This window comes from Oncorhynchus mykiss, chromosome 25 (genome assembly GCF_057628025.1).
Source record: "Oncorhynchus mykiss isolate SJ-2025 chromosome 25, ASM5762802v1, whole genome shotgun sequence".
Classification (NCBI taxonomy): domain Eukaryota; kingdom Metazoa; phylum Chordata; class Actinopteri; order Salmoniformes; family Salmonidae; genus Oncorhynchus; species Oncorhynchus mykiss.
In genome coordinates, this window is record NC_143046.1 from 19,934 (window position 1) to 92,022 (window position 72,089).

General features: G+C 44.6%; 1 protein-coding gene across 2 annotated transcripts; it reads left to right on the plus strand.

The window, feature by feature from the left end:
• Window positions 1-16,703: 16,703 nt before the first annotated feature.
• LOC110504452 (dolichyl-diphosphooligosaccharide--protein glycosyltransferase subunit MAGT1) lies at window positions 16,704-45,007 on the plus strand. 2 transcript variants are annotated; one of them, XM_090220774.1, is made up of 11 exons: window positions 16,704-16,882; window positions 17,479-17,648; window positions 18,568-18,685; window positions 21,749-21,889; window positions 23,699-23,839; window positions 23,931-24,020; window positions 33,127-33,190; window positions 33,293-33,367; window positions 37,215-37,263; window positions 44,578-44,668; window positions 44,809-45,007. In XM_090220774.1, exons 1-10 carry the CDS (start codon window positions 16,793-16,795, stop codon window positions 44,639-44,641), a joined length of 1,002 nt encoding a protein of 333 aa, XP_090076900.1. In that variant the 5' UTR covers window positions 16,704-16,792; the 3' UTR covers window positions 44,642-44,668; window positions 44,809-45,007. The 2 variants fall into 2 exon arrangements, with proteins under 2 accessions (XP_090076900.1, XP_036825903.1); XM_036970008.2 differs by lacking the exon at window positions 37,215-37,263.
• The last annotated feature ends 27,082 nt before the right edge of the window (window positions 45,008-72,089 follow it).

Sequence of the window (72,089 nt, forward strand, 5' to 3'; positions counted from 1 at the left end):
CCTGGACCCACAGAACCTTACATTCGGGTATTTCCAACCCCAAACCCCCTACCAGAGCAGACCGCTCCCAACGCTAACACACAAGTCAATGGTGACGCAAAGGTCAAACACACACTTTTTACAGGAGGATCTATCATACTTCTACAAATCACAGGAACTCCTCGTATGGCTCCTCTTGACACCTAGGACTTCTAGTCTTACTTAAAATTCACCTGGTACCTCTCGGACACCCACAACCCAAACAGCACCCCAAAAGCAAAGTGTCTACTTCTCCTATACAATTCCCCATAGGAATCAACGACGGAGGCCTTCCCAAAATAAAACCTCTCTCACACGGACAAAACACCAAAATATTCAACACTGGACCCCCCCCCCCCCCCCCCCCCCCAGGTGAGTATACCCCCAAAAGAACAGGTTACACCAACTCTGGAGGACACACATCACTGGAAACAGCATAAAAAGCCTTTTTGATCCATATATCCCATACTCCAAGTGGACTTGAACACAGCTAAACGGCCAAAACTACCGCATTTCCAGGAACCCAAGTGGACAAGAACGCGATCAAAGCTATACCTCTCTTATAAGCGCCAACTAAAAATATATACACAGCACCATTCTCGACCCGAGGAAAAAGGAACACCCCCCTAGTAACCCTACCTGCAACTATCCCTCAATAAAGAAACAAAGTTCAAGCCCTCCAACACCACAAAAAGACCAAAAAACCACGGCTACTACTTCTCCCTACACATCGCACCTTACTACATGTAGCCGGTGCTATACTACACCGCTGTAACTCTGCGTTGTGTGTGGTTGATAGAGACCATAAACGTGGACTTTGGAGATCAGGTAGTTTTAATCAACCAGAACTGACTCTCTGCATCTTGCATCTGCATCCAAAAGGAAATAAAACATTTGTAGAGCACATCTGTTCTGAAAATCGTCGCCTCTTTCTCTCTCAGTGCATCAAAATGATTTTTGGAATACAAAAATTAATACACTCTCTCCTTATTATACATAACATATTTTACATTGATAAAACCACATACCTGCATCCAAAAGGAAATAAAACATTTGTAGAGCACATCTGTTCTGAGAATCGTCGCCTCTTTCTACAACAGATGCACAATAGGAGGGACTGGGATCATTCGAGGAGCTAGCCATCGTTCACACATACAATAGCCTGCTAATACCTTAGCTAGCTATTAACCACATGTTGAATTCAGAATGTTGATATCATCCTAAAAAGTACAATTACAAGTGCATCTTAACAATACCATCCACTTATGAATAACCTCTAAATATACATCATTATTCATGAACAAAACATTGTGTGTATGACTTTGTACTTAAAAGAATCAAACTTTTCTGAAGACAGAAAAAGCGTGTCTACCTCTCTCAGTGCATCAAAATGATTTGAGCACGAGCACGCCGGGCAAAACGTAAGTACACGCTCCCCTTCTCCCAGGATGCAGGCATGCATAACAAATCAACACAACATATTGATATATGAACCTGGTGAAATTCACATAGTACTTTAACAACTGTTACATTCACCCCTCCTGAATTTCACCAACCTTGTAAAACAACAAAATAACCTACCAAGCTCAAGGCTTAATTCTGAATTCAGCTCAAAGCTACCCATAGGGTTCAGGGCAAGTGAAAGTTGGTCAGGCCTTCAACTGCCCCTAGATGCATAGTGCCTCTTACACTATATCTACATTCTTAGCCTTAAAAAAAAATCCTGTACTAAATCATCTCTGTAGTATGTTAAACTTACACCTTCTGGTGGGTTGACTCTATTAGTCTCTTTACTGGTTTAACTACCCTCCCCGCCCTTGTGCGACCTGCCACTGGGCTAGGGGCCATAGTAACTAACGGTGGCTCTGGCCTTAGATCATTGATCAGAGGTGAGTTTGAAGGAATCAGCTCCAGAATCTCAGAGGTGCTTCCCCGGTCATTTTCCTCAAGAAAACAAGGTTCTTCTGGCTCTGACTTTCCATCCGATGTCCAGAGTTCGGAGTAATCGCTTGAATCCTCCGCCAGCCAGGATGCACTTTCCTCCCCAGAGTCCTCCATGTCTTCCCTGTCCAGTCCATCTCCGGAGTGGGTGGCCTCTCCTGCATCTACATTGATTGAAGGCCCTGCAGCATCACTGTCATTGAAGTGTACTGAATCATCAATTTCAAATGGCAGGAAATTCACCTGCAGCAGTAGATTCCTGTGAACCACTTTCTCTCTGCCATAACGATCTTGGATTATGTACGTGTGAGTTTGTGGATTGACTGAAGTCACTGTGAAAATCTCGGGGTTCCACTTGTCAGCCAACTTGCGGCGGCCCCTTTCACCCTTGTTTGCGATGAGGACACGATCCCCCATGGACAAACCGATGCCTTTAACCCGCTTGTCATACTCCCGACCTTGTCGTCTCTGTTGCTTGTCAGTGTGCCTTTGGGCAACACTCATAGCTTCCTTCAGCCCAGTGATCAGAGTCTCGACATACTTGTTGCAATCCACAACACTGGAGTCATCCAAAACATTGCGGAACATAACATCCACTAGTAGCCGAGGGACTCTACCAAACATGAGAAAGAATGGAGCATAGCCCGTAGTCTCGTGAACAGTGGCATTGTAGGCAAATGTTAATGACTGGATTTGTTCAGGCCAATGTTCTTTGGTTTTCAAGGGCAGACTCCTGAGCATGCTACCTAAAGTCCTGTTGAAGCGTTCAGTTTCTCCATTCCCCATTGGGTGATATGCTGTGGTTCTTGACTTTTGGACACCGGAGAGCTTAAGCAGTTCTGCTATTAGCTCACTCTCAAAATTTGCGCCACAGAAGACATGATCCCACAGTTTACGAGCTACTTGCTTGGCTGTCTGGTTTCTGCATGACCATGCATGGGCAAGTTTAGTGAAGTGGTCAGTCACCACCAGAACATCAACTGAGTTCTTCTTACTGTCTTCCGCTGTCCAAAAATCCAAACACACCAACTCCATGGGAGAGCAAGTTTTGATGCTCTCTAACGGGGCTCTAGCCGCTGGCTCTGGTGTCTTTGCTAGAACGCATCTCTGGCAGCAGCGCACATACTCCTTGATGTCTCTCTCCATTGCCGGCCAGAAAAATCTCTGTCTGGCCAGAGCTAGAGTTCTAGCTTGGCCTTGATGTCCTGCAAGGTCGTGAATGCCAGTCATCGCTTTGCGTCTCAACACCTCTGGCAAGACATACTGGAACCTTCTCCGGTTTGTGTGACTCCCCTTAATGACACGATACAGAACTCCCTCTCTTAGGATCAAGCGATCCCACTGTTTCATCAGCAACAACACTTTAGAAGAAACACTGTATCGATCTCGTCTGGTGGGACGTTTCTTATTGAAGACGAAAGGGATGACTTTGGAAGTCACAGAGTCTTGCAGCTGGAGATCTCGAAGTTCCTCGTGCGAGAGTTCAGGCAAAGTGTCAATACCAGGAGAAAGCAGCCGTTGGGTGTTGGAACCAAGCTGGATTGCTTGCATCTCCATTGAACATTCCCAGTCAATATGGAGCTGACATATGGCCTTCACTTCAGCAGTGGTCAAAGAGGTTATCTCCTGGGGATAAGAAGCCCAACGGAAGGCATGTTGGACATCATCATTCAGTGTCCCAACAGCCTCAGACAGAAGTGCTAGGTAGGACTCCCTCATCAGTCTCTGCGCGACAGTCACTGCAAAGGGATCGCGGCTCAGTGCATCTGCTACTGTATTCTTGCTGCCTGGGATACGCTTCAAATCAAAGTTGTACGGTGCCAGCTTGGCAACCCATCTTTGCTCGCAAGCGTCCAGCTTGGGTTTTGTCATGATGTACGTTAACGGGTTACTATCTGTCCAGACAGTGAACTCGTGCCCCTTAAGCCAGTGACTGAATTTCTCACACACACTCCATTTCAGTGCTAGAAATTCAAGTCTGTGTGCCGGGTACCTTCTCTGCGACTTACTCAGTGTCTTGCTCGCAAATGCTATGGGCCTTGCCTTATCTTCACCTTCAGGTACTTGGCAAAGCACAGCCCCAAGACCATCCAAGGAAGCGTCAGTGAAGAGAATGAACGGCCTCTCGAAATCAGGGTGAGCTAGCATGACACAATTCAAAAGAGCATCCTTCAGCTTCTGGAATGCAACGACACACTCCTCAGTCCAATCCGATAGCGTCAGCTTCCGGAAAATCCCACTGTTGCCCTTCTTCCCATCTCTTCCTCTTCTCTTTTGACCCCCAGTGAGTGCAAACAAAGGTCTGGCTATAGCAGAACAGTCAGGAATGAAGTGCTGGTAATATAATACCATACCCAAGAAGGATTTCAGCCTCCGAGCAGAGGGAGTGCATCCATCTGCCTCCATCAGCTGAGCTTGGCTCATCTTGGCAATGGCCTCCACCTTCTCAGGATCCACTGACACACCGTCCTCTTTAATGATATGTCCGAGGAATTTCACTGTTCTTCGTAGAAAGTGGCATTTTTTGGGTGCTAGCTTGAGATTGTTGGCTCTTAGACGGCTAAACACAACTTCAAGTCGCTGTAGAGCCTGTTCCTCGGTGGGTGCAAAGACCAACAAGTCATCTAAGTAACAAAGGAGATTTGAGAAGTTTAGGTCCCCAAATATACTCAGCATCATTCTCATGAAAGAGGCCGGGCTGTTACACAGACCTTGTGGCATGCGATTGTACTCATAAAGTCCCATCGGTGTGGTAAAGGCTGTGTACTTCTTGTCCTCTTCGTGAACTGGAATGTTATAAAATCCTGAGGTCAAGTCCATGGTGCTGAAAAATGCACTGCCACCAAGGGCTGCGAGGCAATCTGCTTGATGAGGAAGGGGATGAGCGTCCTTCACCGTTCGTGCATTCATCCACCTGAAGTCAGTGCATAACCTCAGACTCCCGTCTTTCTTCCATACCATGACTAAAGGGGAGGCATACTCACTAACTGACTTGCGTATAAGACCTACTTCTTCCATATCTGTCAATACCTTCCTCAGCTTCAGGTAATGAGCAGGCGGAACTCTTCTGTATGGTAGCCGGAAGGGTCTGTCATCAACCAGGTGGATACGGTGAAGATAACCCCTGGCTTCTCCGCAGTCCAGATTATGTCTTGAGAAGATGTCTTCATATTTTGTGATGGTATTCACAAGCTTTTCCTTCCACTGGTCAGCTAATCATTTCAGCATTTAGAAAAAACAAAAGCTTAAAGGACCTCCTCACCAAAGCAAAATTCAATAGTAAGCCACCACAAGACCTCAAACCTCATCATTTCCATTTTCGACAGATAAAGTTCATTACAAATAAACACAGCCACACATCAGCACCAGTACAAGAATCCTATTCATTGAACACACATAACACCATTTATATCATTACATGTACACTTTGCAATAAACAATACATTGGAGAAACCAAACACACCATAGAAACCAGACTCAAACAACACCTGTATAACATTAAAAGGGCACACCTACAAACGGAACTCATAACTCACTTCCAGGAGCACCCCATCACTCACCTTACCATATCAGGGTTACAGTCACATATAGGCTGGACCTGTGGGCAGCGAAGGAGGGTAGAACGGGAGTGGATCCAGCACCTACAGACAATAACGCCAAATGGCCTGAACGAGAGGTTTTAGAAAATGGGTTTTAACAGACAGGAAAATGGATGGAGAAGAAAATGTTTTTATTCATATTTTATTTTTACTCTCTATATATTTATGTTTTTTTTGGTTTTAGTTTGGCACTTCCTCTTTTAGGTTTTTCCTTTCCTTTAACAAAACAATAAAACCATTTAAATGCACAATATGGCGTTTATGTTCATATTTAACAACACTATGGTTGAATGAATCTCTCACCACATTGACTTCTGCACTGCCACCCAGAAAAAGAGGCAACTTGGAGCCTACCACAGTTTAATTTATGATCCTAGGAGGACATCTACGGGCCTTTTTAAGTACTACACCTATTATATTAGATCATCAGAAATGGGAGGGATAAACAGGAGATAGGCCTGTGCACCGTAAAACTAACTAGTTGAAACGAAACACCCGGGATCATCTCAAATCAGGCCTTTTCTAGGGGTGTTGATTTTACGCCCAGTATACTCCATTGGGAAATGGTTTGATGGTGAACAGGTTAAAAATAATCATTAGATTTAATACAACCTAAAATAACTCTACCAAATCTCTGAAGGACATCACTCATGAAACCTCCACCAACACACTTTTTCTCCTGAGATACAACTAGAACGATGAAGAACTCCAGAACCACCTACCCCAAGCCTTCTCTACCCTCAAAACCAAGATTTTTTCATCAAAAGACCAAGAACTCCACAACCAGCACCTCACCTTCAGATATACATCACCTCCTCTATTTTTTTTCAACTAAGAGGCAACCCCCACCCTTCTTTTTCACCAAAGAACAAGACATCACCACCCTGACACAGTGGAAACAGACTCCTACCCTCCCACAGAAACGCTGACGACCGTATGTCCAACTTAGGAGCAAAAATAAACAAAACGTTTTTTCGGATCCGTACATCCCATAATCCAAGTGGACTTGAACACAGCAAATCGGCCAAATCTACCGCATATCCGGGAACCAAAGTGTACAGGAACGCGATCAAAGCTAAAACTCCGCTAATAAGCGCCAACTAGAAAAGATAAAGACAGCAGCATTCTCGATCCGGGTAAAAGGAACACCCCCTTAGTAACCCTACCTGCAACCACGTATGGCTCCTCTTGACCCCTAGGACTTCTAGTCTTACTTAAAATTCACCTGGTACCTCTCGGACACCCACAACCCAAACAGCACCCCAAAAGCAAAGTGTCTACTTCTCCTATACAATTCCCCATAGGAATCAACGACGGAGGCCTTCCCAAAATAAAACCTCTCTCACACGGACAAAACACCAAAATATTCAACACTGGACCCCCCCCCCCCAGGTGAGTATACCCCCAAAAGAACAGGTTACACCAACTCCGGAGGACACACATCACTGGAAACAGCATAAAAAGCCTTTTTGATCCATATATCCCATACTCCAAGTGGACTTGAACACAGCTAAACGGCCAAAACTACCGCATTTCCAGGAACCCAAGTGGACAGGAACGCGATCAAAGCTATACCTCTCTTATAAGCGGCAACTAAAAATATATACACAGCACCATTCTCGACCCGAGGAAAAAGGAACACCCCCCTAGTAACCCTACCTGCAACTATCCCTCAATAAAGAAACAAAGTTCAAGCCCTCTAACACCACAAAAAGACCAAAGAACCACGGCTACTACTCTTCCCTGCACATCGCACCTTACTACATATGAGTAAACGTGACTCCACAAAAATCGGAGGAAAAAATAACTCAACCACATTCAAAGACCTATAACCAGACCTATGTGTCACCTATGTTGATAATGGGACATGAAGAGGGATGAGTCGGCCAAGGATCGATTCAGACAAGGTGGTAAATTGTATGACAAGTGACAGTTTAATTATGAGTAAAGATATCTGGTACAGCGTATACGGGCCCTTCTGTTAGTTCATGTGGAACCAGCAGAAAAAACAGCCCCGCTAACAGTTTGCACATAAAGTAGGTTGATTCTAGAAGATCGGGTCTTCGGGTTGGTTCAGGCTGAGGTGTAGTCTTCTTGGATTGGCCCTGTTGGGCCGTCCGTCATCCCTCTGAGTCCCGTTCTTTGTCACACAATGTTCAGCTAAGAAGGAGATTATGTGTGTGTGCTTGTCTGTTCCTGCTTCTCAAGGTTGGGAGTGTACATGCAGCTGGTGTTTGTCATGAGATACTGTTATCCTGCCTTTCCAGTGTCTGTGTGTGTGGCATTGTGCAAGTTCTCTGTACTTGCACGTATATGAGGATGTGAGTTGTGTAAGCTGCGTTGGCCTTGACTATGTGTAAAGGAGGGTGCAATGTGTTATAACAGCTCAGCTTATAGTAATAGGGCAAATAAGGTACAGTTTGGCCGTTCTATTTATCTTCTACAAATAGAACCCCAACTAAAAATTCTACAGGAACCCACAGATGTCCACTCTATCCTCTACCTTTCCTGGACCCACAGAACCTCACCTTCGGGTATTTCCAACCCCAAACCCCCTACCAGAGCAGACCGCTCCCAACGCTAACACACAAGTCAATGGTGACACAAAAGTCAAACACACACTTTTTACAGGAGAATCTATCATACTTCTACAAATCACAGGAACTCCACGTATGGCTCCCCTTGACCCCCAGGACTTCTAGTTTTACTTAAAATTCACCTGGTACCTCTCGGACACCCACAACCCAAACAACACCCCAAAAGCAAAGTGTCTACTTCTCCTACACAATTCCCCATTGGAATCAACGACGGAGGCCTTCCCATCACATAACAGACTACTAGACGCCTCTCCCCAAAAACCAAGCGATCTCATTGGACAAGCCACGGTCGTTTATCTCACATGAACACCGCATGCACACCCCATGCACCAATAGGATTCGACACCTGGCAAAACCACACCCCCCTCATTTCCTATAAAAGAGGAGCATCCCTCAGCCTCAGTACCATTCCACCTGAACACCTTTTGAAGACACTTCACCTGGAGAAGACACAAGCTGGACCTCTACAAAAGAACTGCACCCAAGATGACTACTCCGACTGAAAGACCAGACCCCAGCTCCATGCTACACCATGGATACACCTCACCTGGACCAAGCCACCAGCTGGTACTCCACACTCCCCACGAATATCCCTCTACTCCTTTTGAACAAAAGGCCCCTAAAATAGCTTCATGCTACACCCCGAATCTGGACCACTCCGAGCCGTTTTTAAATCCTTGCGATTTCTCCTCTAAAATCTAGGTACCCCTACATCACGGAACCCATCCTCCAGAGAACCAACGCCCTTTTTGGCATTTTTTCTTCAACAGACCTTCATAGACCTCCAGACCATCGAGCCTCAACTACACATATACCTACACACACACCCTATTTTCTCTGGTCCAAAATACGGCCTTTTTACCGTACTACGACCAAGTGCACCTATTTTTGCACCCTTCTTTTCTCCTCCATGCCACCTGATGAAGCCGAGTAAGGCAGAAACGCGTCGTGGCTGGGCTACCCCTAGACCCGTTGTGCAGCTGTAAGGAAGGCAGGTTCCACACGGACTTCGGGGGTACCTCCTTTTGGCTACCTATTTTCATTTGTACTTTTCTCTTACCCTTATTTTGAGTTTTACACAGGGACACACTACAATGGAAGATCTACGAGACAACAAGGACCCCGGGCACTCTGATGGCAACTCAGACCCCCTACTCCACCACAAAACGGGCCCCAAAAATTTTGACGGGGCATAGATACTCACTTAGACCCTCTACACCTTTTAAGAAGAGACGCTCAGAGGGGCCAGCCGAAAAAAGTTTAGACTGGCAACCTAGTCTCATTGTAGGAACGTCGACTTCGCCTAACATAACGTATTTTTTTCAGGCTTCAACGAATGGCACAACAGGCTCCCACCACTACAACCCCGACCACACAGGACAACCCGGCCTCACAAACCCAAGACCAACCGAAACCGGGAACAAAGAAACCCTTCTAAAAAAGCGGCCAAACCCCCACCATACCAGAGGACCCAGAGACCCGGTCATACCCTCACAAGGTTGACATAGGGAAGGGCTCCTTTTGGGCAAAACAAACCCTCCTAACCTTCCCCCACATCATACCCTGACCAGGGTGATTGAGGGAACGGAGCAGAGGCAGAGTGTTAAGGTGGCCTCTGCATTTTCATCTCCATCCCATACCCAGACCTGGGTGGTATGGAATGATAATCAGCAGGAACAGGTTAACACTCCGTTACCACCTACCTCCATACTCTCTTCCCAGTCAACACCATCATTCATGGGATTGCTGGACAGAACCACTGGATGACATCCCCAGCAGGCAACCAAACCCACAGCCAATCCTACATGAGGGGAATCCAGGACCTTCTAGACACCTAGCCCCTCGAGAAGGACACGCCTCAAACCTGCCAAACAGGTCACCCCTTCAAACAGAATACCACCACCGCTCACCACACCATAGGATGGAGAGATAGGACGTGGACACCCCAGAGGACGGTCCCCCACATAGGACCAGAGGGCACCAGTACCGGACCACCTTTACGAGCACTTAGACTCTGCAGGAAACTCAAAGAACACCATCAACTTCCTACACCCCAACAGAAGCTATCGATTTGTGGACCCTGACTCCGTGCTTTGTCCCCCTCCAGAAACTCCACGGACCGGATCAACCCACCAGCTCCATCCAGCAGCAAAACCCAGCGAAAGGCGAAGCCCTCACCGATCCAGTACCGCAGGGTTAATACCTCCACAGGTGGTACAATACCACAGCAAAATATAAGAAACCGTTTGGAACACCAGACCCTCACCACTACCACTCTGAAAAACACGGGACAACCTGGTCTCACCAACCCAAGATCCACAAGAACCAATGTTAAAGGAACTCTCCCAAGATAGAGGCCTAACCCCACCACACCCGATGGCCCACTTCCACCATACAACTCACCAAGCCACCGGATGGCGACCCACATCCAGAAGAGACTACGGTCTAAACAACTACTCCCTCTTCACAGACCGATCCTGGCCTCCCAAATGAATAAAAAACCTCAAGGATTCCTTGGTATACAGCCACCTCTAAAGACCACAACAAAGGATCCAAAGAATCTCACCGGGACCCACGGACCAAGGATGGACCTCCCAAACCCCTCGAGGACCAACACCACTTCCCACGGGAACCGATGTCAAAAGAACTCTCCCTAGAAGCGGATCAACCCCACCATACCTGATGGCCTACCCCCACCATACAACTCACCCAGCTTCCGAGTGGCTACTCGTATCCCCCCAAAAATGATGTCTCAAATCCAAAAATCTACTCTCTCTTCAAAGGGAACACACACACACAAAAAAAAAAAAAAAACTCAAGGATTCCTTGGTCAGCAGCCACCTACAAAATAAAACCACAACGTAGACATCAAAGAATCCCACCGAGACTCATGGACCAAGGACGGACCTCCCTAAAACCCCTCCAGGCCCAACACCACTACCACGGGCTGGACCACCACTGAGGCTTCCAGTACAGCTGAGGAACATCTGGACATACACTGCACCCGCACCTTACACACCCCACATCCCATATAAAAAATAGGGGGTCATTTAGACCATAAAAATAGACCTCTAATAGCACTATAGAGTTACCGTGACCACGGACTCTCAAAAAATATTTACCGTTAGTTACTTTTACTTACACATTCTTAAAAAAGAAGAAGAAAAAAAAAAAAAATATATATATATATATATATATATATATATGATTTCTTCTTTTTCCTTTTTTGTTTTGTTTCTAGAAGTAAGAGTTACCATGACCATGGACCCTTGACGGAAAGAACAATAAAATAGTACACAAATAGACCAAATTTAAACAAAAAAAAACCTTCACCAACCTACCATCCTTCTAAAATATTTTTTGGAGACACCCACCAGCACCCCCAACGGACGAGAACCTTTTTTCTCCAACTACTCTGGGGACCCCGACCTTGGCAACTCCCCCGCTGCGATTGGACCCTAAGTAAATAGGCCCTTCCATACACCAAGCAAGAAGACAGGAGGATATGGATAGACCGGACTCCTTCGGGACCTCTCGGGGTTCTGTTGGCAGACCAATCGGCTCAACCCTCCCAGCCCCATTACATACGGGAGACTCACGTACCACGCTGAACGACTATCTACCCCAGTGAAACACAGGACGGAACTCCAAGGGTGGATGCATGACATCCGTAGAGAGGGCTCGCCTCCTGTTTTTTTGTCTGCTCAAACCACTGGTAGTTTAAAGACTGACCACTTGACAGGGACACATGGCAACCGACTGAGGTCCGGACCTGCACAAGGTACGCAACTCGATGGTTTTGCCTGATCCTACTCCGAGTATACCCATAAAAGACCAGCTGGATTTGAGTAGACATGGGTTAATTTGAAATTAGGATCCTGGAAGGGAATAACTCCTAATTACACACATGATTGAAAACATCCAGGACCAAAGACTGACGAACACGGTAGTAAATACATAGACAACGTGGAGCTAAAAAAGAAGGATCCGACAGAGAGTAAACTCCTAGGTTGCACTATGCTTTCCACTTCCGTTGACATAGCGGACCTAGACATCATGACCATACCACTCGACATGGACACATGGCAACCAACCGAGGACCGGACCTGCATAAGGTACGCAACTCAAGGGTTTTGCCTGATCCTAAGTTGAGTTGACAGACCTACCTAAACCTAACCTTAACCATTCTGAAAAACTATACCTAACCCTAAACCTAACCCTAACCTTAACCACTCTAAAAAACCCTTACCTAAACCTAACCTTAACCTCTCCAAAAAAAAACTATTCCTTACCCTAACCTTAAACCTAACCTTAACCACTCTAAAAACTATACCTAAACCTAAAACCTACTGACAGACAGTCTTTTAACCCAACCAACGGGTTAATCTACAAGTGGGCAACCATGGGGCCTACTACTTTGGCCGGCCGCGCCCGGACCCCTCCGGACCGCGCGTATATGATGTGGAGTGCACACCCCTCCCTTCCCCCCCTTCGGCTTCCACGTGTCAGAGATGGAAGTGGATCAACCGACTCAAAACTAGACAACCTAACCCTAACCCTAACCCTAACCCTAAACCCTTACCTAACCCTAAACCTAACCTTAACCATTCTAAAAAACTATACCTTACCCTAAACCTAACCCTAAGCTTAACCATTCTAAAAAACTATACCTTACCCTAACCTTAACCCTAACCTTAACCACTCTAAAAACCGTACCTAACCCTAACCCTACAGACAGACAGTCTTTAAACCCAACCAACGGGTTCATCTACAAGTGGGCAACCATGGGGCCTACTACTTTGGCCGGCCGCGCCCGGACCCCTCCGGACCGCGCGTATATGATGTGGAGTGCACACCCCTCCCTTCCCCCCCTTCGGCTTCCACGTGTCAGAGATGGAAGTGGATCAACAGACTCAAAACTAGAAACTAACCCTAACCCTCTAACCCTAACCCTATCCCTAACCCCTAACCCCTAACCCCTAACCCTAACCCTAACCCTTAACCCTAACCCTAACCCTAACCCTAAGAAACAAAAACCTTGGGGATAGTTTAGTCCACTCTGCCTTCCAGACGAAAAATGCACCTAATAAATTGGATAAATATTTGGGGAGACCAAAGTATATTGTTAATGCCTTCTCGGGGTTGGGGTTCCTCGTAAGACAGAGGATCGAATTGTCCACTGTAAACTTGATCTATGGAATTAAGTGTAAACTGTGCCAAAAGATTTACATAGGAGAAACAAAGAATGCACTACAGGTCAGACTGAAACAACACCTATACCAGATAGCCAAAGGTAATAAGACTACGGTATTGTATTTGCATTTTGGTATACATGCAGTGGACGGTTTGAGTATTTTTGGTCTGGAGACAAATGGGAGTTGGTCCAGGACACAACGACAGGGGATGGAAAGAACTTGGATTGGGCGTCTCAATACGATAGACCCTAAGGGCCTGAATGAAAAATACTGATTTACCTTGGCCTACCTAACTGATGGAAGGGGTCATCTTCGGTGTAGCGACATGGGCTATTTGGTGGGGGGGAGGGAAGAGGGGAGGTGGTGGGGGCCTGTGGAGAGCCACTCATTATAAATGTTTGTTTATTGTATTATTTATTTATTTATGTTGACTTGTCCATGGTGGATTTGACATTGTCTGATAGCACTTATGATTGTTTTTTTTAAATACTTATTTCTTATTTATTTATTTATGGATCTACTCACTGACCATATATACGATGACACTTATTTTTATCATATCCTTGATCTTTTATTGTGGCGTGGCTTCATTTTATTGTTTGGATACTTTTATAGCACTTATTTTGAGTTTTCTTTGTTTGATGGCACTATGGACTTTTTATTTTTTATTCATTGGGTGGTTCATCTTGTAAACCCTAATCCCTCACCCTTATCCTAATGGGGTTGCCTGTGCCAGTGCACATCAGATTCGTCTGTCACTTAGTGAACCTAACCCTAACCTTAACCTTCAAAAGGAACCAAAAACATCCAGGATTCATTGGTCAGCAGCCACCTCTAAAATAAACCACAGTGTAAAAAACTAAAAAAATCTCACCAGGACTCACGGAACAAGGATGGACCTCCCTAACCCCTCGAGGACCAACACCACTTCCAACGGGAACCAATGTCAGAAGAACTCTCCCTAGAAGCGGATCAACCCCACCATACCCGATGGCCTACCCCCACCATACAACTCACCCAGCTTCCGAGTTACTATTTTACATATTTTAAGTAGACACTAAAATAATGTAACTTTGTTTTCAGCTTTCACATTTTTATATATATATATATATATATATATATATATATATATATTTATTTAATGTCCGGATTTCCCTGAGTTTTTGTCTTGTCTCACACCCAGATTTTTGATATTCTGTTACGGATTACACAATGTTGAGAATTTGTAAATATTTAATGAAAACAATTAGCTATATAAATGTTATGTACATAGCTGGTCAGATAAATACTGCTATATAAATGTTATGTACATAGCAGGTCAGATAAATAACGCTATATAAATGTTATGTACTCTGGCAGACCAGGGGGTTTGGTCAAGATGTTTACACAGATCAGACAAGGACAGAGTAGGAGTAGCTCAGTTTCAAGGGTGTTTATTTAAATAATAAATAAAAAAGAAAAGGATAGGTCTCCCCATGAGACCCTCTCCGGGATACCGTCTTCTGGTCTTGCTGTATGTATCCTGTCGGGTACAAAAACTGAACTCCCTCCTGTTACCTCTGCAGCCGTCCCCAACTATATGGGAGTCCTTTCTTCCCCCACTCTCCCTGTGTGCTGCCCTTCTGGCAGCTTTATGGGCCTTGCACAGCTGGTGAGCAATCAGCCCTAATTAGTTCTGACCGGTGAGCCCGTCGAGACCTGGCACGTCCAGCAGATAGAGCCATCGCCTCGATGTATACACCGTCTGTCACCAGGCCACTACGAGTCTCCCCCTGCTGGCTGACTTGCTGTACACCACAGAACATAGCGGGTCAGATTAATAACGCTATATAAACGTTATTTACATAGCGGGTCAGATTAATAACGCTATATAAATGTTATTTACATAGCGGGTCAGATTAATAAAGCTATATAAACATTATTTACATTGCGGGTCAGATAAATAAAGCTATATAAACATGATTTACATAGCGGGTCAGATTAATAAAGCTATATAAATGTACATAAGACTAAGTACTCTATGGTTGTACACAACAGCTGTCTCACAGTATCGCCTCATTAACATCACACTGAACAACATGACCAATTTTGGAGTTTTACAAAATTTTTAGACATCGAGTCACCCAAGAACTGTGAAGTCAGTGTAGAACAAGGGTGTCAAACTCATTCCTCGGAGGGCCTGGTGTCTGCAGGTTTCAAATCTTTCATTTAAGCACTAGACAACCATTTGTTAGGAGTTCCTTACTAATCAGTGACCTTATTTCATCAATCAAATACAAGGAAGGAGCGAAAATTTGACGCATGCTGTAGAACAGGAATTGACAATGTAAAAAAGGAAGTGACAGTGGAACAGAATATGACATGAAAGAGGGTTTGGTAGGTTCCAAGAGGGTTCCACCTTCAAGAAAAGTCTGTGAATGTGTCAAAATAGGAAAGTGTTTTGTATTCTGGTCATTACCGCAACGGCGATAACTAATTTAGATTGTCCACTATTTGAATAAAGATGGATTGATTTATTACACAATGACACACCAATGCCAATACCACATTCTGATGTTAATTAATTGAATATTTTCAAAGTGACACGGATGTAGAAGAACTGAACATGTGATGTTATAAAACGTGATGACCCGTGTCTTCTCCTTAAACCCTTGTTGGTTTGCTGTTCATTTAACTTGTCTCAACTCTTTGTTTTTAACGTTTCACAGTGAACTATTTGAAACGTTTAAAAACAGTACTCATTTTGAATACACCCCAAATCTTACTTCATACACCCAAGACTCATTTTCAAAGATGGTGGATAAATAAGATAGTTTACTCCGGCCATTTACCATTGAAAATAATTGTGAGCATTTATTTATGTCCTGTGAGCATGCTTTCCCTCATGAGCTCACGGTTCCTTCATTACAGCAGAGAAGAGGAAGAGAGGCCCAATTTAGCATGAAATCTAAATTTCCCCACCAAGCAAGAAGTTTTTGTTTGGAGGTCAATAAAAGTGTTTAATTTGGCCAACAAAAAATGAATGGCTTATTTCCTACGTGAGTTTTTTTTGATCGAATAGAAGTTTTGTAAGGCTTAAGTTTTTATGATTGTCCTAATATAAGTAGGACACGTGACATCCCGGCAACTTTGAGAAAAAAAACACTTTATATCGGAATTGTCTCGTGATGGCTGGTATATGAGGCTAGTAGCATAGCATCTCTCTCCATTTAATACAGGTGGTTAACGTAAACAACCCTCATCAAATACTAAAAACAAGCATTACAATAAGGAGATGCCCCACCCCAATCAGAAAAAAACGGAAGTAGGATGTCTCGCTTTCTTTACAGTCTCTGCCCCTATCACGCCATTGGCTCTTGAGGCGGAAAATCGACCAATCGGAATGTTACAGAGAATCCTTCAATCCGAGGTCAGTCGATTGACGGAAGCGCCTCTGTGAAAGATGATTAAAATGTATCTAAAAGTTTTATATTCGTTGTTGTTGATGTTGAGTTTCTATGGAATCCCTTCAACCGGACAGAAGAAAAAGGAGGTATTTTATTCTTAGCGCACGGTGTCATAATCATTACACTAGCTAGCAGGCTAACGTTAGCTCATGGGTCTAGGAGAGATAGGTTTAGCTAGCTAGCCATTAACTATTAGGGAGGAACCGGTTACCTAGCTAGTTTGCATCGTCAGTATGCTTCATATATAAGTATCTAGCTCATTGTAATAACTAACACGTCACATATTGCCGTGTCTATGTTCTACTTGGTCTAGAACTTTGACCTTTCCTGCAGCTATAATCCGCATCATTCCTAAACGTTGTTAGCACTTCCGGGTGAGGAAATGTGCCCTCTTTCGGCTCGAGCTAGGTAGATACACTAGAGACTTGTTCTCTGAGAGGGTGGGCCAGTTGATGGACTGGGCTGGTATTAAGACCCTGATCTCTAACCCCTCTTCTCTCTCCCTCCAGACCCTGCTGTTTGAGTGGGTGGGCCGGTATAACACCCTGACCTGTAACCCCTAACCTCTTTGCCCTCTTCTCTCTCCCTCCAGACCCTGCAGTCTGAGTAGGTGGGCCAACTGATGGACCAGGTCGCTATATGACTCTGACCTCTAACCCCTCTTCCCCTTTTCTCCCTCCAGACCCTGCTCTCTGAGAAGGTGGGTCAGCTTATGGACTGGACAGGGAAGAGAGCTGTGATCCGTATGAACGGGGAGAAGTTTCGTCGCTTTGTGAAGGCTCCTCCCAGGAACTACTCTGTGGTCATCATGTTCACCGCCCTGCAGCCACAGAGACAGTGTGGCGTCTGCAAGTAACTTATCTACAAATTGTTACACCAGATAATGTGATTTAATCAAAGATGTTTGGTATTCATTACTGGGAGTTACAGGGTGGGTACAGTTTGGTGTAGTGGAGGGAATTTTCTACCAACCTTGGCGATACTGTATTTGTCCACGATTCGTGCAAACATGAGTCTCATAAAATGTCTGTCTCCAGTGCAGGGGTTTCATTTGAATTGGGGTGACAGGTGGGTGTCACATGTCATAACCCTAACCCTACATGTCATGATAACCCTAACCCATAACAGAGACAATTTGTAGTCTGCCGGTCAGTAACAGAGACTGTGTAGTCTGCCCGTCAGTAACAGAGACTGTGTCTAGTCTGCCAGTCAGTAACATAGACTGTGTCTAGTCTGCCAGTCAGTAACAGAGACTGTGTGTAGTCTGCCGGTCAGTAACAGAGACAATTTGTAGTCTGCCGGTCAGTAACAGAGACAATTTGTAGTCTGCCGGTCAGTAACAGAGACAATTTGTAGTCTGCCCGTCAGTAACAGAGACTGTGTGTAGTCTGCCCGTCAGTAACAGAGACTGTGTGTAGTCTGCCCGTCAGTAACAGAGACTGTGTGTAGTCTGCCCGTCAGTAACAGAGACTGTGTGTAGTCTGCCCGTCAGTAACAGAGACTGTGTGTAGTCTGCCCGTCAGTAACAGAGACTGTGTGTAGTCTGCCCGTCAGTAACAGAGACTGTGTGTAGTCTGCCAGTAAGGGGTCACATGTTAGTTTTACACATGGATGGGACAAATGCATGTCCTAATATGCCTTTGTGGTACGCCCAGTACGCCAGACTTTTGTGACTATTCTATTAGTTCCATTGTTCTGGACACACTAAATCAATCGTATCTCAAATATTGAAAGGTATTTGACATACTGTGTGTGTCCACCCCCTCTACAGACAGGCTGACGAGGAGTACCAGATCCTAGCTAATTCCTGGCGTTACTCCAGTGCCTTCACCAACAAAGTCTTCTTCGCTACCGTCGACTTTGATGAAGGATCTGACGTCTTTCAGATGGTATAACTATTCTATCTCTTTTAGTTTATTTCACCCTTCATGTGTTATTTAGAGCCGGGCTTTAAGCTGTCCATTAGAGCCTAACGGTTGGCATCGGTAAACCAGCCTGATCTCGACAGCTCACATTCTTTAAGTGAAACTACACTTGACAGCAGCTCTGTCTGGTTACTCTACCTGACTGGATCATTACAACATGAACCTTCTGGAACACTGCTTTAACTGGTGCATATCAACTCAGTAGTAGTATAAATGTAGTATAAATGAATATAGTAGTAGTTAAATATGTAGTGTATATGAATGTAGTGGTAGTTATATATGAAGTATATATGAATATAGTAGTAGTGTGTATATATAGTGTATATGAATATAGTAGTAGTTAAATATGTAGTGTATATGAATGTAGTAGTAGTTATATATGAAGTATATATGAATATAGTAGTAGTGTGTATATATAGTGTATATGAATATAGTAGTAGTTAAATATGTATTGTATATGAATATAGTAGCAGTTAAATCTGTAGTATAAATGAATATAGTAGTAGTTAAATATGTAGTGTATATGAATGTAGTAGTAGTTATATATGTAGTATATATGAATATAGTAGTAGTGTGTGTATATATAGTGTATATGAATATAGTAGTAGTTAAATCTGTAGTGTATATGAATATAGTAGTAGTGTATATTTGTAGTATATATGAATATAGTAGTAGTGTATATTTGTAGTATATATGAATATAGTGGTAGTGTATTTGTAGTATGTATGAATATAGTAGTAGTTTTGTATGAATATAGTAGTAGTTATATAAGAATATAGTAGTCGTCTTATATGTAGTATATATGAATATAGTAGTAGTTATACAGTGGGGCAAAAAAGTATTTAGTCAGCCACCAATTGTGCAAGTTCTCCCACTTAAAAAGATGAGAGAGGCCTGTAATTTTCATCATAGGTACACTTCAACTATGACAGACAAAATGAGAAAAAAAATCCATAAAATCACATTGTAGGATTTTTAATGAATTTATTTTCAAATTATGGTGGAAAATAAGTACAGATTTAACTGCTACTATATTCATATACACTACATATATAACTACTACTATATTCATATATAATACAGATATAACTACTACTATATTCATATATAATACAGATATAACTACTACTATATTCATATATAATACAGATTTAACTACTACTACATTAATATACACTACATATATAACTCCTATTATATTCATATATACTAAAGATTGAACTACTACTATATTCATATATACTAAAGATTGAACTACTACTATATTCATATACTACTATATTCATATATACTACAGATTTAAATACTACTATATTCATATATACTACATATTTAACTACTACTATATTCACATATACTACATGAATATAATAGTAGTGTATATATGTAGTATGTATGAATATAGTAGTAGTTATATACACTGCTCAAAGGGAACACAGAAACAGACTCCATGAGGGTGGTATGAGGGCCCGACGTCCACAGGTGGGGGTTGTGCTTACAGCCCAACACCGTGCAGGACGTTTGGCATTTGCCAGAGAACACCAAGATTGGCAAATTCGCCACTGGCGCCCTGTGCTCTTCACAGATGAAAGCAGGTTCACACTGAGCACATGTGACAGTCTGGAGACGCCGTGGAGAACGTTCTGCTGCCTGCAACATCCTCCAGCATGACCGGTTTGGCGGTGGGTCAGTCATGGTGTGGGGTGGCATTTCTTTGGGGGGCCGCACAGCCCTCCATGTGCTCGCCAGAGGTAGCCTGACTGCCATTAGGTACCAAGATGAGATCCTCAGACCCCTTGTGAGACCATATGCTGGTGCGGTTGGCCCTGGGTTCCTCCTAATGCAAGACAATGCTAGACCTCATGTGGCTGGAGTGTGTCAGCAGTTCCTGCAAGAGGAAGGCATTGATGCTATGGATTGGCCCGCCCGTTCCCCAGAGCTGAATCCAATTGAGCACATCTGGGACATCATGTCTCGCTCCATCCACCAACGCCACGTTGCACCACAGACTGTCCTCATCAGGAGCATGCCCAGGCGTTGTAGGGAGGTCATACAGGCACGTGGAGGCCACACACACTACTGAGCCTCATTTTGACTTGTTTTAAGGACATTACATCAAAGTTGGATCAGCCTGTAGTGTGGTTTTCCACTTTAATTTTGAGTGTGACTCCAAATCCAGACCTACATGGGTTGATAAATTTGAATACCATTGATAATTTTTGTGATTTTGTTGTCAGCACATTCAACTATGTAAAGAAAAAAGTATTTAATAAGAATATTTCATTCATTCAGATCTAGCATGTGTTATTTTAGTGTTCCCTTTATTTTTTTGAGCAGTGTATGTCGTGTATATGAATATAGTAGTAGTCATATGCAGTGTATATGATTATAGTAGTAGTTATATATGTAGTGTATATGAATATAGTAGTAGTTATATATGTAGTGTATATGAATATAGTAGTAGTTATATATGTAGTATGTATGAATATAGTAGTAGTTATATATGTAGTATGTATGAATATAGTAGTAGTTATATATGTAGTGTATATGAATATAGTAGTAGTTATATATGTAGTATGTATGAATATAGTAGTAGTTATATATGTAGTATGTATGAATATAGTAGTAGTTATATATGTAGTATGTATGAATATAGTAGTAGTTATATATGTAGTGTATATGAATATAGTAGTAGTCATATATGCAGTGTATATGAATATAGTAGTAGTTATATATCTGTTATTTGTGTATATAGTTGTAGTTACATATCTTATTTGTGTATATAGTAGTAGTTATATGTCTGTTATTTGTGTATATAGTAGTAGTTATATATCTGTGTTATTTGTGTATATAGTAGTAGTTATATGTCTGTTATTTGTGTATATAGTAGTAGTTATATATCTGTGTTATTTGTGTATTTAGTAGTAGTTATATATCTGTGTTATTTGTGTATATAGTAGTATTTATATATCTGTGTTATTTGTGTATATAGTAATAGTTATATATCTGTGTTATTTGTCTCCCTAGTTGAATATGAACTCGGCTCCCTCCTTCATCCATTTCCCTGCTAAAGGGAAGCCTAAGAAGTCTGACTCCTATGAGCTGCAGGTCAGAGGCTTTGCTGCAGAGCAACTGGCCCGCTGGGTCGGGGACCGCACTGACGTACAGGTAGCCCCTCCTGACCTCTCACCTCTTTACCTTTCACCTCTCACGCTAGGTATTTGCGTAATGTATTAGTCTGTGTTTATCTGAGTAGATATGGGTGATCAGGTGTGTATTTTTTAAATTAGTTTTATTTCAACTTTAATTAACCAGGTTGGCCAGTTGAGAACAAGTTCTCATTTACAACTGTGATCTGGCCAAGATAAAGCAAAGCAGTGCGACAAAAACAACAACGCAGAGTTACACATTGGATAAACAAACGTACAATCAATAACACAATAGAAAATAAATCTATATACAGTGTGTGCAAATGTAGTGTCGTGTCTTTGGCCTTGCCGGATTAAGTGATATGACATGCTATTCTATAAAATAATTTATCCGTAATTAATATTACCTGATTGAGCTAATCATGTAAATGTAATTAACTAGAGAGTCTGGCACCACAAAATAATATTTATAGAGTTATCTTCTGAATAAACTCTTAAAGACCAAGTAATATTTTACATCAATAGCAGTCAGTATTAATCGTCATCTTAATTCAGTCTCATCTGAAAGTTGTAAATTCTTAGTTATCTGCATGAACCCTGGCTAACAAGTTGAATCAGCAATACAAAATTGGGTTTAATTATTTATTTACTAAATACCTAACTAATCACACAGAATTACACATACACATAATTAATCATAACTTGATTACAAATTACGTCATAAAGGAAAAAGTCCCTAGCGGGCGGAACAGATATGACAGCTTGTTACACAAAAGAAAAGGGGCTGGGTGAAAGTGAAAGAGCGGAAAGACTGAGAAACAAAGGGCGAAGTTGTGCTAACGTAAATACAGTATCTTATGCATTCTAAATTACCGCCAATTTGGAAAAGGAAAATGCAATAAATGTTTACTCTGAGCTGCGCTTCAGTAGGTTGGTGGTAGATGGAAGGCCATGTTGCCCAACCTAGTCCTTTGAAGAAGGTCTCTGATTGTCAATTGGATACGTTGTAGTAACGTCGTTGTGTGATAGACGGGATACTCTGTCTGTTCCTTCCTAACCCTCGTTTGCCGCGGCTGTTGCTAACTCAACGGCTATTAGGTATCTCTTCTGTAGTGAATAAGAGTTCAAAGTTCATACCATTCGCAACCAAAGCTCACGCTGATGTTGGCTTCGTTCTGTAGTTATTATCTGAACCATTCTGACATCGGACCATCGTCCTCACGTCCTCGGAACAGGAGGTTATATTGTCGTCAAGGGCTTATATAGGAAGGGAGAGGAGGGCGTGTTTGAAAAGTTTTATAGCCCTTGTCCCTTCCCAGGGGCGGGCCACTGATTGAGCAGAGCCCTATCTTATGAAAACCCAAATCTCACATTTTAGAAACTAAAATCACATTTCATCCCATCATGAATAATTTCATATTCAAACATTTAAATTGAACAACAATTCCATGTGAATCCGATAACTCTGATGTGTAGACTTTCCACTGTAGAGTTTGTCATCTTATCATTGATGAGAATGTCTGAGATGACAACCGAACTGACATCATATTCAATAAGTACCACCGCATATGTTCCATTGGTCGGATTACCAGAATATAGTTCATTTCCCCCCACCTTCTGATGTTCCCAGAATCTCTATGTTAACCAAGGGTTTTGCAAATGTAACATCAGTACGGTAAAGTGAGGAAAAAGGGGGAAAGGTATTTATGACTGTTCTAAACATACCCCCAGGCCAACGTCATGACAGTAGTAAGATTAGGAAAGTAAGGCAATACAATATGTATGTGTGTGTGTCAATCTGTTTGTGTGTGTGTCTCTCTCTGTGTAGATCCGTGTGATCCGTCCTCCTAACTATGCGGGGCCGTTGATGCTGGGATTCCTGCTGGCAGTCATAGGAGGACTGGCTTACCTCCGCAGAAACAACCTGGAATTCCTCTACAACAAGAACGTCTGGGCCTTCTCTGCTCTGGTAGGAACACACTGGTTCATTATGTAGCTGACTATCAAAGTTATGGATGAATAAGTGTTGAGTCATTGTCAACGGTTTGCGTTCTCTCTAGTGTTTCTGCCTGATCATGACTTCAGGTCAGATGTGGAACCACATTAGAGGACCTCCCTACGCCCACAAGAACCCCACCACTGGACAAGTGGTACGTCCCTCTCTCTCTATAGATATCTCTCAACTTCTTATAGCTGGGGGCAGTATTGAGTAGCTTGGATGAATAAGTTGCTCAAAGTAAACGGCCTGCTCCTCTGTCTCAGTTGCTAATATATGCATATTATTATTAGTATTGGATAGAAAACACTCTAATGTTTCTAAAACTGTTTAAATGATGTCTGTGAGTATAACAGAACTCATAAGGCAGGCAAAATCCTGAGGAGAAATCAAAACAGGAAGTGAGAAATCTGAGCTTGGTATGTATTCATCACAGTTCCCATTGAAATCCCCTTGGGATATTAATGATGTTGCACTTCCTAGGGCTTTCCACTAGATGTCAAACATCTATAGAAATTTGAATGAGACTTCTACTGTGTTGTGGGACTGAATGAGAGCAGAATGTATCAGGTGTCTGGCAGTCAGCCAATTTCTGATCATGCGCATTCCTCATGGTATCCACTTGCGTTCCATTGCTCACCAAGACGCAAAGGAATACTCCGGTTGGAACTTTATTGAAGCTATATGTTAAAAACATCCTAATGTACTTAGTTTGAAATGTTTCTTCGACCTGTAATATAACTTTTTGAATTTTTTGTCCGGCGTAACGCGCTAACAAAAGGAGGTATTTGGACATAAATAACGGACATTATCGAACAAAACAAACATTTATTGTGGACCTGGGATTCCTGGGAGTGCTTTCTGATGAAGATCATCAAAGGTAAGGGAATATTTATCATGTAATTTCTTGTTTATGTTGATGCCAACATGGCGGCTATTTTGACTATTTTTCTGAGCGCAGTCTCAGATTATTGCATTGTTTGCTTATTCCGTAAGGTTTTTTGAAATCAGACACAGCGGTTGCATTAAGGAGAGGTATATCTATAATTCCATGTGTATAACTTGTATTATCATCTACATTTATGATGAGTATTTCTGTTGAATGATGTGGCTATGCAAAATCACTGGATGTTTTTGGAACTAGTGAATGTAACGCTCCAATGTAAACTCATATTTTGATATAAATATGAACTTTATCAAACAAAACATACATGTATTGTTTGATAAAAAGCGCCCTGCACTTTCACTGGCTGTTGTAATATCATCCCGGTAACGGGATGTCAGCCCAAAGCATAACCCCACCGCTGGACTAGTGGTACGTCCCTCTCTCTCTCTATAGATATCTCTTAACATGGGGCGGCAGGGTAGCCTAGTGGTTAGAGCGTTGGACTAGTAACCGAAAGGTTTCATGTTCAAATCCCAGAGCTGACAAGGTACAAATCTGTCGTTCTGCCCCTGAACAGGCAGTTAACCCACTGTTTTTTGTATCCCCACTGGGATTTGAACATGAAACCTTTCGGTTACTGTTCCTAGGCCGTCGTTGAAAATAAGAATTTGTTTTTAACTGACTTGCCTAGTTAAATAAAGGTCAAATAAATAAATAAAAACACCACTGTTGGACAAGTGGTATGTCTCTCTCTCTATAGGTATCTCTTAACATAACCCCACTGCTGGACTAGTGGTACCTCCTTCTCTCTCTCTATAGATATCTCTTAACATAACTCCACTGCTGGACTAGTGGTACGTCCCTCTCTCTCTATAGATATCTCTTAACATAACCCCACTGCTGGACTAGTGGTACGTCCCTCTCTTTCTATAGATATCTCTTAACATAACCCCACTGCTGGACTAGTGGTACCTCCTTCTCTCTCTCTATAGATATCTCTTAACATAACCCCACTGCTGGACTAGTGGTACGTCCCTCTCTCTTTCTCTCTCAATTCAATTTCTATTAAATTTAAGGACTTTATTGGGAACTTTGCCAAAGCAAGTGAAATAAAAAATCGAAAATGAACAGTCTCTCTATCAAATCAAACTTTACTTTTCTACAGGTGTAGACCTTAACGGGAAATGCCCTTATTTATTAAATAGACAAAAGTAAAAATAAGAATATAAAGTAACACAATAAGAATAACAATAAGGCTATATACAGGGGTTTCCGGTACCAAGTCAGTGTGCGGGGTTAGTACATTTGATCATGTAGGTAGGGGTGAAGTGACTATGCATAGATAATAAACAGTGAGTAGCAGCAGTGAAAAACAAATATGGGGAGGGGGGGGGGGGTCAATGTAAATAGTGCTGGTAGCCATTTGATTAGTTGTTCAGCAGTCTCATGGCTTAGGGGTAGAAGCTGTTAAGGAGCCTCTTGGTCCTAGACTTGGCCCTTCGGTACTGCTTTTAAAACCTTTATTTAACTAGGCAAGTCAGTTAACTTCTTATGGCTTGGATCCCGTTAACGGGATCGATATGACAACAGCCAGTGAAAGTGGAGGGCACCAAATTCAAAACAACAGAAATCTCATAATTAAAATTCCTCAAACATAGAATTATTTTACACCATTTTAAAGATAAACTTGTTGTTAATCCCACCACAGTGTCCGATTTCAAAAAGGCGTTACAGCGAAAGCACAACATATGATTGTTCGGTCAGAGCCTAGTCACAAAAACACACACAGCCATTTTTCCAGCCAAAGAGAGGAGTCACAAAAAGCAGAAATATAGATAAAATTAATCACTAACCTTTGATGATCTTCATCAGATGACACTCATAGGACTTTTTTTGTTCGATAAAGTTCATATTTATATACAAAAATCTGAGTTTACATTGGCGCGTTATGTTTAGTAGTTCCAAAACATCCAGGGATTTTGCAGAGAGCCACATCAATTTACAGAAATATTCATAATAAACATTGATCATGCATGGAATTAGAGATACACTTTTCCTTAATGCAACCGCTGTGCCAGATTTTTTTTTTTAATTACGGAAAAAGCAAACCATGCGATAATCAGGGTACGGCGCTCAGACAACAAATCAAGCCATACAGATATCCGCCACGTTGGAGTCAACAGAAGTCAGAAATCTTCATCAGAATGCACTCCCAGGAATCCCAGTTCCACATTAAATGTTTGAATTGTTTGGTAAAGTCCATCATTTATGTCCAAATATCTCCTTTTTGTTTGCGTGTTTAGCCCATTAATCCAAATGCTCAATGCGCGATCGCTTAGTTCAGACGAAAAGTCAAAAAAGTTACAGTGCCTTGCGAAAGTATTCGGCCCCCTTGAACTTTGAATCTCCGTCCCATTCTCAGGTCTTTTGCAGACACAATCAGGTTTTCTTCCAGAATGGTCCTGTATTTGGCTCCATCCATCTTCCCATCAATTTTAACCATCTTCCCTGTCCCTGCTGAAGAAAAGCAGGCCCAAACCATGATGCTGCCACCACCATGTTTGACAGTGGAGATGGTGTGTTCAGGGTGATGAGCTGTGTTGCTTTTACGCCAAACATAACGTTTTGCATTGTTGCCAAAAAGTTCAATTTTGGTTTCATCTGACCAGAGCACCTTCTTCCACATGTTTGGTGTGTCTCCCAGGTGGCTTGTGGCAAACTTTAAACAACACTTTGTATGGATATCTTTAAGAAATGGCTTTCTTCTTGCCACTCTTCCATACAGGCCAGATTTGTGCAATATACGACTGATTGTTGTCCTATGGACAGAGTCTCCCACCTCAGCTGTAGATCTCTGCAGTTCATCCAGAGTGATCATGGGCCTCTTGGCTGCATCTCTGATCAGTCTTTTCCTTGTATGAGCTGAAAGTTTAGAGGGACGGCCAGGTCTTGGTAGATTTGCAGTGGTCTGATGCTCCTTGGGATGTTTAAAGCTTGGGAAATCTTTTTGTATCCAAATCCGGCTTTAAACTTCTTCACAACAGTATCTCGGACCTGCCTGGTGTGTTCCTTGTTCTTCATGATGCTCTCTGCGCTTTTAACGGAACTCTGAGACTATCACAGTGCAGGTGCATTTATACGGAGACTTGATTACACACAGGTGGATTGTATTTATCATCATTAGTCATTTAGGTCAACATTGGATCATTCAGAGATCCTCACTGAACTTCTGGAGAGAGTTTGCTGCACTGAAAGTAAAGGGGCTGAATAATTTTGCACGCCCAATTTTTCAGTTTTTGATTTGTTAAAAAAGTTTGAAATATCCAATAAATGTCGTTCCACTTCATGATTGTGTCCCACTTGTTGTTGATTCTTCACAAAAAAATACAGTTTTATATCTTTGTTTGAAGCCTGAAATGTGGCAAAAGGTCGCAAAGTTCAAGAGGGCCGAATACTTTCACAAGGCACTGTATATTACAGTTCTGGGAAACATGTCAAACGATGTATAGAATCAATCTTTAGGATGTTTTTATCATAACTATTCAATAATGTTCCACCCGGAGACTTTCTTTGTCTTCAGAAATGCAAAGGAACTCAAGCTAACTCTCACGTGAACGTGCGTGATCAGCTAATGCCTCTCTGCCAGACCACTGACTCACTCCCCTCCCATTCCCCCTCCTTTTACAGTAGAAGCGTCATACACGGTTCTAAAGATTGTTGACATCTAGTGGAAGCCTTAGGAAGTGCAATTTGAACCCATAGACACTGGGCACACATATTCGATAGGCAAAGAGTTGAAAAACTACAATTCTCAGATTTCCCACTTCCTGGTTGGATTTTTTCTCAGGTTTTTGCCTGGCATATGAGTTCTGTTATACTCACAGACATTATTCAAACATATTTAGAAACTTCAGAGTGTTTTCTATCCAAATTTACTAATAATATGCATATATTAGCAACTGGGCCTGAGTAGCAGGCAGTTTACTCTGGGCACCTTAGTCATCCAAGCTACTCAATACTGCCACCAGCAGAATTACAAGTTAAGAACAAATTCTTATTTTCAATGACGGTCTAGGAACAGTGGGTTAACTGTCTTGTTCAGGGGCAGAAAGACCAATTTTTACGTTGTTAGCTCGGTGATTCGATCTTGCAACCTTCCAGTTGCTAGTTCAATGCTCTAACCACTAGGCTACCTGCCACCCCGGTAGAAGAGAAAAAAGTCTATGACTTGGGTGACTGGAGTCTCCGACAATTTTATGGGCTTTCCTCTGACACTGCCTATTATATACAGTGGGGAGAACAAGTATTTGATACACTGCCGATTTTGCAGGTTTTCCTACTTACAAAGCATGTCATTTTTATCATAGGTACACTTCAACTGTGAGAGATGGAATCTATAACAAAAATCCAGAAAATCACATTGTATGATTTTTAAGTAATTAACTTGCATTTTATTGCATGACATAAGTATTTGATACATCAGAAAAGCAGAACTTAATATTCGGTACAGAAACCTTTGTTTGCAATTACAGAGATCATATGTTTCCTGTAGTTCTTGACCAGGTTTGCACACACTGCAGCAGGGATTTTGGCCCACTCCTCCATACAGACCTTCTCCAGATCCTTCATGTTTCGGGGCTGTCGCTGGGCAATACGGACTTTCAGCTCCCTCCAAAGATGTTCTATTGGGTTCAGGTCTGGAGACTGGCTAGGCCACTCCAGGACCTTGAGATGCTTCTTACGGAGCCACTCCTTAGTTGCCCTGGCTGTGTGTTTCGGGTCGTTGTCATGCTGGAAGACCCAGCCACGACCCATCTTCAATGGTCTTACTGAGGGAAGGAGGTTGTTGGCCAAGATCTTGCGATACATGGCCCCATCCATCCTTCCCTCAATACGGTGCAGTCGTCCTGTCCCCTTTGCAGAAAAGCATCCCCAAAGAATGATGTTTCTACCTCCATGCTTCACGGTTGGGATGGTGTTCTTGGGGTTGTACTCATCCTTCTTCTTCCTCCAAACACGAGTTCAGACCAAAAAGCTCTATTTTTGTCTCATCAGACCACATGACCTTCTCCCATTCCTCCTCTGGATCATCCAGATGGTCATTGGCAAACTTCAGACGGGCCTGGACATGCGCTGGCTTGAGCAGGATTTTAATCCATGCCGGCGTAATGTTTTACTAATGGTTTTCTTTGAGACTGTGGTCCCAGCTCTCTTCAGGTCATTGACCAGGTCCTGCCGTGTAGTTCTGGGCTGATCCCTCACCTTCCTCTTGATCATTGATGCCCCACGAGGTGAGATCTTGCATGGAGCCCCAGACCGAGGGTGATTGACCGTCATCTTGAACTTCTTCCATTTTCTAATAATTGCGCCAACAGTTGTTGCCTTATCACCAAGCTGCTTGCCTATTGTCCTGTAGGCCATCCCAGCCTTGTGCAGGTCTACAATTGTATCCCTTATGTCCTTACACAGCTCTCTGGTCTTGGCCATTGTGGAGAGGTTGATTGAGTGTGTGGACAGGTGTCTTTTATACAGGTAACGAGTTCAAACAGTTGCAGTTAATACAGGTAATGAGTGAAGAACAGGTGGGCCTCTTAAAGAAAAACTAACAGGTCTGTGAGAGCCAGAATTCTTACTGGTTGGTAGATGATCAAATACATATGTGATGCAATAAAATGCAAATTAATTACTTACAAATCATACAATGTGATTGTCTGGATTTTTGATTTTTTAGATTCCGTCTCTCACAGATGAAGTGTACCTATGATAAAAATTACAGACGTCTACATGCTTTGTAAGTAGGAAAACCTGCAAAATCGGCAGTGTATCAAATACTTGTTCTCCCCACTGTAAGTCCTGGATGGCAGGAAGCTTGGCCCAAGTGATGTACTGGGCCGTACGCAGTACCCTCTGCAGCGTCTTACGGTCAGATGCCGAGCAGTTGCCATACCAGGCAGGGATGCATCCGGTCAGGATGCTCTTGATAGTGCAGCTGTAGAACTTTTTGAGGATCTGGGGACGCATGCCAAATCTTTTCAGTCTCCTGAGAGGGGAAAAGGCGTTGTCTTGCCTTCTTCACGACTGTCTTAGTGTGTTTGGACTAGAGGTCGACCGAATAGGATTTTTCAACGCCGATACCGATTATTGGAGGACCAAAAAAGCTGATACTGATTAATCGGCCGATTTTTATTTATTTATTTGTAATAATGACAATTAGCTGACGTGAGTAAGACATTTAAACGTGTTAACACTCGCAAGGCTGATGGCCCAGACGGCATCCCTAGCCGCGTCCTCAGAGCATGTGCAGACCAGCTGGCTGGAGTGTTTACCGACATATTCAGTCTCTCCTTATCCCAGTCTGCTGTCCCCACATGCTTCAAGATGGTCACCATTGTTCCTGTACCCAAGAAGGCAAAGATAACTGAACTAAATGACTATTGCCCCGTAGCACTCACTTCTGTCATCATGAAGTTCTTTGAGAGACTAGTCAAGGATCATATCACCTGCACCTTACCCAACACCCTAGACCCAATTCAATTTGCATATCTCCCCAATAGGTCAACAGACGATGCAATCGCCATCACACTGCACACTGCCCTATCCCATCTGGACAAGAAGAATACCTATGTCAGAATTCTATTCATTGACTACAGCTCAGCATTCAACATCATAGTACCCTCCAAGCTCATCATTAAGCTGGAGGCCCTGGGTCTCAACCCCACCCTGTGCAGTTTAGGGACAAATAGCATTCTAGTTTGCATAGTTTTTTTGTTAATTCTTTCCAATGTGTCAAGTAATTATCTTTTGGTTTTGGTTGTGTCTAATTGTGTTGCTGTCCTGGGGCTTTGTGGGGTGTGTTTGTGAACAGAGCCCCAGGACCAGCTTGCTTAGGGGACTCTTCTCCAGGTTCATCTCTCTGTAGGTGATGGCTTTGTTATGGAAGGTTTGGGAATCGCTTCCTTTTTGGTGGTTATATTATTTTTTTCTGGATTTTGATAATTAGTGGGTATCTCTCTCGCTTTGTCTCTCTCTCCATCTCTGTTTTTCGGTCTCTCTCTCTCCCTCGGTCTGTCTCTCCCTCGGTCTCTCTCTCTGTCTCCTAATTTACACCTTCCGTCAGCTCCTACTAAATGATTTGATGTGGACATCCGGTGGACATCCGGTGCGGACGTCCGCTCCTATCCGCACCAACTCTGAAATCACTGCGTCCCTTTGTGTGTGTGTGTGTGTGTGCGTGTGTGTGTGAGAACTTCTTACGGGCCAACATCCGGTGACATTGCAGAGTGGGAAATTCAAATGACAGAAATATAATATTTACCATTCATAAAAATTCAAGTATTATACTTCAAAATAAAGCTGAACTACTTGTTAATCCAGCCGCTGTGTCAGATTATAAAAAGGCTTTACGGCGAAAGCACACCATGCGATTATCTGATGACAGCGCCCCGCTTACAAAAGCATGAAAAACATTTTTCAACCAGGCAGGTGTGACACGAAAGTCAGAAATAGAGATATAATAAATGCCTTACCTTTGAAGATCTTCTTCTGTTGGCACTCCAAAAGGTCCTAGATACATCGTGAATGGTCCTTTTGTTCGATAAAGTCCTTCTTTATATCCATAAAAACTCATTTTAGCTGGCACACTTCATTCAATAATCCACCGGTTTCCCTCCTTCAAAATGCATACAAAATTAATCCCAAACGTTACTAATACACTTATCCAAACAAGTCAAACAACGTTTATAATCAAACCTCAGGTACCATAATATGTAAATAAACAATAACATTTAAGACAGAGAATAGTAAGTTCATTACCGGAGATAAATAACAAAGAACGCGCTTTCATCCACACGCATGGAAACACTACAGCCAAAATGCGAGCCACTTAGAAAAACTAAAACTTCTAGCTCATTTTTCCAAAAACCAGCCTGAAACTCTTTCTAAAGACTGTTGACATCTAGTGGAAGCCCTAGGAACTGCAATCTGAGAGGACTTCGCCTCATAATAAACATGAAAGCCATTGGAAACAGTGGTAGGCTGAAATTATTATTTTTTGGATGGTTTGTCCTCGGGATTTGGCCTGCCATATCAGTTCTGTTATATTCACAGACATTATTTTAACAGTTTTAGAAACTAGACTGTTTAGAGTGTTTTCTATCCAAATCTGCAAATTATATGCATATCCTAGCTTCTGGGCCTGAGTAACAGGCAGTTTACTTTTGGCACGCTTTTCATCTGGATGTGAAAATACTGCCCCCTACCCAAGACAGGTTAATAGCTGTGTGTGTTAATAACTGTGTGTGTTAACTGTGTGTGTGTGTTTTAACTCTGTCTTAACAGTGTGTGTTTGTTCATCACTGTGCGTGTGTTGTTTCAGAGTTACATCCACGGCAGCAGTCAGGCCCAGTTTGTAGCAGAAACTCACATCGTGCTGCTCTTCAGTATCCTTTACACACCTCAGTCTGACCCCTGACCTCTAACCCTGTATGAGAGCCTCTCATTGGCTACAGCTTCTCTCTGTGACCCTTAACCTCCTGTCCCAGACTCTGCTGTTACCATGGGGATGGTGCTGTTGCACGAGGCTGCCACGTCAGATATGGACATTGGCAAGAGGAAAAGTATGTATCTAGATATCTCTCTCTCTCCTCTCTGCCTGTCTCTCTCCTCTCTCTCGATCTCTGTCTATATTTCTCTCTCTCTCTGTCTATATCCATCTTTCTGTCTCTCTCTTTCAATTGAATTCAAAGTGCTTAATTGGCATGGGAAACACACTACATCACCAAAAGTATGTGGACACCTTTTCAAATGAGTGGATTCGACTATTTCAGCCACACCCGTTGCTGACAGGTGTATAAAATCGAGCACACATTCATGCAATCTCCACAGATAAACATTGGCAGTAGAATGGCCTTACTGAAGAGCTCAGTGACTTTCAAGGTGGCACCGTCATAGGATGCCACCTTTCCAACAAGTCAGTTGGTCAAACTTCTGCCCTACTAGAGCTGCAATGGTCAACTGTAAGTGCTGTTATTGTGAAGTGGAAATGTCTAGACCAGTGGTTCCCAAACGTTTTATAGTCCCGTACCCCCTCTAGCACCAGGGTCAGCGCACTCTTAAATGTTGTTTTTTGACATCATTGTAAACCTGCCACACACACACTATACGATACATTTATTAAACATAAGAATGAGTGTGAGTTTGTCACAACCCGGCTCGTGGGAAGTGACAAAGAGCTCTTATAGACCAGGGCACAAATAATAATATCATAATAATCAACAATTTTGCTCTTTATTTAACCATCTTACATATAAAACCTTATTTGTTTATCAACAATTGTGAATAACTCACCACAGGTTAATGAGAAAGGTGTGCTTGAAAGGATGCACATAACTTGTATTGGAGAGAGTCTCAGTCTTAAATCACTTTCCACACACAGTCTGTGCCTGTATTTATTTGCCATGCTAGTGAGGGCCGAGAATCCACTCTCACATAGGTACGTGGTTGCAAAGGGCATCAGTGTCTTAACAGTGTGATTGGCCAAGGCAAGAAACTCTGAGCGTAGCTCTATCCAGAAACCTGGCTGTGGCTTCTGATTAAATTCAGTTTTCACAGAACCGCTTGTTTCAATTTTGTTGAGTCTCTCTTGTTCCCATATTGGTAAGTGGACTGGAGGCAGGGCATGAAAGGGATAACGAATCCAGTTGTTTCTGTCATCTGTTTCGGGAAAGTACATGCGCAACTAACTCACTCAGGTGCTTCGCTATATCACATTTGACATTGTCTGTAAGCTTGAGTTCAGTTGCACACAAAAAAACTTAGTGATGGAAAGACCTGTGTGTTGTCCGTGTTAATGCAGACAGAGAAGAGCTCCAACTTCTTAATCATAGCTTAAATTTTGTCCCGCACATTGAATATAGTTGCGGAGAGTCCCTGTAATCCTAGATTCAGATCATTCAGGAAAAATCGTCTCCCAGACAGGCCAGTCGTGTGAGAAACTCAAGCGGTCAGACAAGTGAAAATGATGGTCAGTAAAGAAAACTTTAAGCTTGTCTCTCAATTCAAAAAAATGTGCCAATACTTTGCCCCTTGATAACCAGCGCACTTCTGTATGTTGTAAAAGTGTTACATGGTCGCTGCCCATATCAGTGCATAATGCAGAAAATACACGAGAGTTCAGGGGCCTTTGTTTAACAAAGTTAATTATTTTCACTGTGGTGTTCAAAACGTCTTTCAAGCTGTCAGGCATTCCCTTGACAGCAAGAGCCTCTCGGTTGATGCTGCAGTGTACCCAAGTGGCGTCGGTAGCAACTGTTGCAGGCGTGTTACCACTCGACTATGTCTCCCTGTTATGGCTTTGGTGCCGTCAGTACAGATACCAACATGAGCAGCAGCTACGTTTGGCTACATACGGACCGTTAGTGGAATTTCCATAAGCGTTTAATGTGATTGGATGTTCATTATTTGGCTAGTTTTTATTTCGATGAACACTGGATGGTTTCATTGTATTTTTGGCAGTGAAACGAGGCTACTCAGGCGAGGAAAAAACCTCACCCAAATGTGTAGCCCCGTTGGAAAATATAAATGGACTGTTTGAAGATGTGAAGAAGAAAAAAAAATTGCGTTTAAATTTTATTTTAAATGTTTTATGTGAATCACATTTCATTTTGGCGGAACACCCGGGCCACAGAACGCGACCGCCGACTGCTGAACCGCGTAAAAATCCAACGTCCTCGTTTGTAACACCCATAACCGAGTTCCAAACTGCCTCTGCAAGCAACGTCAACACAATAACTGTTCGTTGGGAGCTTTGTGAAATGGGTTTCCATGGCTGAACAGCCGCACACAAGCCTGAGATCACCATGCCCAATGCCAAACATCGGCTGGAGTGGTGTAAAGCTCGTCGCCATTGGACTCTGGCGTTCTCTGGAGTGAAGAATCACGCTTCACCCTCTGGCAGTCCAACGGACAAATCTGGGTGTGGGAGATGCCAGGAGAATGCTACTTGCCCCAATGCATCGTGCCAACCGTAAAGTTTGGTGGAGGAGGAATAATATGCATAATCCATCTTTGTAGCAAAAGTTTGGGGAAGGCCCTTTCCTGTTTCAGCATGGCAATGCCCCCGTGCACAAAGCAAGGTCCATAGAAAATGGTTTGTCGAGATCAGTGTGAAAGAACTTGACTGGGCTGCACAGAGCCCTGACCTTAACCCCATCGATCACCTTTGGGATGAACTGGAACACCAACTGTGAGCCAGGCCTAATCGCCCCCAACATCACTGTCCGACCTCACTAATGCTCTTGTAGCTGATGGAAGCAAGTCCCCGCAGCAATGTTCCAACATCTAGTGGAAAGCCTTCCCAGAAGAGTGGAGGCTGTTATTGCAGCAAAGGCCTTGATTTTGTAAGGAGATGTTTGACGAGTAGGTGTCCGCGTACTGAGATGTTTGACGAGTAGGTGTCCGCGTACTGAGATGTTTGACGAGTAGGTGTCCGCGTACTGAGATGTTTGACGAGTAGGTGTCCGCGTACTGAGATGTTTGACGAGTAGGTGTCCGCGTACTGAGATGTTTGACGAGTAGGTGTCCGCGTACTGAGATGTTTGACGAGTAGGTGTCCGCGTACTGAGATGTTTGACGAGTAGGTGTCCGCGTACTGAGGTGTTTGACGAGTAGGTGTCCGCGTACTGAGATGTTTGACGAGTAGGTGTCAGCGTACTGAGGTGTTTGACGAGTAGGTGTCCGCGTACTGAGGTGTTTGACAAGTAGGTGTCCGCGTACTGAGGTGTTTGACGAGTAGGTGTCAGCGTACTGAGGTGTTTGACGAGTAGGTGTCAGCGTACTGAGGTGTTTGACGAGTAGGTGTCCGCGTACTGAGGTGTTTGACGAGTAGGTGTCCGCGTACTGAGGTGTTTGACGAGTAGGTGTCCGCGTACTGAGATGTTTGACGAGTAGGTGTCCGCGTACTGAGATTTTTGTCGTACTTCTGGTCATGTAGTGTATTCGTGTTTTTTCTCCATTTAATAAAAACATATTGTAAGAATTATTTTTCCACTTTGACAGAATATGTTGAGTAGATCTTTGACACAAAAAATTACATCCATTTTAATCACACTTTGTATTACAACAAAATGTGGAAAATCTCAAGGGTTCTGAATACTCTCTGAAGGCACTGTATATTTCTAAATGTCTCTTTTTATTTCTCTATCTCTTGATATTTCTCTACCTCTTTTGAAGTAGCTGGTCCAACTAGGCTTGATGAGTATGTGACACAGGTGTGCTGGAACTAACTGTCTCTCTCTCCCCCTCTCTCTGTCTCTCTCTCCTCTGGCTCTCTCTCTCCTCTGGCTCTCTCTCTCCTCTGGCTCTCTCTCTCCTCTGTCGCTCCTTCCCCCCTCTCTCTCTCTGCCTCTCTCTCTCCTCTGTCTCTTTCTCTCTCCCCTCTGTCTCTCAATTCAATTTCAATTCAAGGGCTTCATTGGCATGGGAAACATGTGTTAACATTGCCAAAGCAAGTGAGGTAGATAATATATAAAGTGAATATATATAAAGTAAAATAAACAAAAATTAACAGTAAACATTACACATACAGAAGTTTCAAAACAATAAAGACATTACAAATGTCATATTATATATATACAGTGCCTTGCGAAAGTTTTCGGCCCCTTGAACTTTGCGACCTTTTGCCACATTTCAAGCTTCAAACATAAAGATATAAAACTGTATTTTTTTGTGAAGAATCAACAACAAGTGGGACACAATTGTGAAGTGGAACGACATTTATTGGATATTTCAAACTTTTTTAACAAATCAAAAACTGAAAAATTGGGCGTGCAAAATTATTCAGCCCCATTCAGTGAGGATCTCTGAATGATCCAATGTTGACCTAAATGACTAATGATGATAAATACAATCCACCTGTGTGTAATCAAGTCTCCGTATAAATGCACCTGCACTGTGATAGTCTCAGAGGTCCGTTAAAAGCGCAGAGAGCATCATGAAGAACAAGGAACACACCAGGCAGGTCCGAGATACTGTTGTGAAGAAGTTCAAAGCCGGATTTGGATACAAAAAGATTTCCCAAGCTTTAAACATCCCAAGGAGCACTGTGCAAGCGATAATATTGAAATGGAAGGAGTATCAGACCACTGCAAATCTACCAAGACCTGGCCGTCCCTCTAAACTTTCAGCTCATACAAGGAGAAGACTGATCAGAGATGCAGCCAAGAGGCCCATGATCACTCTGGATGAACTGCAGAGATCTACAGCTGAGGTGGGAGACTCTGTCCATAGGACAACAATCAGTCGTATATTGCACAAATCTGGCCTTTATGGAAGAGTGGCAAGAAGAAAGCCATTTCTTAAAGATATCCATAAAAAGTGTTGTTTAAAGTTTGCCACAAGCCACCTGGGAGACACACCAAACATGTGGAAGAAGGTGCTCTGGTCAGATGAAACCAAAATTGAACTTTTTGGCAACAATGCAAAACGTTATGTTTGGCGTAAAAGCAACACAGCTGAACACACCATCCCCACTGTCAAACATGGTGGTGGCAGCATCATGGTTTGGGCCTGCTTTTCTTCAGCAGGGACAGGGAAGATGGTTAAAATTGATGGGAAGATGGATGGAGCCAAATACAGGACCATTCTGGAAGAAAACCTGATGGAGTCTGCAAAAGACCTGAGACTGGGACGGAGATTTGTCTTCCAACAAGACAATGATCCAAAACATAAAGCAAAATCTACAATGGAATGGTTCAAAAATAAACATATCCAGGTGTTAGAATGGCCAAGTCAAAGTCCAGACCTGAATCCAATCGAGAATCTGTGGAAAGAACTGAAAACTGCTGTTCACAAATGCTCTCCATCCACCCTCACTGAGCTCGAGCTGTTTTGCAAGGAGGAATGGGAAAAAATGTCAGTCTCTCGATGTGCAAAACTGATAGAGACATACCCCAAGCGACTTACAGCTGTAATCGCAGCAAAAGGTGGCGCTACAAAGTATTAACTTAAGGGGGCTGAATAATTTTGCACGGCCAATTTTTCAGTTTTTGATTTGTTAAAAAAGTTTGAAATATCCAATAAATGTCGTTCCACTTCATGATTGTGTCCCACTTGTTGTTGATTCTTCACAAAGAAATACAGTTTTATATCTTTATGTTTGAAGCCTGAAATGTGGCAAAAGGTCGCAAAGTTCAAGGGGGCCGAATACTTTCGCAAGGCACTGTATATACAGTGTTTTAACAATGTACAAAAGGTTTAAGGACACAAGATAAAATAAATAAGCATAAATATGGGTTGTATTTACAATGGTGTTTGTTCTTAACTGGTTGCCCTTTTCTCGTGGCAACAGGTCACAAATCTTGCTGCTGTGATGGCACACTGTGGAATTTCCCCCAGTAGATATGGGAGTTTATCAAAATTGGATTTGTTTTCGAATTCTTTGTGGATCTGTGTAATCTGAGGGAAATATGTCTCTCTAATACTGTCATACATTTATCAGGAGGTTAGGAAGTGCAGCTCAGTTTCCACCTCATTTTGTGGGCAGTGAGCACATAGCCTGTCTTCTCTTGAGAGCCATGTCTGCCTACGGCGGCCTTTCTCAATAGCAAGGCTATGCTCACTGAGTCTGTACATAGTCAAAGCTTTCCTTAATTTTGGGTCAGTCACAGTGGTCAGGTATTCTGCTGCTGTGTACTCTCTGTTTAGGGCCAAATAGCATTCTAATTTGCTCTGTTTTTTTGTTAATTCTTTCCAATGTGTCAAGTAATTATCTTTTTGTTTTCTCATGATTTGGTTGGGTCTAATTGCGCTGCTGTCTCTCCTCTGTCTCTCTTTCTCCTCTGTCTCTCTGGTACATGCCATTGGCTTGGGCGAGTGTGAGAGTGGGGGTTGCTTTAAAAAAAATATACCCCTTTTTACCCCTTTTTTCTCCCCAATTTCGTGGTATCCAATTGTTGTAGTAGCTTGTCTCATCGCTACAACTCCCGTACGGGCTCGGGTAGAGACGAAGGTTGAAAGTCATGCGTCCTCCGATACACAACCCAACCAGCCGCACTGCTTCTTAACACAGCGAGCCTCCAACCCGGAATCCAGCCGCACCAATGTGTCGGAGGATACACCGTGCACCTGGCAACCTTGGTTAGCGCCCACAGGAGTCGCTGGTGCGCGATGAGACGAGGACATCCCTACCGACCAAGCCCTCCCTAACCCGGACGACGCTAGGCCAATTGTGCGTCGCCCCACGGACCTCCCGGTCGCGGCCGGTTACGACAGAGCCTGGGCGCGAACCCAGGGACTCTGATGGCACAGCTGGCGCTGCAGTACAGCACCCTTAACCACTGCGCCACCCGGGAGGCCCCTCTCTGCGCTTTTAGCGGACCTCTGAGACTATCACAGTGCAGGTGCATTTATACGGAGACTTGATTACACACAGGTGGATTGTATTTATCACCATTAGTCATTTAGGTCAACATTGGATCATTCTGAGATCCTCACTGAACTTCTGGAGAGAGTTTGATGCACTGAAAGTAAAGGGGCTGAATAATTTTGCACGCCCAATTTTTCAGTTTTTGATTTGTTAAAAAAGTTTGAAATATCCAATAAATGTCGTTCCACTTCATGATTGTGTCCCACTTGTTGTTGATTCTTCACAAAAAAAATACAGTTTTATATCTTTATGTTTGAAGCCTGAAATGGTCGCAAAGTTCAAGGGGGCCGAATACTTTCGCAAGGCACTGTACATCTCCATTTTGGATAGATAATTCTTCGTGTTGTTGTTTGTTTGGTGTTTTCCAATTTTCCCAGAAGTGGTTAGAGTCTATGGATTCTTCAATTACATTGAGCTGATTTCTGACATGCTGTTCCTTCTTTTTCCGTAGTGTATTTCTGTATTGTTTTAGTGATTCACCATAGTGAAGGCGTAGACTTGGGTTTTCAGGGTCTCTATGTTTTTGGTTGGACAGGTTTCTCAATTTCTTTCTTAGATTTTTGCATTCTTCATCAAACCATTTGTCACTATTGTTAATTTTCTTCGGTTTTCTATTTGAGAGTTTTAGATTTGATAGGGAAGCTGAGAGGTCAAATATACTGTTAAGATTTTCAACTGCCAAGTTTACACCTTCACTATTACAGTGGATTGTTTTACCCAGGAAATTGTCTAAAAGGGATTGAATTTGTTGTTGCCTAATTGTTTTTTGGTATTTTTCCAAACTGCATTCCTTCCATCTATAGCATTTCTTAATGTTACTCAGTTCCTTTGGCTTTGATGCCTCATGATTGAGTATTGCTCTGTTTAAGTAGACTGTGATTTTGCTGTGGTCTGATAGGGGTGTCAGTGGGCTGACTGTGAACGCTCTGAGAGACTCTGGGTTGAGGTCAGTGATAAAGTAGTCTACAGTACTACTGCCAAGAGATGAGCTATAGGTGTACCTACCATAGGAGTCCCCTCGAAGCCTACCATTGACTATGTACATACTCAGAGTGCGACAGAGCTGCAGGAGTTGTGACCCGTTTTTGTTGGTTATGTTGTCATAGTTGTGCCTAGGGGGGCATATGTGGGAGGGAATGCTGTCACCTCCAGGCAGGTGCTTGTCCCCGTGTGCTGAGGGTGTCAGGTTCTTGTCCGGTTCTGGCATTTAGGTCGCCACAGACTAGTACATGTCCCTGGGCCTGGAAATGATTGATTTCCCCCTCCAGGATGGAGAAGCTGTCTTCATTAAAGTATGGGGATTCTAGTGGGGGGGGATATAGGTAGGACACAGGAGGACATTTTTCTCTGTTAGGATAATTTCCTTTTGAATTTCTAGCCAAATGTAGAATGTTCCTGTTTTGATTAATTTCATGGAGTGAGTTAGGTCTGCTCTATACCAAATTAGCATACCCCCTGAGTCCCTTCCCTGTTTTACACCTGGTAGTTTGGTGGATGGGACTACCAGCTCTCTGTAACCTAGAGGGCAACCAGTGGGTCCGTCTCCTCTATACCAGGTTTCTTGCAGGATGACAATGTCTGTATTACCGATTTCTTTGGTGAAGTCCGGGTTCCTGCTCTTTAGGCCAAAGGCAGATGACCTCAGGCCTTGGATATTCCAGGATGATATAGTGAAGGCTTTTTGTTCCATAGAGTGTCCAATGTTGTTGGTCGTGGTTTGGCCTCAGGCCAGTAAGTGTGAGCAGAGCCTGCTGAGCATCTGGTACATGCCATTGGCTTGGGCGAGTGTGAGAGTGGGGGTTGGGACTGTTTGCCCGCTCACTACCTGGGCGTATGTGTGGCTTCCATGTTGAGGCCCTCTTTGCGGGGGTGGGGTGCATGGGGTGGGCAGGAGTGGCATAGGTCTGATCTGAGGGGGCCTAAATGGGGTGTGGGCAAGGTTGATGTGGGGGGGGTGTTGATTGGATGGGGTGGGGGTGTGGTTGTGTCTGGGGGTGCTGTGGTCTGGATGTAATTCCTCTTGGCGTGGGTCCTCTATGTGTAGGTCCAGGGGGGGGGGGTCCTGCAGGTCTGGGAGGGTGTCTCGCTGGTCTGGGTGGGGTGTCTATTGATCTGTTGCTCCTGTGTGAAGTTTTGGGGATACGTTTGAGAGCAATGTCCTTTAGAGTTCGGGCAAAGGTGGGCACTGCTGCCTTGTAGAGGTGGACCTGGTCATAGAGGCTGTTCAAGTCCAGGGTGGAGTGGTGGGCCAGGAAAACATTTGGTTTTGAGGCACAGTCACAGGAAATACTTGCGTTTACCCACTATTGTGGCAGGGTGGAAGTCTGTTCGCGGTAGCAGGGTGGAGATAACCACTTGTGCGTTAGGGAAAGTAGAAGATGCCTTTTCAATCACTCCATTCAGTGCTGTGGCCACCCTTTCCTGCTGTGCTCTCAGGTCGTTTGTGCCTGTGTGTATTATTATGTGGCTGGGTGAGCCTAGTCGGTCTTCAGACAGAAGGTCGAAGGCGCGCTGGGTGTTTGGACACCAGAGTTTAAACACACTGTGTTTGGGATTTTTTTTTTTTCTTCTATATATTTCCCATTTGATTCCATACGTAGTACAATCTGTGTCTTGTGTTTGTCCTCAGTGGGTGTGGGGGGGTTGTCAGAAGGGCTATCAAGGTGGCTGACAGGGGGGGGCTCAGAGGGGGTGAGGGCCGCTGGGCTTGGGGTTCTTCATTTGTCTGTTCTGCTGTGATGTCGACTCTATGGTCAGGGTCTGGTGTGGACTGTTCTGCTGTGGTGTCGAGACTTTTGTCGGGTGCTGAGGAGGGCTGTTCTGCTGGCTTCTCTGTGGGGGTGGCCACCTCTCTAGTGGGTTGTTCTCTGTCACACGCCGTCCCCCTCAACCTCTCCTCTGTCCCCCTCACCCTCTCTTCCATCCCCCTCACCCTCTCTTCCATCCCCCTCAACCTCTCCTCCACCAGCAGTCTGATCCTCTCCTCTAGTGCTCTGTTCTTCTCCTGATCCTGCTCTTTCTCCTGTTGAAGTCTCACCACTGTCCAGAGTGCAGATATTTCTCTCTCTACCTCCAGCATTCCGGGTCTGGTAAAGGGGGTGTTGTTGTGCTGGACTGTTGTCTGGGTCTGTGCTGACTGAAGTGTAATCACATGCTGTTCCAGCTCCACCTGCCTTACCTCCAGCTGGGTGAATTTATCCTTCATTTCAATGAGGGAGTAGTAATCTGTGCTGGGAGGTTGACTCTCCGCTGGGGGTTGCTCGTCTGTGGGGTTACATAATGAAGAGGTCTGGTCTGACCCGCTCGGGGTGGGGGTATCTTTGTCAAGGGAGAGCTTCTCCTGCTGGGCTGATTCTTTAATTTGGTGAAAGTCCAGCTGAAACTGTTTGGGGTTACCCTGTACCAGTACTGTTCCGGACTTATAGAGGTTTATATTAGCTGACTCAGAGTCCTCGTTGTCAAGTATTCTGAGTTTCCACCCCTCGTTAACCTCCCCTCTCTTAACAAAGGGGTAGTCTGCCCCTTATAGCACTGTGCCATGCCAGGGGATGGTTTGTGTGGAAGATAAGGTTGCTGATGTTCCCATTTTTGTAATAGTCAGCAAAAAGTGTCTCTTGATTTTCCATAAGGAGCTTCATTTTGTAATCTTTTCTTGCCTTATCATTCTTTACATGCACAGGGTACTGTATTTTAATTACCTCTGAACAGTGGGAGGGAGCTTCTAAGGCCTCTCCATTTGGTTTGGGTAGACTGTGTAACTCTCCTGCCATTGTTGGGCTAATGGGCTTTGACACCTCTCACTTGACACATCAGTGCTAGTTGAAGCTGTATCAAGCTTGGCAGAATTATGTTAGAATTCAGTCCTTATAAAGTAATTTTGTGTATTTTTCTTCTTGGCTTTTGGAAATAAAATATAGTTTCCGACTAAACATTACTCACTCAGTTCCAGGTTGGATGGTGTTTTCAGGTTTCTGTTGTTTTCCAGAGAATTTGCTGTATAGAGTAATCATCCTTGGTAGTTGTGAACCTTCCAGGTGATTCCGTAATTCCGTCCAAAATCAGGTTGTAGGTTTTAAGTTTTGATTTGAAGTGGGGGTTATGTTGTAGAGGGTAGAATCCAGTATGTGTTCCTGACAAAAAAATCAAAGTTTATCTAACTCCTAATCTATCTTTTTTTAAGAAAAGAAAATGCTGAAAAATGCAGGAGCTCATCTGATCGTGACCTCTGCTCTCTCTCTCTTTCTCTCTCTCTTTCTCTCTCTCTTTCTCTCTCTCTTTCTCTCTCTCTCTCTCTCTCTCTCTCTCTCTCTCTCTCTCTCTCTCTCTCTCCTTTCTCTCTCTCTCTCTCTCTCTCTCTCCTTTCTCTCTCTCTCCTTTCCCCCTCTCTGTCTCCTCTGTCTCTAGTCATGTGTGTAGCAGGGATCGGTCTGGTGATGCTCTTCTTCAGTTGGCTGCTGTCCATCTTTAGAGCTAAATACCATGGATACCCTTACAGGTAATAAACACACACACACACACACACACACACACACACACACACACACACACACACACACACACACACACACACACACACACACACACACACCTACCTACTTTTCATTCCGTTTTCTGACTGACTGTTTGTGTTTCCAGTTTCCTGTTGAGTTAGAGAGCTGGGAGGAAGAAGCCTGGAAGCTCCATAGTGCCTCGGACGCCTCACACACCAGAACACTGTTCATCTGGGGTTATCTCCTCTTCTGTTGCTGGAAACTACCAGGAAGACATTGTTTACATTGACATTCACAAAGTTCACAATGTCTTTTTATTAATAAATACTGTACATGACTATAAACATAATCCATTAAATGTAAATATGAAGGTGACCATTGACAGCAGCAGCAGACGGGTCATAACAGTTAGTCAGTGTTCAACATGGTGGTGAGATGGAAGGAGGGGAGAGGCATGAGGATGTTCTATCTACATGGAGGAGGGGGGTTAAGGATGTTCTATCTACATAAAGGGGAGGGGGCATAAGGATGTTCTACCTACATAGAGGAGGGGAGGGGCATAAGCATGTTCTATCTACATAGAGGGAAGGGGCATAAGGATGTTATATCTACATAGAGGAGGGGAGGGGGGTTAAGGATGTTCTATCTACATACAGTAGGGGCATAAGGATGTTCTATCTACATAGAGGGGAGGGGGATAAGGATGTTCTATCTACATAGAGGGGAGGGGGATAAGGATGTTCTATCTACATAGAGGGGAGGGGGATACGGATGTTCTATCTACATAGAGGAGGGGAGGGGCATAAGGATGTTCTATCTACATAGAACATTATTATGCCCCTACTCTATGTAGATAGAACATTCTTATGCCCCTACTCTATCTACATAGAGGGGAGGGGGATAATGATGTTCTATCTACATAGAGGGGAGGGGCATAAGGATGTTCTATCTACATAGAGGAGGGGAGGGGCATAAGGATGTTCTATCTACATAGAGGGGAGGGGGATAAGGATGTTCTATCTACATAGAGGGGAGGGGCATAAGGATGTTCTATCTACATAGAGGGGAGGGGCATAAGGATGTTCTATCTACATAGAGGAGGGGAGGGGCATAAGGATGTTCTATCTACATAGAGGGGAGGGGGATAAGGATGTTCTATCTACATAGAGGGGAGGGGGATAAGGATGTTCTATCTACATAGAGGGGAGGGGGATAAGGATGTTCTATCTACATAGTGGGGAGGGGGATACGGATGTTCTATCTACATAGAGGAGGGGAGGGGCATAAGGATGTTCTATCTACATAGAGGAGGGGAGGGGCATAAGGATGTTCTATCTACATAGAGGGGAGGGTGATTAATTATGTAATATCTACATAGAGGGGAGGGGGATTAATGATGTAATATCTACATAGAGGGGAGGAGGATAATGATGTAATATCTACAGAGGGGGGATAGTGTTGTAATATCTACATAGAGGGGGGGGCATAAGGATGTTCTATCTACATAGAGGGAGGGGGATAAGGATGTTCTATCTACATAGAGGAGGGGAAGGGGATAATTATGTAATATCTACATAGAACATCCGTATCCCCCTCGCCTCTATCTACATGGAGGAGGGGAGGGGTGATAAGAACGTTTTATCTACATGGGGGAGGGGCATAAGGATGTTCTATCTACATAGTGGAGGGGAGATAAGGATGTTCTATCTACATATAGGAGTTGATAAGGATGTTCTATCTACATGGGGGAGGGGAGGGAGGATAAGGATGTTCTATCTACATAGTGGAGGGGAGATAAGGATGTTCTATCTACATAGTGGAGGGGAGATAAGGATGTTCTATCTACATGGAGGAGGGGAGGGGGGATAAGGATGTTATATCTACATAGAGGAGGGGGGATAAGGATGTTCTGTCTACATGGGGAAGGGGATAATGATGTTCTGTCTACATGGGGAAGGGGATAAGAATGTTCTATCTACATGGAGGAGAGGAGGGGATAAGAATGTTCTATCTACATAGTGGAGTGGAGATAAGGATGTTCTGTCTACATGGAGGAGGTGGGATAAGGATGTTCTATCTACATAGTGGAGGGGGGATAAGGATGTGCTATGTATATAGAGTGGAGGAGGATAAGGATGTTCTATCTACATAGAGGGGAGGAGGTATAAGGATATTCTATCTACATAGAGGGGAGGGGGATAAGGATGTTCTATCTACATAGATGGGAGGAGGATAAGGATGTTCTATCTACATAGAGGGGAGGAGGTATAAGGATGTTCTATCTACATTCAGGGGAGGGGGATAAGGATGTTCTATCTACATAGAGGGGAGGGGGGATAATGGTGTAATATCTACATAGAGGGGAGGGGGGATAATGATGTAATATCTACATAGAGGAGGGGGGATAAGAATGTTCTATCTACATAGAGGCGGGGAGATAAGGATGTTCTATCTACATAGAGGAGGGGGGATAAGAATGTTCCATCTACATAGTGGAGGGGAGATATAGATGTTCTATCTACATAGTGGAAGGGTGTTAAGGATGTTCTATCTACATAGAGGAGGGGGGATAAGGATGATATATCTACATTGCGGAGGGGATAAAGTTGTTATATCTGCATAGAGGAAATGGGGAGGGATTAAAGTTGTTATATCTGCATAGAGGAAATGGGGGAGGGGATATTGGTCTGCAGTGTTTGTTCTGCTATATGCATCTAAAGCTCTGTGTTGGTCTATGGTTCTACAGTGTCTTACTGGTCTAGTGTGTTCATGATCAGTACAGACTTGGTTAGAGAACGGAGAGGTTCTGTAACTGAGTGTTGGGGTTAGAGAATGGAGAGGGTCTGTAACTGGGTGTTGGGGTTAGAGAACGGAGAGGGTCTGTAACTGGGTGTTGGGGTTAGAGAACGGAGAGGGTCTGTAACTGGGTGTTGGGGTTAGAGAACGGAGAGGGTCTGTAACTGAGTGTTGGGGTATGGAGGGTTATGTGATATCTGACTGAGCTGCTGTATGTCTCTGTCTGTCTCAGGTGGTGATGATGCTTGTTGCCATTAAAGTGCCTTAATGACTACTCCGCCTCCTGTGGATGTTTCCAGTGTTCTGTCTCCTCACTACAGTCCTGACAAATTAGCATTGTACCAGAATGACAGCCCAAACAGCACAACCCGTCATTCTGTAACCTAACTTTGCATCTCCACTGTTCTTCAAGTAAATATGTTTTTGTGAACTGTTCAGTGGAAAGTGTTCAAAGTAGTCCTTGTGCAAACAGTTGTATGGTTTGTTCAATTTTGAAATCATTGATTTAAAGTGAAAAATCTGATTGTCTGTGTCATTCTGTTACTGTGGAATATACCATTAACATCTGTGCTATAGACTGGCTGTCATCTGGCCCTGCAGCGTTTATCCACCTTTAACCCCTAGGTCTGGCTGTCGTCTGGCCCGGCAGCATTTGGCCACCTTTAACCCCTAGGACTGGCTGTCAACTGGCAGCGTTTAGCCACCTTTAACCCCTAGGACTGTCTGTCATCTGGCCCTGCAGCCTTTAGCCACCTTTAACCCCTAGGTCTGGCCCGGCAGCGTTTAGCCACCTTTAACCCCTAGGACTGACTGTCATCTGGCCCTGCAGCGTTTAGCCACCTTTAACCCCTAGGGCTGGCTGTCGTCTGGCCCGGCAGCGTTCGGCCACCTTTAACCCCTAGGACTGACTGTCGTCTGGCCCTGCAGCGTTTAGCCGCCTTTAACCACTAGGACTGACTGTCGTCTGGCCCTGCAGCGTTTAGTCAACTTTAACCCCTAGGACTGGCTGTCGTCTGGCCTGGCAGCGTTTAGCCACCTTTAACCCCTAGGACTGGCTGTCGTCTGGCCCTGCAGCGTTTAGCTACCTTTAACCCCTAGGGCTTGCTGTCGTCTGGCCCGGCAGCGTTTGGCCACCTTTAACCCCTAGGGCTTGCTGTCGTCTGGCCCGGCAGCGTTTGGCCACCTTTAACCCCTAGGGCTTGCTGTCGTCTGGCCTGGCAGCATTTAGTCACCTTTAACTCCTAGGGCTTGCTGCCGTCTGGCCTGGCAGCGTTTGGCCACCTTTAACCCCTAGGGCTTGCTGTCGTCTGGCCCGGCAGCGTTTGGCCACCTTTAACCCCTAGGGCTTGCTGTCGTCTGGCCTGGCAGCATTTAGCCACCTTTAACCCTAGGACTGGCTGTCGTCTTGCCCGGCAGCGTTTGTCCACCTTTAACCCCTAGGACTGACTGTCGTCTGGCCTGGCAGCGTTTAGCCACCTTTAACCCCTAGGACTGACTGTCGTCTGGCCCTGCAGCGTTTAGTCAACTTTAACCCCTAAGACTGGCTGTCGTCTGGCCTGGCAGCGTTTAGCCACCTTTAACCCCTAGGACTGACTGTCGTCTTGCCCTGCAGCGTTTAGCCACCTTTAACCCCTAGGGCTTGCTGTCGTCTGGCCTGGCAGCATTTAGTCACCTTTAACCCCTAGGGCTTGCTGCCGTCTGGCCTGGCAGCGTTTGGCCACCTTTAACCCCTAGGGCTTGCTGTCGTCTGGCCCAGCAGCGTTTGGCCACCTTTAACCCTAGGACTGGCTGTCGTCTTGCCCGGCAGCGTTTGTCCACCTTTAACCCCTAGGACTGACTGTCGTCTGGCCTGGCAGCGTTTAGCCACCTTTAACCCCTAGGACTGACTGTCGTCTGGCCCGGCAGCGTTTGTCCACCTTTAACCCCTAGGACTGGCTGTCGTCTGGCCCGGCAGCGTTTGTCCACCTTTAACCCCTAGGACTGGCTGTCGTCTTGCCTGACAGGGTTTAGCCAACTTTAACCCCTAGGACTGGCTGTCGTCTGGCCCTGCAGCGTTTAGCCACCTTTAACCCCTAGTGCTGGCTGTCGTCTGGCCCGGCAGCATTCGGCCACCTTTAACCCCTAGGGCTTGCTGTCGTCTGGCCTGGCAGTGTTTAGCCACCTTTAACCCCTAGGACTGACTGTCGTCTGGCCCTGCAGCGTTTAGCCACTTTTAATCACTAGGACTGACTGTTGTCTGGACCTTTAGCGTTTAGCCACCTTTAACCCCTAGGACTGACTGTCGTCTGGCCCTGCAGCGTTTAGTCACCTTTAACCCCTAGGACTGTCTGTCGTCTGGCCTGGCAGCGTTTAGTCAACTTTAACCCCTAGGACTGGCTGTCGTCTGGCCCGGCAGCATTTAGCAACCTCTAACCCCTAGGACTAGCTGTCGTCTGGCCCTGCTGCATTTAGTCACATTTAACTCCTAGGACTGGCTGTCGTCTGGCCCGGCAGGATTTGGCCACCTTTAACCCCTAGGGCTGGCTGTCGTCTGGCCCTGCAGCGTTTGGCCACCTTTAACCCCTAGGACTGCCTGTCGTCTGGCCCAGCAGCGTTTGTCAACCTTTAACCCCTAGGGCTTGCTTTCGTCTGGCCCGGCAGCGTTTGGCCACTTTTAACCCCTAGGGCTTGCTGTCGTCTGGCCTGGCAGCGTTTAGTCACCTTTAACCCCTAGGACTTGCTGTCGTCTTGCCTGGCAGCGTTTAGTCACCTTTAACCCCTAGGGCTTGCTGTCGTCTTTCCCGGTAGCGTTCGGCCACCTTTAACCCCTAGGGCTTGCTGTCGTCTGGCCTGGCAGCGTTTGGCCACCTTTAACTCCTAGGACTGGCTGTTGTCTTGCCTGGCAGCGTTTAGCCACCTTTAACCCCTAGGACTGACTGTCGTCTGGCCCTTCAGCGTTTAGCCATCTTTAACCCCTAGGACTGGCTGTCATCTGGCCCTGCAGCGTTTACCACCTTTAACCCTAGGACTGGCTGTAGTCTTGCCTGGCAGCGTTTAGCCGCCTTTAACCCCTAGGGCTTGCTGTCGTCTGGCCCGGCAGTGTTTGGCCACGTTTAACCCCTATGGTTTGCTGTCGTCTGGCCTGGCAGCGTTTAGTCACCTTTAACCCCTAGGGCTTGCTGTCGTCTGGCCCGGCAGTGTTTGGCCACGTTTAACCCCTATGGCTTGCTGTCGTCTGGCCTGGCAGCGTTTAGTCACCTTTAACCCCTAGGGCTTGCTTTCATCTGGCTCTGCAGCTTTAAGTCACCTTTAACCCCTAGGACTGGCTGTCATCTGGCCCTGCAGCGTTTAGCCACCTTTAACCCCTAGGACTGGCTGTCGTCTGGCCTGGCAGCGTTTTGTCAACTTTAACCCATAGGACTGGCTGTCGTCTGGCCCTGCAGCGTTTAGTCACATTTAACCCCTAGGACTGGCTGTCATCTGGCCTGGCAGCATTTGGCCACCTTTAACCCATGGGACTGGCTGTCATCTGGCAGCGTTTAGCCACCTTTAACCCCTAGGACTGTCTGTCATCTGGCCCTGCAGCGTTTGGCCACTTTTAACCCCTAGGGCTTGCTGTCGTCTGGCCTGGCAGCGTTTAGTCACCTTTAACCCCTAGGGCTTGCTGTCGTCTGGCCTGGCAGCGTTTAGTCACCTTTAACCCCTAGGGCTTGCTGTTGTCTTGCCTGGCAGCGTTTAGCCACCTTTAACCCCTAGGACTGGCTGTCGTCTGGCCTGGCAGTGTTTAGACACCTTTAACCCCTAGGACTGACTGTCGTCTGGCCCTTCAGCGTTTAGCCACCTTTAACCCCTAGGACTGGCTATCATCTGGCCCTGCAGCGTTTACCACCTTTAACCCCTAGGACTGGCTGTCATCTTGCCTGGCAGCGTTTAGCCGCCTTTAACCACTAGGGCTTGCTGTCGTCTGGCCCGGCAGCGTTTGGCCACCTTTAACCCTTAGGACTGGCTGTCGTATGGCCCGGCAGCGTTTGGCAACCTTTAACCCCTAGGACTGGCTGTCGTCTGGCCCGGCAGCATTTGGCCACCTTTAACCCCTAGGACTGGCTGTCATCTGGCAGTGTTTAGCCACCTTTAACCCCTAGGGCTGGCTGTCGTCTGGCCCGGCAGCGTTTGGCCACCTTTAACCCCTAGGACTGGCTGTCGTATGGCCCGGCAGCGTTTGGCAACCTTTAACCCCTAGGGCTTGCTCTCGTCTGGCACGGCAGCGTTTGGCCACCTTTAAACCCTAGGGCTTGCTGTCGTCTGGCCTGGCAGCGTTTAGTCACCTTTAACCCCTAGGGCTTGCTTTCATCTGGCTCTGCAGCTTTAAGTCACCTTTAACCCCTAGGACTGGCTGTCATCTGGCCCTGCAGCGTTTAGCCACCTTTAACCCCTAGGACTGGCTGTCGTCTGGCCTGGCAGCGTTTTGTCAACTTTAACCCATAGGACTGGCTGTCGTCTGGCCCTGCAGCGTTTAGTCACATTTAACCCCTAGGACTGGCTGTCATCTGGCCTGGCAGCATTTGGCCACCTTTAACCCATGGGACTGGCTGTCATCTGGCAGCGTTTAGCCACCTTTAACCCCTAGGACTGTCTGTCATCTGGCCCTGCAGCGTTTGGCCACTTTTAACCCCTAGGGCTTGCTGTCGTCTGGCCTGGCAGCGTTTAGTCACCTTTAACCCCTAGGGCTTGCTGTCGTCTGGCCTGGCAGCGTTTAGTCACCTTTAACCCCTAGGGCTTGCTGTTGTCTTGCCTGGCAGCGTTTAGCCACCTTTAACCCCTAGGACTGGCTGTCGTCTGGCCTGGCAGTGTTTAGACACCTTTAACCCCTAGGACTGACTGTCGTCTGGCCCTTCAGCGTTTAGCCACCTTTAACCCCTAGGACTGGCTATCATCTGGCCCTGCAGCGTTTACCACCTTTAACCCCTAGGACTGGCTGTCATCTTGCCTGGCAGCGTTTAGCCGCCTTTAACCACTAGGGCTTGCTGTCGTCTGGCCCGGCAGCGTTTGGCCACCTTTAACCCTTAGGACTGGCTGTCGTATGGCCCGGCAGCGTTTGGCAACCTTTAACCCCTAGGACTGGCTGTCGTCTGGCCCGGCAGCATTTGGCCACCTTTAACCCCTAGGACTGGCTGTCATCTGGCAGTGTTTAGCCACCTTTAACCCCTAGGGCTGGCTGTCGTCTGGCCCGGCAGCGTTTGGCCACCTTTAACCCCTAGGACTGGCTGTCGTATGGCCCGGCAGCGTTTGGCAACCTTTAACCCCTAGGGCTTGCTCTCGTCTGGCACGGCAGCGTTTGGCCACCTTTAAACCCTAGGGCTTGCTGTCGTCTGGCCTGGCAGCGTTTAGTCACCTTTAACCCCTAGGGCTTGCTGTCGTCTGGCCTGGCAGTGTTTAGCCGCCTTTAACCCCTAGGGCTTGCTGTCGTCTGGCCCGGCAGCGTTTGGCCACCTTTAACCCCTAGGACTGGCTGCCGTCTGGCCCGGCAGTGTTTAGCCACCTTTAACCCCTAGGACTGGATGTCATCTGGCCCTGCAGCGTTTAGCCACCTTTAACCCCTAGGACTGGATGTCATCTAGCCCGGCAGCGTTTAGCCACCTTTAACCCGCAGGACTGGATGTCATCTGGCCTGGCAGCGTTTAGCCACCTTTAACCCCTAGGACTGGATGTCATCTGGCCCTGCAGCGTTTAGCCTCCTTTAACCCCTAGGACTGGATGTCATCTGTCTCTGCAGCGTTTAGCCACCTTTAACCCCTAGGGCTTGCTGTCATCTGGCAGCGTTTAGCCACCTTTAACACCTAGGACTGTCTGTCATCTGGCCAGGCAGCGTTTAGCCACCTTTAACCCTAGGGCTTGCTGTCGTCTGGCCTGGCAGCGTTTAGTCACCTTTAACCCCTAGGGCTTGCTGTCGTCTGTCCTGGCAGCGTTTGGCCACCTTTAACTCCTAGGACTGGCTGTCCTCTGGCCTGGCAGCGTTTAGTCAACTTTAACCCCTAGGACTGGCTGTCGTCTGGCCTGGCAGTGTTTAGCCACCTTTACCCCCCAGGTCTGGCTGTTGTCTGCCAGCGTTTATTCACCTTTAACCCCTAGGGCTTGCTGTCATCTCGTCCCTGCAGCGTTTGACCACCTTTAACCCCTGGGGCTTGCTATCGTCTGGCCTGGCAGCGTTTAGCCACCTTTAACCCCTAGGACTGGCTGTCGTCATGCCTGGCAGCATTTAGCCATCTTTAACCCCTAGGACTGGCTGTCGTCATGCCTGGCAGCGTTTAGCCACCTTTAACCCCTAGGACTGGCTGTCGTCTGGCCTGGCAGCGTTCAGCCAACTTTAACCCCTAGGTCTGGCTGTTGTCTGGCAGCGTTTTGCCACCTTTAACCCCTAGGACTGACTGTCGTCTGGCCTGACAGTGTTTATTGACCTTTAACCCCTAGGGCTTGCTGTCCTCTGGCCCTGCAGCGTTTAGTCACCTTTAACCCCTAGGTCTGGCTGTCGTCTGGCCTGGAAGCGTTTAGTCAACTTTAACCCCTAGGACTGGCTGTCGTCTGGCCTGGCAGTGTTCAGCCGCCTTTAACCCCTAGGACTCGCTGTCGTCTTGCCTGGCAGTGTTTAGCCGCCTTTAACCCCTAGGGCTTGCTGTCGTCTGGCCCGGCAGCGTTTGGCCACCTTTAACCCCTAGGACTGGCTGCCGTCTGGCCCGGCAGCGTTTAGCCACCTTTAACCCCTAGGACTGGATGTCATCTGGCCCTGCAGCGTTTAGCCACCTTTAACCCCTAGGACTGGATGTCATCTAGCCCGGCAGCGTTTAGCCACCTTTAACCCGCAGGACTGGATGTCATCTGGCCTGGCAGCGTTTAGCCACCTTTAACCCCTAGGACTGGATGTCATCTGGCCCTGCAGCGTTTAGCCTCCTTTAACCCCTAGGACTGGATGTCATCTGTCTCTGCAGCGTTTAGCCACCTTTAACCCCTAGGGCTTGCTGTCATCTGGCAGCGTTTAGCCACCTTTAACACCTAGGACTGTCTGTCATCTGGCCAGGCAGCGTTTAGCCACCTTTAACCCTAGGGCTGGCTGTCGTCTGGCCCTGCAGCGTTTAGCCACCTTTAAGCCCTAGGGCTGGCTGTCATCTGGCCCTGCAGCATTTAGCCACCTTTAACCCCTAGGACTGGATGTCATCTGGCCCTGCATCGTTTAGCCCCCTTTAACCCCTAGGACTGTCTGTCATCTAGCCCGGCAGCGTTTAGCCACCTTTAACCCTAGGGCTGGCTGTCGTCTGGCCCTGCAGCGCTTAGCCACCTTTAAGCCCTAGGGCTGGCTGTCATCTGGCCCTGCAGCGTTTAGCCACCTTTAACCCCTAGGACTGGATGTCATCTCGCCCGGCAGCGTTTAGTCACCTTTAACCCCTAGGACTTGCTGTCATCTAGCCCTGCTGTGTTTAGCCACCTTTAACCCCTACATCAGTGGAGTTTGATAAGTAAGACACACCCTTCAGAATCTGACCACTAAGATGACTCACCAGTCCCTGAAATGGAACCCCCAAGAAGAGAAGAAACAGACTGACCCTGAACCTCCAAGAGGAGAAGAAACAGACTGACCCAGAACCCCCAGGAGAAGAAACAGACTGACCCAGAATCCCCAGGAGGAGAAGAAATGGACTGACCCAGAACCCCCAGTCTAACCAGGTCTTGGCTGGAAGTAGCCTAGGTTAGATAGTAAACTAGTCAACTTCTTTCACCAATTATCTTCAGCTGTCCGGTGTGCGACCATGGCAAAGTGGAGGTTTTTAAGTCACTGAAATTTGCAGCTATTGGCATTTAATAAAATTGTCCCATGTACATTGAGGAATTTAGTGATGGTCCCTATTTAGCGTAATGTTTTGTACTGCATCTCAGTGTAAGAGGCATAGTTGCAGTCCCCAGTTCAAATCCAGGCTGCATCACATCCGGCCGTGATTTAGAGTCCCATAGGGCAACGCAGAATTGGCCCAGTGTCATCCAGGTTTGGCCGGGGTAGGCCATCATTGTAAATAAGAATTTGTTCTCTAACTGACTTATGTTTCTACATAGCTCTAAACACAGTGTTTTTCTATGTAGCTCTAAACCCAGTGTTTCTATAAATCAAATCAAATCAAATTTTATTTGTCACATACACATGGTTAGCAGATGTTAATGCGAGTGTAGCGAAATGCTTGTGCTTCTAGTTCCGACAATGCAGTAATAACCAACAAGTAATCTAACTAACAATTCCAAAACTACTGTCTTGTACACAGTGTAAGGGGATAAAGAATATGTACATAAGGATATATGAATGAGTGATGGTACAGAGCAGCATAGGTAAGCATAGGCAAGATACAGTAGATGGTATCGAGTACAGTATATACAGTGTTTCTATATAGCTCTAAACCCAGTGTTCTCTATAGCTCTAAAGCCAGTGTTCTCTATAGCTCTAAACCCAGTGTTTCTCTATAGCTCTAAACCCTGTGTTCTCTATAGCTCTAAACCCAGTGCTTCTCTGTCGCACAAAGCCAGTGCTTCTCTATAGCTCCCAGTATTCTCTATATAGCTCTAAACCCAGTGTTCTCTATAGCTCCCAGTATTCTCTATGGCTCTAAACCCAGTGGTTCTCTATCGCTCTAAATCCAGTGCTTCTCTATAGCTCTAAACCCAGTGTTTCTATATAGCTCTAATCCCAGTGTTTCTATATAGCTCTAAACCCAGTGTTCTCTATAGCTCTAAACCCACTGTTCTCTATAGCTCTAAACCCAGTGCTTCTCTATAGCTCTAAACCCAGTGGTTCTCTATAGCTCTAAACCCAGTGCTTCTCTGTCGCACAAAGCCAGTGCTTCTCTATAGCTCCCAGTATTCTCTATATAGCTCTAAACCCAGTGTTCTCTATAGCTCCCAGTATTCTTTATAGCTCTAAACCGAGTGGTTCGCTATAGCTCTAAATCCAGTGGTTCTCTATAGCTCTAAATCCAGTGGTTCTCTATAGCTCTTAACCCAGTGGTTCTCTATAGCTCTAAACCCAGTGCTTCTCTGTCGCACCAAGCCAGTGGTTCTCTGTCGCACAAAGCCAGTGCTTCTCTATAGCTCTTAACCCAGTGGTTCTCTATAGCTCTAAACCCAGTGTTCTCTATATAGCTCTAATCCCAGTGTTCTCTATAGCTCTAAACCCAGTGTTCTCTATAGCTCTATACCCAGTGATTCTATATAGCTCTAAACCCAGTGTTCTATATAGCTCTAAACCCAGTGTTTCTATGTAGCTCTAAACCCAGTGTTTTTCTATATAGCTCTAAACCCAGTGTTCTCTATAGCTCTAAACCCAGCGCTTCTCTACCACTCCAAAGCCAGTGCTTCTCTATATAGCTATAAACCCAGTGTTCTCTATAGCTCTAAACCCAGCGCTTCTCTGCCGCTCCAAAGCCAGTGCTTCTCTATATAGCTCTAAACCCAGTGTTCTCTATAGCTCTAAACCCAGTGCTTCTCTATAGCTATAAACCCAGTTTTTCTATATAGCTATAAACCCAGTGTTCTCTATAGCTCTAAACCCAGTGCTTCTCTATAGCTCTAAACCCAGTGCTTCTCTGTCGCACAAAGCCAGTGCTTCTCTATTGCTCTTATCCCAGTGTTCTCTATAAAGCTCTAAACCCAGTTGTTCTCTATAGCTCTAAACCCAGCGGTTCTCTATAGCTCTAAACCCAGTGCTTCTCTATAGCTCTAAACCCAGTGCTTCTCTATAGCTCTAAACCCAGTGCTTCTCTGTCACACAAAGCCAGTGGTTCTCTGTCACACAAAGCCAGTGCTTCTCTATATCTCCCAGTATTCTCTATATAGCTCTAAACCCAATGTTCTCTATAGCTCCCAGTATTCTCTATAGCTCTAAACCCAGTGGTTCTCTATAGCTCTAAATCCAGTGGTTCTCTATAGCTCTAAACCCAGTGCATCTCTGTCGCACCAAGCCAGTGGTTCTCTGTCGCACCAAGCCAGTGCTTCTCTATAGCTCTAAACCCAGTGTTCTCTATAGCTCTAAACCCAGTGTTGTCTATAGCTCTTAACCCACTGTTCTCTATAGCTCTAAACCCAGTGCTTCTCTATAGCTCTAAACCCAGTGGTTCTCTATAGCCCTAAACCCAGTGCTTCTCTGTAGCACAAAGCCAGTGCTTCTCTATAGCTCCCAGTATTCTCTATATAGCTCTAAACCCAGTGTTCTCTATAGCTCCCAGTATTCTTTATAGCTCTAAACCGAGTGGTTCGCTATAGCTCTAAATCCAGTGGTTCTCTATAGCTCTAAATCCAGTGGTTCTCTATAGCTCTTAACCCAGTGGTTCTCTATAGCTCTAAACCCAGTGCTTCTCTGTCGCACAAAGCCAGTGCTTCTCTATAGCTCTTAACCCAGTGGTTCTCTATAGCTCTAAACCCAGTGTTCTCTATATAGCTCTAATCCCAGTGTTCTCTATAGCTCTAAACCCAGTGTTCTCTATAGCTCTATACCCAGTGATTCTATATAGCTCTAAACCCAGTGTTCTATATAGCTCTAAACCCAGTGTTTCTATGTAGCTCTAAACCCAGTGTTTTTCTATATAGCTCTAAACCCAGTGTTCTCTATAGCTCTAAACCCAGCGCTTCTCTACCACTCCAAAGCCAGTGCTTCTCTATATAGCTATAAACCCAGTGGTTCTCTATAGCTCTAAACCCAGCGCTTCTCTGCCGCTCCAAAGCCAGTGCTTCTCTATATAGCTCTAAACCCAGTGTTCTCTATAGCTCTAAACCCAGTGCTTCTCTATAGCTATAAACCCAGTTTTTCTATATAGCTATAAACCCAGTTTTTCTATATAGCTATAAACCCAGTGTTCTCTATAGCTCTAAACCCAGTGCTTCTCTATAGCTCTAAACCCAGTGCTTCTCTGTCGCACAAAGCCAGTGCTTCTCTATTGCTCTTATCCCAGTGTTCTCTATAAAGCTCTAAACCCAGTTGTTCTCTATAGCTCTAAACCCAGCGGTTCTCTATAGCTCTAAACCCAGTGCTTCTCTATAGCTCTAAACCCAGTGCTTCTCTATAGCTCTAAACCCAGTGCTTCTCTGTCGCACAAAGCCAGTGGTTCTCTGTCACACAAAGCCAGTGCTTCTCTATATCTCCCAGTATTCTCTATATAGCTCTAAACCCAATGTTCTCTATAGCTCCCAGTATTCTCTATAGCTCTAAACCCAGTGGTTCTCTATAGCTCTAAACCCAGTGCTTCTCTATAGCTCTAAACCCAGTGCTTCTCTGTCGCACAAAGCCAGTGGTTCTCTGTCGCACAAAGACAATGCTTCTCTATAGCTCCCAGTATTCTCTATATAGCTCTAAACCCAGTGTTCTCTATAGCTCCCAGTATTCTCTATAGGTCTAAACCCAGTGGTTCGCTATAGTTTTAAATCTAGTGGTTCTCTATAGCTCTAAATCCAGTGGTTCTCTAACCCAGTGGTTCTCTATAGCTCTAAACCCAGTGCTTCTCTGTCGCACCAAGCCAGTGGTTCTCTGTCGCACAAAGCCAGTGCTTCTCTATAGCTCTTAACCCAGTGGTTCTCTATAGCTCTAAACCCAGTGTTTCTACAGTGCCTTGCAAAAGTATTCGGCTCCCTTGAACTTTGCGACCTTTTGCCACATTTCAGGCTTCAAACATAAAGATATAAAACTGTATTTTTTTGTGAAGAATCAACAACAAGTGGGACACAATCATGAAGTGGAACGACATTTATTGGATATTTCAAACTTTTTTAACAAATCAAAAACTGAAAAATTGGGCGTGCAAAATTATTCAGCCCCTTTACTTTCAGTGCAGCAAACTCTCTCCAGAAGTTCAGTGAGGATCTCTGAATGATCCAATGTTGACCTAAATGACTAATGATGATAAATACAATCCACCTGTGTGTAATCAAGTCTCCGTATAAATGCACCAGCACTGTGATAGTCTCAGAGGTTCGTTAAAAGCGCAGAGAGCGTCATGAAGAACAAGGAACACACCAGGCAGGTCCGAGATACTGTTGTGAAGAAGTTTAAAGCCGGATTTGGATACAAAAAGATTTCCCAAGCTTTAAACATCCCAAGGAGCACTGTGCAAGCGATAATATTGAAATGGAAGGAGTATCAGACCACTGCAAATCTACCAAGACCTGGCCGTCCCTCTAAACTTTCAGCTCATACAAGGAGAAGACTGATCAGAGATGCAGCCAAGAGGCCCATGATCACTCTGGATGAACTGCAGAGATCTACAGCTGAGGTGGGAGACTCTGTCCATGGACAACAATCAGTCGTATATTGCACAAATCTGGCCTTTATGGAAGAGTGGCAAGAAGAAAGCCATTTCTTAAAGATATCCATAAAAAGTGTTGTTTAAAGTTTGCCACAAGCCACCTGGGAGACACACCAAACATGTGGAAGAAGGTGCTCTGGTCAGATGAAACCAAAATTGAACTTTTTGGCAACAATGCAAAAGGTTATGTTTGGCGTAAAAGCAACACAGCTGAACACACCATCCCCACTGTCAAACATGGTGGTGGCAGCATCATGGTTTGGGCCTGCTTTTCTTCAGCAGGGACAGGGAAGATGGTTAAAATTGATGGGAAGATGGACGGAGCCAAATACAGGACCATTCTGGAAGAAAACCTGATGGAGTCTGCAAAAGACCTGAGACTGGGATGGAGATTTGTCTTCCAACAAGACAATGATCCAAAACATAAAGCAAAATCTACAATGGAATGGTTCAAAAATAAACATATCCAGGTGTTAGAATGGCCAAGTCAAAGTCCAGACCTGAATCCAATCGAGAATCTGTGGAAAGAACTGAAAACTGCTGTTCACAAATGCTCTCCATCCAACCTCACTGAGCTCGAGCTGTTTTGCAAGGAGGAATGGGAAAAAATGTCAGTCTCTCGATGTGCAAAACTGATAGAGACATACCCCAAGCGACTTACAGCTGTAATCGCAGCAAAAGGTGGCGCTACAAAGTATTAACTTAAGGGGGCAGAATAATTTTGCACGCCCAATTTTTCAGTTTTTGATTTGTTAAAAAAGTTTGAAATATCCAATAAATGTTGTTCCACTTCATGATTGTGTCCCACTTGTTGTTGATTCTTCACAAAAAAATACAGTTTTATATCTTTATGTTTGAAGCCTGAAATGTGGCAAAAGGTCGCAAAGTTCAAGGGGGCCGAATACTTTCGCAAGGCACTGTATATAGATCTAAACCCAGTGTTTTTCTATATAGCTCTAAACCCAGTGTTCTCTATAGCTCTAAACCCAGCGCTTCTCTGCCGCTCCAAAGCCAGTGCTTCTCTATATAGCTCTAAACCCAGTGTTTCTATATAGCTCTAATCCCAGTGTTCTCTATAGCTCTAAACCCAGCGCTTCTCTGCCGCTCCAAAGCCAGTGTTTCTCTATAGCTCTAAACCCAGTGTTCTCTATAGCTCTAAACCCAGTGCTTCTCTATAGCTATAAACCCAGTTTTTCTATATAGCTCTAAACCCAGTTGTTCTCTATAGCTCTTAACCCAGTGGTTCTCTATAGCTCTTAACCCAGTGGTTCTCTATAGCTCTAAACCCAGCGGTTCTCTATAGCTCTAAACCCAGTGCTTCTCTATAGCTCTAAACCCAGTGCTTCTCTGTCGCACAAAGCCAGTGGTTCTCTGTCACACAAAGCCAGTGCTTCTCTATAGCTCCCAGTATTCTCTATAGCTCTAAACCCAGTGGTTCTCTATAGCTCTAAATCCAGTGGTTCTCTATAGCTCTAAACCCAGTGCATCTCTGTCGCACCAAGCCAGTGGTTCTCTGTCGCACCAAGCCAGTGGTTCTCTGTCGCTCAAAGCCAGTGCTTCTCTATAGCTCTAAACCCAGTGTTCTCTATAGCTCTAAACCCAGTGTTCTCTATGGCTCTTAACCCAGTGGTTCTCTATAGCTCTAAACCCAGTGGTTCTCTATAGCTCTAAACCCAGTGGTTCTCTATAGCTCTAAACCCACTGCTTCTCTATAGCTCTAAACCCACTGCTTCTCTATAGCTCTAAACCCAGTGCTTCTCTGTCGCACAAAGCCAGTGCTTCTCTATAGCTCCCAGTATTCTCTATATAGCTCTAAACCCAGTGTTCTCTATAGCTCCCAGTATTCTTTATAGCTCTAAACCCAGTGGTTCGCTATAGCTCTAAATCCAGTGGTTCTCTATAGCTCTAAATCCAGTGGTTCTATATAGCTCTTAACCCAGTGGTTCTCTATAGCTCTAAACCCAGTGCTTCTCTGTCGCACCAAGCCAGTGGTTCTCTGTCGCACAAAGCCAGTGCTTCTCTATAGCTCTTAACCCAGTGGTTCTCTATAGCTCTAATCCCAGTGTTCTCTATAGCTCTAAACCCAGTGTTCTCTATAGCTCTAAACCCAGTGTTTCTATATAGCTCTAAACCCAGTGTTCTATATAGCTCTAAACCCAGTGTTTCTATATAGCTCTAAACCCAGTGTTTTTCTATATAGCTCTAAACCCAGTGCTTCTCTATAGCTCTAAACCCACTGCTTCTCTATAGCTCTAAACCCAGTGCTTCTCTGTCGCACAAAGCCAGTGGTTCTCTGTCGCACAAAGCCAGTGCTTCTCTATAGCTCCCAGTATTCTCTATATAGCTCTACACCCAGTGTTCTCTATAGCTCCCAGTATTATTTATAGCTCTAAACCCAGTGGTTCGCTATAGCTCTAAATCCAGTGGTTCTCTATAGCTCTAAATCCAGTGGTTCTATATAGCTCTTAACCCAGTGGTTCTCTATAGCTCTAAACCCAGTGCTTCTATGTCGCACCAAGCCAGTGGTTCTCTGTCGCACAAAGCCAGTGCTTCTCTATAGCTCTTAACCCAGTGGTTCTCTATAGCTCTAAACCCAGTGTTCTCTATATAGCTCTAATCCCAGTGTTCTCTATAGCTCTAAACCCAGTGTTCTCTATAGCTCTAAACCCAGTGTTTCTATATAGCTCTAAACCCAGTGTTCTATATAGCTCTAAACCCAGTGTTTCTATATAGCTCTAAACCCAGTGTTTTTCTATATAGCTCCAAACCCAGTGTTCTCTATAGCTCTAAACCCAGTGGTTCTCTATAGCTCTAAACCCAGTGTTCTCTATATAGCTCTAATCCCAGTGTTCTCTATAGCTCTAAACCCAGTGTTCTCTATAGCTCTAAACCCAGTGTTTCTATATAGCTCTAAACCCAGTTGTTCTCTATAGCTCTTAACCCAGTGGTTCTCTATAGCTCTTAACCCAGTGGTTCTCTATAGCTCTAAACCCAGCGGTTCTCTATAGCTCTAAACCCAGTGCTTCTCTATAGCTCTAAACCCAGTGCTTCTCTGTCACACAAAGCCAGTGCTTCTCTATAGCTCCCAGTATTCTCTGTAGCTCTAAACCCAGTGGTTCTCTATAGCTCTAAATCCAGTGGTTCTCTATCGCTCTAAATCCAGTGGTTCTCTATAGCTCTAAACCCACTGCTTCTCTATAGCTCTAAACCCACTGCTTCTCTATAGCTCTAAACCCAGTGCTTCTCTGTCGCACAAAGCCAGTGCTTCTCTATAGCTCCCAGTATTCTCTATATAGCTCTAAACCCAGTGTTCTCTATAGCTCCCAGTATTCTTTATAGCTCTAAACCCAGTGGTTCGCTATAGCTCTAAATCCAGTGGTTCTCTATAGCTCTAAATCCAGTGGTTCTATATAGCTCTTAACCCAGTGGTTCTCTATAGCTCTAAACCCAGTGCTTCTCTGTCGCACCAAGCCAGTGGTTCTCTGTCGCACAAAGCCAGTGCTTCTCTATAGCTCTTAACCCAGTGGTTCTCTATAGCTCTAATCCCAGTGTTCTCTATAGCTCTAAACCCAGTGTTCTCTATAGCTCTAAACCCAGTGTTTCTATATAGCTCTAAACCCAGTGTTCTATATAGCTCTAAACCCAGTGTTTCTATATAGCTCTAAACCCAGTGTTTTTCTATATAGCTCCAAACCCAGTGTTCTCTATAGCTCTAAACCCAGTGGTTCTCTATAGCTCTAAACCCAGTGTTCTCTATATAGCTCTAATCCCAGTGTTCTCTATAGCTCTAAACCCAGTGTTCTCTATAGCTCTAAACCCAGTGTTCTCTATAGCTCTAAACCCAGTGTTTCTATATAGCTCTAAACCCAGTTGTTCTCTATAGCTCTTAACCCAGTGGTTCTCTATAGCTCTTAACCCAGTGGTTCTCTATAGCTCTAAACCCAGCGGTTCTCTATAGCTCTAAACCCAGTGCTTCTCTATAGCTCTAAACCCAGTGCTTCTCTGTCACACAAAGCCAGTGCTTCTCTATAGCTCCCAGTATTCTCTGTAGCTCTAAACCCAGTGGTTCTCTATAGCTCTAAATCCAGTGGTTCTCTATCGCTCTAAATCCAGTGGTTCTCTATAGCTCTAAACCCACTGCTTCTCTATAGCTCTAAACCCACTGCTTCTCTATAGCTCTAAACCCAGTGCTTCTCTGTCGCACAAAGCCAGTGCTTCTCTATAGCTCCCAGTATTCTCTATATAGCTCTAAACCCAGTGTTCTCTATAGCTCCCAGTATTCTTTATAGCTCTAAACCCAGTGGTTCGCTATAGCTCTAAATCCAGTGGTTCTCTATAGCTCTAAATCCAGTGGTTCTATATAGCTCTTAACCCAGTGGTTCTCTATAGCTCTAAACCCAGTGCTTCTCTGTCGCACCAAGCCAGTGGTTCTCTGTCGCACAAAGCCAGTGCTTCTCTATAGCTCTTAACCCAGTGGTTCTCTATAGCTCTAATCCCAGTGTTCTCTATAGCTCTAAACCCAGTGTTCTCTATAGCTCTAAACCCAGTGTTTCTATATAGCTCTAAACCCAGTGTTCTATATAGCTCTAAACCCAGTGTTTCTATATAGCTCTAAACCCAGTGTTTTTCTATATAGCTCTAAACCCAGTGCTTCTCTATAGCTCTAAACCCACTGCTTCTCTATAGCTCTAAACCCAGTGCTTCTCTGTCGCACAAAGCCAGTGGTTCTCTGTCGCACAAAGCCAGTGCTTCTCTATAGCTCCCAGTATTCTCTATATAGCTCTACACCCAGTGTTCTCTATAGCTCCCAGTATTATTTATAGCTCTAAACCCAGTGGTTCGCTATAGCTCTAAATCCAGTGGTTCTCTATAGCTCTAAATCCAGTGGTTCTATATAGCTCTTAACCCAGTGGTTCTCTATAGCTCTAAACCCAGTGCTTCTATGTCGCACCAAGCCAGTGGTTCTCTGTCGCACAAAGCCAGTGCTTCTCTATAGCTCTTAACCCAGTGGTTCTCTATAGCTCTAAACCCAGTGTTCTCTATAGCTCTAAACCCAGTGTTTCTATATAGCTCTAAACCCAGTGTTCTATATAGCTCTAAACCCAGTGTTTCTATATAGCTCTAAACCCAGTGTTTTTCTATATAGCTCCAAACCCAGTGTTCTCTATAGCTCTAAACCCAGTGGTTCTCTATAGCTCTAAACCCAGTGTTCTCTATATAGCTCTAATCCCAGTGTTCTCTATAGCTCTAAACCCAGTGTTCTCTATAGCTCTAAACCCAGTGTTTCTATATAGCTCTAAACCCAGTTGTTCTCTATAGCTCTTAACCCAGTGGTTCTCTATAGCTCTTAACCCAGTGGTTCTCTATAGCTCTAAACCCAGCGGTTCTCTATAGCTCTAAACCCAGTGCTTCTCTATAGCTCTAAACCCAGTGCTTCTCTGTCACACAAAGCCAGTGCTTCTCTATAGCTCCCAGTATTCTCTGTAGCTCTAAACCCAGTGGTTCTCTATAGCTCTAAATCCAGTGGTTCTCTATCGCTCTAAATCCAGTGGTTCTCTATAGCTCTAAACCCAGTGCATCTCTGTCGCACCAAGCCAGTGGTTCTCTGTCGCACCAAGCCAGTGGTTCTCTATAGCTCTAAACACAGCGCTTCTATGCTGCTCCAAAGCCAGTGCTTCTCTATATAGCTATAAACCCAGTGTTCTCTATAGCTCTAAACCCAGTGTTTCTCTATAGCTCTAAACCCAGTGTTTCTCTATAGCTCTAAACCCAGTGTTTCTATATAGCTCTAAACCCAGTGTTTTTCTATATAGCTCTAAACCCAGTGTTCTCTATAGCTCTAAACCCAGCGCTTCTCTGCCGTTCCAAAGCCAGTGCTTCTCTATATAGCTATAAACCCAGTGTTCTCTATAGCTCTAAACCCAGTGTTTCTCTATAGCTCTAAACCCAGTGTTTCTCTATAGCTCTAAACCCAGTGTACTCTATAGCTCTAAACCCAGTGTTTCTCTATAGCTCTAAACCCAGTGCTTCTCTGCCGCTCCAAAGCCAGTGTTTCTCTATAGCTATAAACCCAGTGTTCTCTATAGCTCTAAACCCAGTGTTCTCTATAGCTCTAAACCCAGTGCTTCTCTATAGCTATAAACCCAGTTTTTCTATATAGCTATAAACCCAGTGTTCTCTATAGCTCTAAACCCAGTGCTTCTCTATAGCTCTAAACCCAGTGAATCTCTGTCGCACAAAGCCAGTGCTTCTCTATAGCTCTTAACCCAGTGTTCTCTATATAGCTCTAAACCCAGTTGTTCTCTATAGCTCTTAACCCAGTGGATCTCTATAGCTCTTAACCCAGTGGTGTTCTATAGCTCTAAACCCTGTGCTTCTCTATAGCTCTAAACCCAGTGCTTCTGTGTCGCACAAAGCCAGTGGTTCTCTGTCACACAAAGCCAGTGCTTCTCTATAGCTCCCAGTATTCTCTATATAGCTCTAAACCCAATGTTCTCTATAGCTCCCAGTATTCTCTATAGCTCTAAACCCAGTGGTTCGCTATAGCTCTAAATCCAGTGGTTCTCTATAGCTCTAAATCCAGTGGTTCTCTATAGCTCTTAACCCAGTGGTTCTCTATAGCTCTAAACCCAGTGGTTCTCTATAGCTCCAAAGCCAGTGCTTCTCTATATAGCTATAAACCCAGTGTTCTCTATAGCTCTGAACCCAGTGTTTCTCTATTGCTCTAAACCCATTGTTCTCTATAGCTATAAACCCAGTTTTTCTATATAGCTCTAAACCCAGTGCTTCTCTATAGCTCTTAACCCAGTGTTCTCTATATATCTCTAAACGCAGTTTTTCTCTATAGCTCTTAACCCAGTGGTTCTCTATAGCTCTTAACCCAGTAGTTCTCTATAGCTCCCAGTATTCTCTATGGCTCTAAACCCAGTGGTTCTCTATAGCTCTAAACCCAGTGCATCTCTGTCGCACCAAGCCAGTGGTTCTCTGTCGCACCAAGCCAGTGGTTCTCTGTCGCTCAAAGCCAGTGCTTCTCTATAGCTCTAAATCCAGTGCTTCTCTATAGCACTAAACCCAGTGTTTCTATATAGCTCTAAATCCAGTGTTTCTATATAGCTCTAAACCCAGTGTTCTCTATAGCTCTAAACCCAGCGCTTCTCTGCCCCTCCAAAGCCAGTGCTTCTCTATATAGCTATAAACCCAGTGTTCTCTATAGCTCTAAAGCCAGTGTTCTCTCTAGCTCTAAACCCAGTGTTTCTCTGTCGCACAAAGCCAGTGGTTCTCTGTCACACAAAGCCAGTGCTTCTCTATATCTCCCAGTATTCTCTATATAGCTCTAAACCCAATGTTCTCTATAGCTCCCAGTATTCTCTATAGCTCTAAACCCAGTGGTTCTCTATAGCTCTAAATCCAGTGGTTCTCTATAGCTCTAAACCCAGTGCATCTCTGTCGCACCAAGCCAGTGGTTCTCTGTCGCACCAAGCCAGTGCTTCTCTATAGCTCTAAACCCAGTGTTCTCTATAGCTCTAAACCCAGTGTTGTCTATAGCTCTTAACCCAGTGGTTCTCTATAGCTCTAAACCCAGTGGTTCTCTATAGCTCTAAACCCAGTGGTTCTCTATAGCTCTAAACCCAGTGCTTCTCTATAGCTCTAAACCCAGTGCTTCTCTGTCGCACAAAGCCAGTGGTTCTCTGTCGCACAAAGACAGTGCTTCTCTATAGCTCCCAGTATTCTCTATATAGCTCTAAACCCAGTGTTCTCTATAGCTCCCAGTATTCTCTATAGCTCTAAACCCAGTGGTTCGCTATAGTTTTAAATCTAGTGGTTCTCTATAGCTCTAAATCCAGTGGTTCTCTATAGCTCTTAACCCAGTGGTTCTCTATAGCTCTAAACCCAGTGCTTCTCTGTCGCACCAAGCCAGTGGTTCTCTGTCGCACAAAGCCAGTGCTTCTCTATAGCTCTTAACCCAGTGGTTCTCTATAGCTCTAAACCCAGTGTTTCTACAGTGCCTTGCAAAAGTATTCGGCTCCCTTGAACTTTGCGACCTTTTGCCACATTTCATTTTGTGAAGAATCAACAACAAGTGGGACACAATCATGAAGTGGAACGACATTTATTGGATATTTCAAACTTTTTTAACAAATCAAAAACTGAAAAATTGGGCGTGCAAAATTATTCAGCCCCTTTACTTTCAGTGCAGCAAACTCTCTCCAGAAGTTCAGTGAGGATCTCTGAATGATCCAATGTTGACCTAAATGACTAATGATGATAAATACAATCCACCTGTGTGTAATCAAGTCTCCGTATAAATGCACCAGCACTGTGATAGTCTCAGAGGTTCGTTAAAAGCGCAGAGAGCGTCATGAAGAACAAGGAACACACCAGGCAGGTCCGAGATACTGTTGTGAAGAAGTTTAAAGCCGGATTTGGATACAAAAAGATTTCCCAAGCTTTAAACATCCCAAGGAGCACTGTGCAAGCGATAATATTGAAATGGAAGGAGTATCAGACCACTGCAAATCTACCAAGACCTGGCCGTCCCTCTAAACTTTCAGCTCATACAAGGAGAAGACTGATCAGAGATGCAGCCAAGAGGCCCATGATCACTCTGGATGAACTGCAGAGATCTACAGCTGAGGTGGGAGACTCTGTCCATGGACAACAATCAGTCGTATATTGCACAAATCTGGCCTTTATGGAAGAGTGGCAAGAAGAAAGCCATTTCTTAAAGATATCCATAAAAAGTGTTGTTTAAAGTTTGCCACAAGCCACCTGGGAGACACACCAAACATGTGGAAGAAGGTGCTCTGGTCAGATGAAACCAAAATTGAACTTTTTGGCAACAATGCAAAAGGTTATGTTTGGCGTAAAAGCAACACAGCTGAACACACCATCCCCACCGTCAAACATGGTGGTGGCAGCATCATGGTTTGGGCCTGCTTTTCTTCAGCAGGGACAGGGAAGATGGTTAAAATTGATGGGAAGATGGACGGAGCCAAATACAGGACCATTCTGGAAGAAAACCTGATGGAGTCTGCAAAAGACCTGAGACTGGGATGGAGATTTGTCTTCCAACAAGACAATGATCCAAAACATAAAGCAAAATCTACAATGGAATGGTTCAAAAATAAACATATCCAGGTGTTAGAATGGCCAAGTCAAAGTCCAGACCTGAATCCAATCGAGAATCTGTGGAAAGAACTGAAAACTGCTGTTCACAAATGCTCTCCATCCAACCTCACTGAGCTCGAGCTGTTTTGCAAGGAGGAATGGGAAAAAATGTCAGTCTCTCGATGTGCAAAACTGATAGAGACATACCCCAAGCGACTTACAGCTGTAATCGCAGCAAAAGGTGGCGCTACAAAGTATTAACTTAAGGGGGCAGAATAATTTTGCACGCCCAATTTTTCAGTTTTTGATTTGTTAAAAAAGTTTGAAATATCCAATAAATGTTGTTCCACTTCATGATTGTGTCCCACTTGTTGTTGATTCTTCACAAAAAAATACAGTTTTATATCTTTATGTTTGAAGCCTGAAATGTGGCAAAAGGTCGCAAAGTTCAAGGGGGCCGAATACTTTCGCAAGGCACTGTATATAGATCTAAACCCAGTGTTTTTCTATATAGCTCTAAACCCAGTGTTCTCTATAGCTCTAAACCCAGCGCTTCTCTGCCGCTCCAAAGCCAGTGCTTCTCTATATAGCTCTAAACCCAGTGTTTCTATATAGCTCTAATCCCAGTGTTCTCTATAGCTCTAAACCCAGCGCTTCTCTGCCGCTCCAAAGCCAGTGTTTCTCTATAGCTCTAAACCCAGTGTTCTCTATAGCTCTAAACCCAGTGCTTCTCTATAGCTATAAACCCAGTTTTTCTATATAGCTATAAACCCAGTGTTCTCTATAGCTCCAAACCCAGTGCTTCTCTAAAGCTCTAAACTCAGTGCATCTCTGTCGCACCAAGCCAGTGGTTCTCTGTCGCACAAAGCCAGTGCTTCTCTATAGTTCTTAACCCAGTGTTCTCTATATAGCTCTAAACCCAGTTGTTCTCTATAGCTCTTAACCCAGTGGTTCTCTATAGCTCTTAACCCAGTGGTTCTCTATAGCTCTAAACCCAGCGGTTCTCTATAGCTCTAAACCCAGTGCTTCTCTATAGCTCTAAACCCAGTGCTTCTCTGTCGCACAAAGCCAGTGGTTCTCTGTCACACAAAGCCAGTGCTTCTCTATAGCTCCCAGTATTCTCTATAGCTCTAAACCCAGTGGTTCTCTATAGCTCTAAATCCAGTGGTTCTCTATCGCTCTAAATCCAGTGGTTCTCTATAGCTCTAAACCCAGTGCATCTCTGTCGCACCAAGCCAGTGGTTCTCTGTCGCACCAAGCCAGTGGTTCTCTGTCGCTCAAAGCCAGTGCTTCTCTATAGCTCTAAACCCAGTGTTCTCTATAGCTCTAAACCCAGTGTTCTCTATGGCTCTTAACCCAGTGGTTCTCTATAGCTCTAAACCCAGTGGTTCTCTATAGCTCTAAACCCAGTGGTTCTCTATAGCTCTAAACCCACTGCTTCTCTATAGCTCTAAACCCACTGCTTCTCTATAGCTCTAAACCCAGTGCTTCTCTGTCGCACAAAGCCAGTGCTTCTCTATAGCTCCCAGTATTCTCTATATAGCTCTAAACCCAGTGTTCTCTATAGCTCCCAGTATTCTTTATAGCTCTAAACCCAGTGGTTCGCTATAGCTCTAAATCCAGTGGTTCTCTATAGCTCTAAATCCAGTGGTTCTATATAGCTCTTAACCCAGTGGTTCTCTATAGCTCTAAACCCAGTGCTTCTCTGTCGCACCAAGCCAGTGGTTCTCTGTCGCACAAAGTCAGTGCTTCTCTATAGCTCTTAACCCAGTGGTTCTCTATAGCTCTAAACCCAGTGTTCTCTATATAGCTCTAATCCCAGTGTTCTCTATAGCTCTAAACCCAGTGTTCTCTATAGCTCTAAACCCAGTGTTTCTATATAGCTCTAAACCCAGTGTTCTATATAGCTCTAAACCCAGTGTTTCTATATAGCTCTAAACCCAGTGTTTTTCTATATAGCTCTAAACCCAGTGCTTCTCTATAGCTCTAAACCCACTGCTTCTCTATAGCTCTAAACCCAGTGCTTCTCTGTCGCACAAAGCCAGTGGTTCTCTGTCGCACAAAGCCAGTGCTTTTCTATAGCTCCCAGTATTCTCTATATAGCTCTACACCCAGTGTTCTCTATAGCTCCCAGTATTATTTATAGCTCTAAACCCAGTGGTTCGCTATAGCTCTAAATCCAGTGGTTCTCTATAGCTCTAAATCCAGTGGTTCTATATAGCTCTTAACCCAGTGGTTCTCTATAGCTCTAAACCCAGTGCTTCTATGTCGCACCAAGCCAGTGGTTCTCTGTCGCACAAAGCAAGTGCTTCTCTATAGCTCTTAACCCAGTGGTTCTCTATAGCTCTAAACCCAGTGTTCTCTATATAGCTCTAATCCCAGTGTTCTCTATAGCTCTAAACCCAGTGTTCTCTATAGCTCTAAACCCAGTGTTTCTATATAGCTCTAAACCCAGTGTTCTATATAGCTCTAAACCCAGTGTTTCTATATAGCTCTAAACCCAGTGTTTTTCTATATAGCTCCAAACCCAGTGTTCTCTATAGCTCTAAACCCAGTGGTTCTCTATAGCTCTAAACCCAGTGTTCTCTATATAGCTCTAATCCCAGTGTTCTCTATAGCTCTAAACCCAGTGTTCTCTATAGCTCTAAACCCAGTGTTTCTATATAGCTCTAAACCCAGTTGTTCTCTATAGCTCTTAACCCAGTGGTTCTCTATAGCTCTTAACCCAGTGGTTCTCTATAGCTCTAAACCCAGCGGTTCTCTATAGCTCTAAACCCAGTGCTTCTCTATAGCTCTAAACCCAGTGCTTCTCTGTCGCACAAAGCCAGTGGTTCTCTGTCACACAAAGCCAGTGCTTCTCTATAGCTCCCAGTATTCTCTATAGCTCTAAACCCAGTGGTTCTCTATAGCTCTAAATCCAGTGGTTCTCTATCGCTCTAAATCCAGTGGTTCTCTATAGCTCTAAACCCAGTGCATCTCTGTCGCACCAAGCCAGTGGTTCTCTGTCGCACCAAGCCAGTGGTTCTCTATAGCTCTAAACACAGCGCTTCTATGCTGCTCCAAAGCCAGTGCTTCTCTATATAGCTATAAACCCAGTGTTCTCTATAGCTCTAAACCCAGTGTTTCTCTATAGCTCTAAACCCAGTGTTTCTCTATAGCTCTAAACCCAGTGTTTCTATATAGCTCTAAACCCAGTGTTTTTCTATATAGCTCTAAA

Coding starts and splice junctions, on each gene's coding strand:
- LOC110504452 (XM_090220774.1), top strand. CDS start 16,793: ATGATTAAAATGTATCTAAAAGTTTTATATTCGTTGTTGTTGATGTTG. Junction 33,191..33,292: donor TCACATCGTGCTGCTCTTCA/GTATCCTTTACA, acceptor CTCCTGTCCCAG/ACTCTGCTGTTACCATGGGG. Junction 33,368..37,214: donor GGACATTGGCAAGAGGAAAA/GTATGTATCTAG, acceptor TTTCAATTCAAG/GGCTTCATTGGCATGGGAAA.